The sequence below is a fragment of the Heptranchias perlo genome, chromosome 1 (assembly GCF_035084215.1).
Source record: "Heptranchias perlo isolate sHepPer1 chromosome 1, sHepPer1.hap1, whole genome shotgun sequence".
Lineage (NCBI taxonomy): Eukaryota > Metazoa > Chordata > Chondrichthyes > Hexanchiformes > Hexanchidae > Heptranchias > Heptranchias perlo.
This window is the reverse complement of record NC_090325.1, coordinates 168,759,730-168,831,818: the sequence shown is the minus strand read 5'-3', so window position 1 is coordinate 168,831,818 and position 72,089 is coordinate 168,759,730.

Here is a 72,089-nt window from a genome sequence, read left to right as displayed (position 1 = left end):
ATATTTCCTTCACAGCTTTCAAAACAAGCACATTTTCTAACATCTGCAAAGATGATTTCCTGCCTGTCTGAGCTGTGGAGTGTTAGATAGTAAATTATACAAATGTACAGAACCTCAGGACATTGCTTAACGCACACTATTCTCTGAGTTAAATGTACATATATATGCGGTTATCAATCTGAAAATAGCAGAGCCAAGCCTAGAAATTCATGTTGGCAATATTAATGGATGAGTACTTAACACATTCGTATGACAGTCCTCTCTACATTATTTAACCAGTTTACTTTAGGTGGGTTAATGTCCCATATAAAATACTGGACAATGGAATGTCCTATGAACACGTAGGTTCTTCCACTTTCAGCACTGATTTCAATTTCTAGCCTATAACATTAATTTATAAAGCTTGAATACCAAGTTGCATTTTCCAATGTGGGTTTAAATCACCATTGATGTTACATTTTTTTTAAAATTCGTTCACGGCATGTGGGCGTCGCTGGCAAGGCCGGCATTTATTGCCCATCCCTAATTGCCCTCGAGAAGGTGGTGGTGAGCCGCCTTCTTGAACCGCTGCAGTCCGTCTGGTGACGGTTCTCCCACAGTGCTGTTAGGAAGGGAGTTCCAGGATTTTGACCCAGCGACAATGAAGGAACGGCGATATATTTCAAAGTCGGGATGGTGTGTGACTTGGAGGGGAACGTGCAGGTGGTGTTGTTCCCATGCGCCTGCTGCTCTTGTCCTTCTAGGTGGTAGAGGTCGCGGGTTTGGGAGGTGCTGTCGAAGAAGCCTTGGCGAGTTGCTGCAGTGCATCCTGTGAATGGTGCACACTGCAGCCACAGTGCGCCGGTGGTGAAGGGAGTGAATGTTTAGGGTGGTGGATGGGGTGCCAATCAAGCGGGCTGCTTTATCTTGGATGATGTCGAGCTTCTTGAGTGTTGTTGGAGCTGCACTCATCCAAGCAAGTGGAGAGTATTCCATCACACTCCTGACTTGTGCCTTGTAGATGGTGGCAAGGCTTTGGGGAGTCAGGAGGTGAGTCACTCGCCACAGAATACCCAGCCTCTGACCTGCTCTCGTAGCCACAGTATTTATATGGCTGGTCCAGTTAAGTTTCTGGTCAATGGTGACCCCCAGGATGTTGATGGTGGGGGATTCAGCGATGGTAATGCCGTTGAATGTCAAGAGGAGGTGGTTAGACTCTCTCTTGTTGGAGATGGTCATTGCCTGGCACTTATCTGGTGCGAATGTTACTTGCCACTTATGAGCCCAAGCCTGGATGTTGTCCAGGTCTTGCTGCATGCGGGCTCGGACTGCTTCATTATCTGAGGGGTTGCGAATGGAACTGAACACTGTGCAGTCATCAGCGAACATCCCCATTTCTGACCTTATGTTGGAGGGAATGTCATTGATGAAGCAGCTGAAGATGGTTGGGCCTAGGACACTGCCCTGAGGAACTCCTGCAGCAATGCCCTGGGGCTGAGATGATTGGCCTCCAACAACCACTACCATCTTCCTTTGTGCTAGGTATGACTCCAGCCACTGGAGAGTTTTCCCCCTGATTCCCATTGACTTCAATTTTACTAGGCCTCCTTGGTGCCACACTCGGTCAAATGCTGCCTTGATGTCAAGGGCAGTCACTCTCACCTCACCTCTGGAATTCAGCTCTTTTGTCCATGTTTGGACCAAGGCTGTAATGAGGTCTGGAGCCGAGTGGTCCTGGCGGAACCCAAACTGAGCATCGGTGAGCAGGTTATTGGTGAGTAAGTGCCGCTTGATAGCACTGTCGACGACACCTTCCATCACTTTGCTGATGATTGAGAGTAGACTGATGGGGCGGTAATTGGCCGGATTGGATTTGTCCTGCTTTTTGTGGACAGGACATACCTGGGCAATTTTCCACATTGTCGGGTAGATGCCAGTGTTGTAGCTGTACTGGAACAGCTTGGCTAGAGGCGCAGCTAGTTCTGGAGCACAAGTCTTCAGCACTACAGCTGGGATGTTGTCGGGGCCCATAGCCTTTGCTGTATCCAGTGCACTCAGCCGTTTCTTGATATCACGTGGAGTGAATCGCATTGGCCGAAGACTGGCTTCCGTGATGGTGGGGATATCGGGAGGAGGCTGAGATGGATCATCCACTCGGCACTTCTGGCTGAAGATGGTTGCAAACGCTTCAGCCTTGTCTTTTGCACTCACGTGCTGGACTCCGCCATCATTGAGAATGGGGATGTTTGCAGAGCCTCCTCCTCCCGTTAGTTGTTTAATTGTCCACCACCATTCACGACATGCCAAGTGAAAGATAATCGCATGTGATGGTGATGGTAAATGAGTGTGACACAACCTTTGTGCTCGTCCTTACAGTGATAATAGTAAGGTGGACCTTTGACTTGAAATAGTTCAGCTTCATCTGTGAAGGTAAACCTCTGGCAAGATTCTTATGACATCAGCATCAAACAAAAAGATATTAATAAGATTACCACATTTCATAATGATTTTGATTTTGACCATTTAATACTTAAATTAATATTGTCTGAATTTATACACTGTAAGTAGAGAAACTATGGGGTGGATTTCTCCCCCCACCACTCCTGAGCGGACTTAGGGCAGCTAGCCGGTGGAATGCGCCCAGTATTCCTGGGGGGAGGCCCAGTCCATTTTAAGGGCCAGGCCTTACTTGCACCGGGACAGTGGGCTGTGGCCAGAGATCGACCACCTCGGGGCAGCCAGCTGACTCTGGGTCGCCGCAATATCAGGCGGTCTGGCTGGCCTCCTGGCTGGAAGAAGGTAGGTCTTTGGGGGGCCCCAATGTCTGAAGTGGGGGGGAGCCAGAGCAGCAGCAACCCAGGCTGGTCTAATGGAGCCTGGAGGAGCAACTCTGCTCCTCCCGGCTCCACAAAAATAAAGAGGAAATAACCTTTGTCATCCTCTTTGGCTGGGCCTCCAGCTGATGCTGGTCAGACCGTCCTCCGACCAGTTCAGTCCAAAAATGTCATAGGATCCAGATTTCCATTTTAAGTGGCCTACTGCCTGACACAGGGGGCTGCACCAGCCGCCCAGCAGAATGCCTGGAGAACATTGCCAAGGCTACAGTAATGGCGGTGAATGGGTGGTAGGTCATTTCACACTATTTGGGCGTTTTAACATTTAAAGCATTTTATCCAATCCATTGCACTCTTATTGTATCTAAAATTTGAATGAAAGGCCTGTTATTACTAATCAGAGTTGTGTCACTGTAACACAAACAGTACTGTTCTAATCTTCATCAGCTCCAGTATGTAGTATTTATTCCAGAAGAGTACTTCCCAGATATTGAACTGGCAGTAGCTTCCCAAGTCAGAAAGTCTATGAAAACTATAACTGAGGTTTATTTTGCTGTTAAAACTTATTGCTAGTGTTTCTGAAGACTAGGACCTGGTCTCTCAGCTGATGTAACATATTTCAGTCAATGTCCCGATAAAAATTAAAGAGGAGTAATATGCTAGAGTAGTATCAATCTTTGTGTGTATCATTACCTTTCCATTCATTCTGTAATAAAAAAAACTTTCTTAGCTCTGTTCCTGTGATCTCTCAGTTTTGCCCCTCTCAATCCTCTTACTTCATCTCTGCAGTTGGTCAACTCTGTTATTGCCATTTCCTCTATCTATTCTTACAATCTCACAGATCTGTCCTTCTCCATCTCTTAGTGTTAGTTCCAGGCTTATCTACACAGGCTTTAGTTTACCAACACAAACGCTTTCAAACTGCTCCTCAAGACTCCTGAAGGAGTTGAACTAATGCATATAGTTATAGACTGAATCATTGTGTGCAGCATAAAAGTTTTTGGCAGTATTTATGTGTGAATCATGCATCATTAACGGAGAGCTGAGAGATTATGGCCTAGTAAACTACTGGCTATAAATGAAGTCATCCGACAGAATGTAACATCTAATAATGCAAATTTAACAGCTTACAATTGGAAATGAACCGCTTGACATTTATTAATCGGTGGGACTTGAAATGCTCTGGAGGCTGATGTGGGAAAACAATTGCAAAATAACAAAGAATCATGTTTCTGGAAGCAGGAAGGAAGAATCTTGCTAAAATAATTTATTGAAAGATAAGAGTTTATCCTAGGCTTTGTAAACAAATTACCAATAATTACTGGCTATTAAATCATATGGACTAAAATAGCCCAAAATATTAACAAATTTGCCATAATTATAAGGGAAGCAGAAAAAGGCGTTGATATAGGTCCCTTTGAATGTTGTCATGCATAGTCTGTACATTCAGGAAGTAGAAGCCTTTCCTGCTGATATTGTTGAGGGTTTTTTTATAGGAGCTCGCAAAGCATCGATTGCACCCTGGACCTGGGAACGTCGGTAACCACTTCAAACTGGACGGCCCTATCTGGCTGCTGCCTTACTGTGATGTCAAAGATGATGAATTCCCTAGCTCACCTGTAAAGTGTGTCAGTAACCTGACAAATGCATTCCTGTACTGCAAGCTTGTTAATATTACAGGGATCCTCCGTGGTTACCTGAAATGAGCTTGTGCCAAAACAGTTGAGTGTGGCTTCACCTTCATAGCCACAAAGTGAGAAATGCAGCTGGTTCTCATGCAGTAGATGGCAAAGCTATCCTATTGCCTCTTTGGTGAAGCGCACTCCTTTTATACACATCTCCTTAATAAGGTCCACGTATGATCTGTGTTGCCTGTATATTGTATGGGGGGGGGCAGGCGTAATATCTGATGATGTGCATTCTCCATCAATGCTGCCTAACTCTCCTTCACTCCATCCTGTGCTGCTTCCTCTGTTCCATGATAATGGCATACGAGGGTATGCCCATAGGGAAGACCATGCCTGCTCCTGAGAAGCCCTCACTGTGGGTGAGGGGTGGCAGGATGAAAATCTCCCGGTGGTCTTACACTGTCAGAACCAGTGAGAAACATGTTCAGATCTGTGTCGGCAGAATGATAAGAAATTGCTGCAAAAAGTTGTTCCCAGCTATGAAAACCGCTACCAAAACTCTCTACACTCTTCATCCTGGCAACAGCTGTGTCTTATAATTCTCAGCCTAAATTACACTGAGTTATTTCTGAGTGTTTCTCCCCAAGATATCCTCCCTCCTTTTCCCCCCTCAGCCTCTGCACTCAGCAACTTCTCATCATTGGTGATTTCAATCTTCATCTCAGCTCCGTTTGCCCTCTCTCCTCTGAATTCACTGAACTCCTGTCCCCCCTAAACCTTTCCCTCCATGTAAACTCTCCTATCTATTATCAAGGCCACCCCCTCGACTTTGCCAACTCTTTATGCCATCCCATGGTCTCACTTACAGACAGGGCCATCTCTGAACACTTTCTTGTGTCCATCCCTGGGAAAAACTCTTCCCCAAATCAGTTACCTACTGCACCTTCGAAATGCCAACTACCAAGCCTTTGATGTTCCATTCACCACAATACTTTTGCAGCTGTCAATCTGCTTAACCACACCCTGATGTCCACCTTTGATGCCTCTGTTCCCAGTAAAACCTTTATTCTTTCTCGCCCCGGTTGATCCCCCTGCCATGGCTCCCACCTTCGCTCCCTCAAGTTCGAGGGGTGTAGACTTGAGCGTAAATGGTGCACAACTAATTTAGCGCTTCACAGGAGCATTATCAAACAAAATTTGACAATGAGCCACAAAAGGAGGTTTTAGGGCAGGTGAGTGTCTTAAAGGAGGAGAGACAGATAGGGAGGCGGAGAGGTTAGGGAGGGAATTCCAGAGTTTAGGGCCTAGGCAGCTGAAGGCATGGCCTCCAATGGTGGAGCAATTAAAATAGGGGACGAGCAAGAAGCAAGAATTGGAGGAGCGCAGAAATCTCGGAGGGTTGTAGGGTTGGAGGAGGTTACAGAGATAGGGAGGGGCGGGGCCATGGAGGGATTTGAAAACAAAGATGAGAATTTTTAAAATCGAGGCGTTCCTGGACCGGGAGCCAATGTAGGTCAGCGAGCACAGATGTGATGTGAGAACGGAACTTGGTGCGAGTTAGGATACGGGCAGTAGAGTTTTGGATGAGCTCAAGTTTATGGAGGGTGGAAGATGGAAGGCCAACCAGGAGAGCATTGGAATAGTCCAGTCTGAAGGTAACAAAGGCATGGATGAGTGTTTCAGCAGCAGATGAGCTGAGACGGGGCGGAAACAGGCAATGTTACAGAGGTGGTCTTGGTGATGGGGCGGATATGGGGTCAGAAGCGCATCCCAGGGTCAAACAGGACGCCAAGGTTGCGAACGGTCTGGTTCAGCCTCAGACAATGGCTGGGAAGAGGGATGGAGTCGGTGGCTAGGGAATGGAGTTTGTGGCGGGGACCAAAGACAATGGCTTCGTCTTCCCAATATTTAGTTGGAGGAGATTTTTGCTTGGACAAGCAATGTGACAAATGAGAGACAGTGGAGGGGTTGAGGGAGGTGGTTGTGAGGTAGAGCTAGGTGTCATCAATGTACACGTGGAATCTGACATTATGTTTTCGGATGATGTCGCCGAGGGGCAGCATGTAGTTGTGAAATAGGAGGGGGGCCCCAGAGGTAACAGTGCGGGAGCGGGAAGAGAAGACATTGCAGGTGATTCTCTGGCTATGACTGGATAGATAAGAATGGAACCAGGCGAGTGCAGTCCCACCCAGCTTTATTTTTATTCATTCATGGGATGTGGGTGTTGCTGACATGGCCAGCATTTATTGCCCATCCCTAATTGCCCTTGAGAAGGTGGTGGTGAGCCACCTTCTTGAACAACTGAATGGCTTGCTAGGCCACTTCAGAATCAACCACATTGCTGTGGGTCTGGAGTCACATATAGGCCAGACCAGGTAAGGACAGTAGGTTTCCTTCCCTAAAAGACGTTAGTGAACCAGATGGGTTTTTACAACAACCTGGTAGTTTCATAGCCACCATTACTGATACTAGTTTTTTTTATTCCAGATTTTATTTAATTAATTGAATTTAAATTCCCCAGCTGCCGTGGCAGGATTTGAACTCAAGACTCATGGATTACTAGTCCAGTAACATAACCACTATGCTACCGTACCCGTAGCTGGACGATGGAGGAAAGGTGTTGGAGGAGGATAGTGTGGTCAACGGTGTCAAAGGCCACAGACAGGTCGAGAAGGATGAGAAGGGATAGTTTACCATCGTCATAGTCACATAAGATGTCATTTGTGAATTTGATAAGGGCTCTCCTATCTCCCCTCATGCCATCTCTGAGCTCAACTTGTCCATGAGATCCACATCCTGCTCCCTTAACCCTATTCCAACTAAACTGCTGGCCACCCAATGTCCCTTGCTAGCTGACCTTGTAAATGGTCCCCTCTCCTCATGTACTGTCCCTGTCCCTTTCAAAGCTGCCATCATCATCCCCATCCTCAATAAAACGTAATAAACTATCACCTCATCTGCAACCTCCCTTTCCTCTCCAAAGTTCTTGAATGTGTTGTTGCCTCCTAAATCTGTGCCTATCTTTTTTGCAACTCTATGTTTGAATCTCTCCAATCAGGTTTCTGTCCCTGCCACAGCACTGAAATGGCCCTAACAAAGTTACACATGACATCCTCTGTGACTTATCCTTCCTCGTCCTCCTCAAGCTCTCTGTAGCCTTTGACACAGTTGACAACATCATCCTCCTCAAATGCCTTTCCTCTGCTATCAGCACAGTGGGAGTGCTCTCGTTTGGTTCCACTCTTACCTATCCGTTGTAGCTACAGCATCTTCAGCAATGGCTTCTTTTTGTGCATTCACACCATTACCTCCAAAGTGGCCAATTATAATTTATTTAAATGAGCTCACTCAGGATTCAGCAAGTAGGTCATGGGAAGGGGAAAAAAGGGGAGGGAATTTGGGGGGATCAGTTTTGAGATGGAAAACCAGTATAAATGGATTTTGACCCATTTTGCTGCCAAATAAATTTAGTACTCCTGATTATTTGCTGAAATTATGCCGAAAATGGCGTGGAAATTCTTGGCCTGCATGTTTAAAGTTGATACATTACAAAAGCCTAAGAACAATGCCGCATTTGCCTATATAACAGTGATTACACTTCAAAAGTAAGTCATTGACTGTGAATCACTTTGGGATATGACAGTCACTATTTAAGTACTTGTTCTTTCTTTCCATAGATATATGAACCACATTTTATGTAGGCTAAAATGTTAAGAATGCCAATATGACATTGAGTGACATATAATGCTTATTGTCCAGTTTTATCTTCATTTTCAATAGCTTGAAATGAAAAACATTGTTTAGTGTTTCATGCAGAAGTCTTTTAAGAGACCTCCCCAGATGATGCACAGAAAGAAAAAAAGATTTGCATTTTTATAACGCCTTTTATAATCTCAGGATATCCCAAAGCGCTTTACAACCAATGAAGTACTTTTGAAGTATTGTCACTGTTATAATATCAGAAGATTTAAGCCTTATATTTAAAATGACTGTTATGAAGTCATATCTATTTGGATTATTGACATAACTGTTCAAAGTTGAATTTCAAGATAAAGATCCATCATCATGTCTGGGAGAGGAAGACAATGAGGAAGAGGAGGGGATGGATCCTATTAATATTGGAATTCCAATACCCATAAGACATAATCCAAATGGGTAATAAGAAAGCAGGGAGTAGGTTACCAGACTACCATGTAAAAGGTTGAGGACATCTATCAAAGTGCCCACAAAATATACAAAAATATATCAGCTCGTCTTTGAAGCCCTGAATGCTATACAGACTGCTCTGAACCAGCTTCATAGTATCATTACTTTTTTGCATGATACTATGAACCAGCAGGCATGGCATTCTGATTATTCTGCAGATGATACTGTTTTCGTATCGCCCTCATTCATTCATGAATTCAGGAATGGTTTCAGAGTTCCCCGAAGTCCTATGACCTTGCAGGATTATTGGGTTTGCCTTAAGTGCCACGTGGCTCATATGTCACTTCATTCAGAAGCTGACCCTCTGGATGATCCTTCTAGTAAATCCTAGTCTCAAAGTTGTACAAAGTTTCTTTTTCTTCTCGACGATTTTCATTGCCAATATTTCTCCCACCCTCTTCTGAATGTTTTTTACTATTTTTTGGGGTACTGTTTATTGGGTGTCAGTTGCAACCTGGTACCTCACCCAAGCGAGGAATATTCTTATCTGCTTGACAGTGACTCTCAGCAGGCCATTCACCATGGATGCATTACAGCCAAGCCTGCTCCTGACCTCACATGATATACACACACAACCAATAGGGTTCACGGGTTGATGGTCAGGAGCAGGAAGCCTGGCAGATTCATATATAGTTTCAAATATATAGAAATTTATGACAAATCATTAGTGCAACGGAGTGAGGCGTATTAAACTCGCAGTCATTCCGTGATTCGATGCTCCCAGCGGGGAGAGACACTCGCAGGTAATGCATCTCAGGAAATCACGAGTGCACAGCCATGATTTTTCACCTAGTAAATTATGGATTGTTAATTGTGAGTTGGGGCCCTGTGAAGTCTCAAGATGCACTCCTTGCTGGGAGCACCAGATTGTCAAATCACCCCTTTGATTTCAACTGTAACTTAATCTATTCTTGGTGGTGACAGTTGGAGCAAGAATATTGGCTAAACCACGGAAGCTCCCGGCTTTCCTTTGAGCGGTGCCATAGGATTATGGACATCCATCTGACCTATTGCAGTGGATAGGGCCTCCCACAACACACTGAAGTGAATGTACATTGACTTGAACCCACAACCTTCTGACTCAGATAAAAGTACCACCAACTGAGCCAAGCTGACATGTGTATTTAGCATACTTAAAATACAGAAAATGTCAGTGTGACTTATTTTTGTTAGAGTCAGCCCTGTAATAATTGATTTAATTGGTGTTTTACTCATCATGTGTTAATGCAGCACAGCTGGGTATAATTCATTGCAGAAAATACTTGCAGTAATTATGGTAATTGTGGCAATACTGCCAGTAGAAACACACCACTGTACGTAGTAAGCATATGGCAACATTACCGCACACAAGACAATTCTAACTGCATCTTTACTGGATACTAATTTGGCTGCCACCCATCTAAACCAGCTCTCCTTTATATCATCAGTGCTCACAGTTTAAGCAAAAATATTCCAAAATAAAATCAAGAATTTAAAAATAAATAAAGTTCTCTCATCGAGCAAGCATCTGTCCTGCTGTCAGATTTTCTGGAATTCTCTCCCCAAATCCCTTCCACCACTCTCTGTGTTCCTTTCAGACCCTTCTTAAAACGCACCTCTTCAATCAACTTCTGGTCACCCTTCCTAATCTCTCCTTTTTTGCCTGGGGATTTGTTTTTCCTCGTTCCTATGTTAAAGGTGTTGTATAAATGCTAGTTGTTGTTGTCACATTTGAAAAGCATCACATGTGAAAGTGCCTTACTTCGTCACATATGCAAAATGTCACACACACAAAGTGTATGTCGTATTTTCACCTGATTGGCTGAAGTATCATATTCCTAAAGGAATAACAAATCACAACTGAACAGGAAGCTGGTATTAAAACTACTAATCAAAAAAGTAGCAAGCAAGTGCAAAAGACACCAATCAAGATTCAGCAATCAGCAAGCAACCACCAATAAACCAATTAGAAAAGGGATGAGAAAGCAATGAAATCACTCAAAATATTTTTGAAAAATGCTTCGAGACGCCGTCTTGTTTGTCAATAAATTGAGAACATAGGGGACAATTTTAACCCTACCTAACGGTTGGGCAGTTAAAATTGCCCAGGTTACACACTCATGCTGGAGTCACCAGGAGCTGACCATTCCCAATTTTATCTGGATGGCCTGAGTGGGACGCTGCAATAGATTTTCACCAGGTGAAGACAGCGGGGAAGAGTATCAGGGCTAAAAGAGGCACTAACAGGCCAGTTTTTTTAAATTTTCCTTGTGGGGCCAGGACGAGCTGGAGTGTTTCTCTGGGCCCCGTAAGGAAACTCTGTGAGATGGCCCTGGCAGCCGATCGTGCCACCTACCTGGTGTCGGCAGGTGATCTCATGGGGCCGTGGTTTTCCATCGCTTCATGCGGACTTCCCACCCGATGTCACTGGGACATTCACACCATCATGACTGTGAGCCTGACTAAGAACCACATGGTCTCCAACCAAGATTCTGGCCACAGGAGGCCCGGCTAAGTTTTAAAAAAAATTGTAAAGGTTCTTTGTAATGCCAGAAGGACCACCAAGATACCTTGGGCCTCCTCTGCCCCGTTTACCAACTTCCCTTGATCGCAAACTTTCCTGATCCCTCACCCCCTAATTTCGTACTTACCTTGCGTGGGTCCCCGGCAGAGGCCTAACCTCCCACCAATATTGACTCCAGCCCGCTGGGAGCGACGTCATTCCCGCCAGCTTTGTACGTGAGTCAGTATTGAGAAATGCTAATGAGGCCCAGAAGTTAAAATCTCCTGGGTTCACACTCTGGATGTTGGACAGTTTGTCTCCCACTTCGGCACCCGCACCCCGCCCCGAGTTAAAATCGGGCCTTATTTCTACTGGAGCAGAGAAGGGGAGATTTATTATGTTTTTTTTTTAATTGTGAAGAGTTTTGACAGAGTGGAAAGGGAAAGACTATTTTCTCTGGTTGGGGAATCAGTGACGAGGGGTCATCAATTTAAAATTATTATTGAGGGTGAGGAGAGAGATTAGGAGAAACTTCTTTACACATAGAAATGTTGGAGCATGGAAGGCTTTGCCACATGGAATAGTAGATACAGAGACCATTACAGCTTTTAAGGAAAAATTGGATAAATATTTGAAGCAAATAAAAACGCTACCTGGAGAGTATGGTGCAATAGGATTAGTTATGGATTGCTCTTGTAAAGAGCTGGCAGAGATATGATGGCTGAATGATCGCCTTTTGCGCTGTAAATTTCTCTGGTTCTACAAAAAGCAAAGGGAGAAAATTGGAAATGTAAAAAAAATGGACACATTCAAAATGAAAGTGTCACGGGACTGCAAACTTTAGGATGAAGGATACATTGCAATCATAATGGTGGGACTTATCTTGGAGTTTTTTTTTTAATTTGTTCATGGGATGTGGGCGTCGCTGGTGAGGCCAGCATTTATTGCCCATCCCTAAATGCCCTTGAGAAGGTGATGGTGAGCCGCCTTCTTGAACCGCTGCAGTCCGTGTGGTGAAGGTTCTCCCACAATGCTGTTAGGAAGGGAGTTCCAGGATTTTGACCCAGCGACGATGAAGGAACGGCGATATATTTCCAAGTCGGGATGGTGTGTGACTTGGAGGGGAACGCGCAGGTGGTTTTGTTCCCATGTACCTGCTGCTCTTGTCCTTCTAGGTGGTAGAGGTCGCGGGTTTGGGAGGTGCTGTCGAAGAAGCCTTGGTGAGTTGCTGCAGTGCATCCTGTGGATGGTACACACTGCAGCCACTTTGCGCCGGTGGTGAAGGGAGTGAATGTTTAGGGTGGATTATCTTGGAGGTTGATCAGTGTAAGAGTGAGAAGGGTGGATGTCCATATATAACATTGGTTTCTTCAAGATTAGTGTTTCTACTGCCATTGTAACAACAGCTGCATCTGCCCATTTTAAACAATGTTCTTTATTTGCTATATGTTAGAATTGATTGGCAATCAAAGCCAATATCAACATTTTATTTTGCTATATCTGTACATTGATGTTTCCAAGCCAATTCTGTACTTAATATGAAGTAATTTGAAAATATAATTAAATGGATAAGAGAACTTTCATAAAGAGTCCTTTTAATACTTATTAAAAAGGAAATTACAATGTTTTATCATGGTATTTGGCAGTTTTCAGAGCTGTGATATCTTTTAAAGGGCCTGTGTTCAAATCCCAATGTTAGGAGATGATCTCCTATGTACATTATAAGAACATAAGAACATCAGAAATAGGAGCAAAAGTAGGCCATACAGCCCCTCGAGCTTGCTTCGCCATTCAATAAGATCGTGGCTGATCTTCGACTTCAACTCCACTTTCCTGCCCGATCCCCACATCCCTTCATTTCCCTAGAGTCCAAAAATCTATCTATCTCAGTCTTGAACACATTCAATGACTCAGCATCCACAGTCCTCTGGGGTAGAGAATTTCAAAGATTCACAAACCTCTGAGTGAAGAAATTCCTCCTCATCTCAGTCTTAAATGGCTGACCCCTTATCCTGTGACTATGTCCCCTAGTTCTAGACTCTCCAGCCAGGGGAAACAACCTCTCAGCATCTACCCTGCCAAGCCCCCTCAGAAACTTGTATGTTTCAATGAGATCACCTCTCATTCTTCTAAACTCCAGGGAGTATAGGCCCATTCTACCCAATCTCTCCTCATAGGACAACCCTCTCATCCCAGGAATTAACCTGGTGAACCTCCGTTGCACTGACTCTAAGGCAAATTTATCCATCCTTAGATAAGGAGACCAAAGCAGTGCACAATATTCCAGGTGAGGGCTCACCAAAGCCATGTACAATTGTAGTAAGACTTCCTTACTTATGTACTCCAACCCTCTTGCAATAAAGGCCAACATGCCATTTGACCTCCTAATTGCTTGCTGTACCTGCATGCTATCTTTCTGTGTTTCTTGTATGAGGACACCCAAATCTCTCTGAACACCAACATTTAATAGTTTCTCACCATTTAAAAAATATTCTGTTTTTCTATTCTTCCTACCAAAGTGAATAACCTCATATTTCCCCACTTTATACTCCATTTGCCACCATCTTGCCCACTCACTTAACCTGTCTATCATTTTGCATACTCTTTGTGTCCTCCACACAGTTTACTTTCCCACCTAACTTTTTATCATCAGCAAACTTGGATACATTACACTTGGTCCCTTCACCTAAGTCATTAACATAGATTGTAAATAGCTGAGGCCCAAGCACTGATCCTTGCGGCACTCCACTAGTTACACCCTGCCAACCTGAAAATGACCCGTTTATCCCTACTCTCTGTTTTCTGTCCGTTAACCAACCCTCTATCCATGCTAATATATTATTCCCAACCCCATGAGCCATTATCTTGCGTAAAACCTTTTATGTAGCACCTTATCAAATGCCTTTTGAAAATCCAAATATACTACATCCACTGGCTCACCTTTATCTACCCTGCTAGTTACACCCTCAAAAAACTCTAAAAAAATTGTTAAACACGATTTCCCTTTCATAAAACTGTGTTGACTCTGTCTAATCATATTATGATTTTCTAAGTGCCGTTACCACTTCCTTAATAATGGATTCCAGCATTTTCCCGACGACTGATGTCAGGCTAACTGGTCTGTAGTTCCCTGTTTTTTCTCTCCCTCCTTTCTTGAATAGCGGGGTTACATTTGCTACCTTCCAATCCACTGGGACCATTCAAGAATCTAGGGAATTTTGGAAGGTCACAACCAATGCATCCACTATCTCTGCAGCCACCTCTTTTAGAACCCTCGGACGTAGGCCATCAGGTCCAATGGATTTATTGGCTTCTGGTCCCATTAGTTTCTCAAGTACTTTTTCTCTACTTTATTAATTACTTTAAGTTCCTCACTCTCATTAGCCCCTTGGTTCCCCACTATTTTTGGTATGCTTTTTGTGTCTTCCACTGTGAAAACAGATACAAAATATTTGTTTAACGTCTCTGCCATTTTCTGATTCCCCATTATAATTTCTCCTGTCTCAGCCTCTAAGGGACCAATGTTTACTTTTGCTACTCTCTTCCTTTTCACATACTAGTAGAAGCTCTTACAATCCATTTTTATATTTCTTGCTAGTTTACTTTCATATTCTATTTTCTCCCTATTTATCAATTTTTGGTCATTCTTTGCTGATTTCTAAAACTCTCCCAATCCTTAGGCTTACTACTCTTCTTGGCAACATTATAGGCCTCTTCTTTTAATCTAATACTACCCTTAACTTCTTTATTTAGCCATGGATGGATCACTTTTCCTGTGGAGTTTTTATTTTTCAATGGAATGTATATTCGTTGAGAATATTGAAATATTTCTTTAAATGTTTGCCATTGCTTATCTACCATCATACCTTTTAATCTAACTTCCCAATCTACCTTAGCCAACTCGCCCCTCATGCCTATGTAATTATGTATAACAAAATTGTAAACCATTTTTAATGGGATTTTGATTTTGCTAGCCAGAACACATCATTTATTGTGATTCAAGCCTGATTCTCTTCAGTGTGCTGTAGACCAAGGTACAGTTGCAGTGTAGAAGTGCACCATCTCTGAATAGTGAATATCTAGCATGACCAGTTTCTCAATAAAATTACATAGAATTACATAGAATTCACAGCACAGAATCAGGCCATTTGGCCCAGCTTGTCTATGCTCCACATGAGCTTCCTCCCACCCTACTTTCTATGACCCTATGTGCATATCCTTCTATTCCTTTCTCCTTCGTGTACTTATCTAGCTTCCCCTTAAAGGCATCGATGCTATTCGTCTCAACTACTCCATGCGGTAGCAAGTTCCACATTCTAACCACTCTTTGGATAAAAAAGTTTCTCCTGAATTCTTTATTGCATTCATTAGTGACTATCTTATATTTAAGTCCCCGAGTCTAAGACTACCCCACAAATGGAAACATCTTCTCTATGTCTACCTTAACAAACCCCTTCATAATTTTAAAGACCTCTATAATTCTCCTCCAGGCAGCCTAATTATTGAATGATTGTCAGCAGTTCTGGGGAAATTCACAGTTCACAGCATCTCACCTAACTTTGGCTGATGGAGGAAATGTGGTTGATTCTTAATTGCCCTCCGAAATGGCCTAGCAAGCCACTCAGTTGTAAAATCTCGCTACGAAAAGTCATAATAAGAATAAAACCGGACGGACCACCCGGCATCGGACCACTAGGCACCGGACACGACAACGGCAAAACACCAAGCCCAGTCGACCCTGCAAGGTCCTCCTTACTAACATCTGGGGACTTGTGCCAAAATTGGGAGAGCTGTCCCACAGACTAGTCAAGCAACAGCCTGACATAGCCATACTCACAGAATCATACCTTTCAGCCAACGTCCCAGACTCTTCCATCACCATCCCTGGGTATGTCCTGTCCCACCGGCAGGACAGACCCACTAGAGGTGGCGGTACAGTGATATACAGTCAGGAGGGAGTAGCCCTGGGAGTCCTCAACATTGACTCTGGACCCCATGAAATCTCATGGCATCAGGTCAAACATGGGCAAAGAAACCTCCTGCTGATTATTGTCCTCCCTCAGCTGATGAATCAGTCCTCCTCCATGTTGAGCACCACTTGGAGGAAGCACTGAGGGTAGCAAGGTCACAAAATGTACTCTGGGTGGGGGACTTCAATGTCCATCACCAAGAGTGGCTCGGTAGCACCACTACTGACCGAGCTGGCCGAGTCCCGAAGGACATAGCTGCCAGACTGGGCCTGCGGCAGGTGGTGAGCGAACCAACACAAGGGAAAAACTTACTTGACCTCGTCATCACCAATCGAACTGTCGCAATTGCATCTGTCCATGACAGTATTGGTAGGAGTGACCACCGCACAGTCCTCGTGGAGATGAAGTCCCGTCTTCGCAATGAGGACACCATCCAACGTGTTGTGTGGCACTACCACCGTGCTAAATGGGATAGATTCAGAACAGATCTAGCAGCTCAAAACTGGGCATCCATGAGGCGCTGTGGGCCATCAGCAGCAGCAGAATTGTATTCCACCACAATCTGTAACCTCATGGCCCGGCATATTCCTCACTCTACCATTACCAACAAGCCAGGGGATCAACCCTGGCTCAATGAGGAGTGTAGAAGAGCATGCCAGGAGCAGCACCAGGCGCACCTAAAAATGAGGTGCCAGCCTGGTGAAGCTACAACTCAGGACTACATGCATGCTAAACAGCGGAAGCAACATGCTATAGACAGAGCTAAGCGATTCCACAACCAACGGATCAGATCAAAGCTCTGCAGTCCTGCCACATCCAGTCGTGAATGGCGGTGGACAATTAAACAACTAACGGGAGGAGGAGGCTCTGCAAACATCCCCATCCTCAATGATGGCGGATCCAGCACGTGAGTGCAAAAGACAAGGCTGAAGCGTTTGCAACCATCTTCAGCCAGAAGTGCCGAGTGGATGATCCATCTCAGCCTCCTCCCGATATCCCCACCATCACGGAAGCCAGTCTTCAGCCAATTCGATTCACTCCACGTGATATCAAGAAACGGCTGAGTGCACTGGATACAGCAAAGGCCAAGGGCCCCGACAACATCCCAGCTGTAGTGCTGAAGTCTTGTGCTCCAGAACTAGCTGCGCCTCTAGCCAAGCTGTTCCAGTACAGCTACAACACTGGCATCTACCCGACAATGTGGAAAATTGCCCAGGTATGTCCTGTCCACAAAAAGCAGGACAAATCCAATCCGGCCAATTACCGCCCCATCAGTCTACTCTCAATCATCAGCAAAGTGATGGAAGGTGTCATCGATAGTGCTATCAAGCGGCACTTACTCACCAATAACCTGCTCACCGATGCTCAGTTTGGGTTCCGCCAGGACCACTTGGCTCCAGACCTTATTACAGCGTTGGTCCAAACATGGACAAAAGAGCTGAATTCCAGAGGTGAGGTGAGAGTGACTGCCCTTGACATCAAGGCAGCATTTGACCGAGTGTGGCACCAAGGAGCCCTAGTAAAATTGAAGTCAATGCGAATCAGGGGGAAAACTCTCCAGTGGCTGGAGTCATACCTAGCACAAAGGAAGATGGTAGTGGTTGTTGGAGGCCAATCATCTCAGCCCCAGGACATTGCTGCATGAGTTCCTCAGGGCAGTGTCCTAGGCCCAACCATCTTCAGCTGCTTCATCAATGACCTTCCCTCCATCATAAGGTCAGAAATGGGGATGTTCGCTGATGACTGCACAGTGTTCAGTTCCATTCGCAACCCCTGAAATAATGAAGCAGTCCGAGCCTGCATGCAGCAAGACCTGGCCAACATCCAGGCTTGGGCTCATAAGTGGCAAGTAACATTCGTGCTAGATAAGTGCCAGGCAATGACCATCTCCAACAAGAGAGAGTCTAACCACCTCCCCTTGACATTCAACGGCATTACCATCACCGAATCCCCCACCATTGACCAGAAACTTAACTGGACCAGCCATATAAATACTGTGGCTACGAGAGCAGGTCAGAGGCTGGGTATTCTGCAGTGAATGACTCACCTCCTGACTTCCCAAAGCCTTGCCACCATCTACAAGGCACAAGTCAGGATTGTGATGGAATACTCTCCACTTGCTTGGATGAGTGCAGCTCCAACAACACTCAAGAAGCTCGACACCATCCAAGATAAAGCAGCCCGCTTGATTGGCACCCCATCCACCACCCTAAACATTCACTCCCTTCACCACCGGCGCACAGTGGCTGCAGTGTGTACCATCCACAGGATGCACTGCAGCAACTCGCCAAGGCTTCTTCGACAGCACCTCCCAAACCCGCGACCTCTACCTCCTAGAAGGACAAGCGCAGCAGGCACATGGGAACAACACCACCTGCACGTTCCCCTCCAAGTCACACACCATCCCGACTTGGAAATATATCGCCGTTCCTTCATTGTCGCTGGGTCAAAATCCTGGAACTCCCTTCCTAACAGCACTGTGGGAGAACCGTCACCACACGGACTGCAGCGGTTCAAGAAGGCGGCTCACCACCACCTTCTCGAGGGCAATTAGGGATGGGCAATAAATGCTGGCCTCGCCAGCGACGCCCACACCCCGTGAACGAATAAGAAAAAAAATGTGACAGCAGATGCTGATCAAATGGAAGGAGTAGGAAATATATATATTGGAATTCTTAGTTCCCCGATTGCTTACTTACATTTGTTTTTTGTATCACTCAAGTTTAGACTGCAGTGAAGAAAACTCAGGAGATTTTCAAATAAAACTCCTTCCAACTGTCCACAGTTGCAACCAGCTCTTTGAAGATCAGTTATACATAATGGAGATCAGCCGTCTCCAGACAGATTAACACCTCCACCTGTCAGTCGAGGGATTTGTTCACACCTAACACCACAGATACAATTAAATGCACAAAAAAAACATAAAACTTCCGGTCCAACTTGGCACTTTGACAACTGAGATTCACGGTTTAAGTTATTGATGCCATTTTCCTCTGTTCTTTCTGGCAACAGTTTTGCAAAAAATGTGATGGTTCACCGAGATATTTTATAGCACCATCAGCTTATGGGAGCTGGAGCTGGGAGCTGTGCAGCAAACCTAGAATGTCAAAAATTGCTATTGAACGGCAATCCAACAAAAGTAATTTGGAACTGGTTCTTTTTTTCAGAATGACAATGATGCATTTAAAGACTGTTGAGAAGGTTGCACTTAACATTCTGAAATTCTGGAACAAATCTATCCAATTCAGTATACAAAATGATGCAGACACTGTAAACAGATTTTTTTTTAAAAGGCCACATTTTTTCTTAAAGACAACCATATGTGCTTAATGCGGAGTAGAGGGATTTCTCTGCATAGCACAGGGCTCTTTAATCATCTACTATTAAGTTAGTTAGTTTTAGTTTTGTAAATTTTGATTTTGGTGGCATCTTAAGTTGTATAGCAGGAGGGTCAATATCAGGATATTGGAGGTTTCAATATGGAGATGGCATTTGAATCCGATTCTGCTTATGCGCAGAAACAGGCAAGGTACAAATGATTACCAGAGACAAAGGTTTTCACTGAGACTACTATATGGAGGACGAATCATACTTGTCTCTGCTGATGTTTCACGTCAGTGAAATATGGAAATCTATAAAGAAATGCACATTTGTTAGTTTGCATTATATCAGAAGGCCATGGGTTCAAGTCCCACTCCAGATATTTGAGCGTGTAATCCAGGCTGACATTTCAGTGCAGTTCAGAGGAAGTTCTGCACTGTTGGAGGTGCTGTCTTTCCAATGAGATGTTAAACCGAGGTCCCGTCTGCTCTCTCAGGTGAACATAAAAGACCCCATGGCACTATTCAAAGAAGGGCAGCGGAGTTCTCCCAGTGTTCTGGCTAACATTCATCCCTTAACCAACATCAATTAAAAAAAACAGATTATTTGGTCATTTCCCTCATTGTTGTATGCAAATTGGCTGGTGCCTTCCTCTACACTGTAAAAATAATTCATTGGCTGTAAAGTCCTTTGTGACGCTCTGAGTATGTGAGGGTGTGACATAACGCAAGTTTCTTTCTTCTTATACAGTAGATTCCAATTTGCAAACCAAAAAATGGTAATAAGCACATTATGAGAGTAACTGGGTATAACTATTGGTTAATCTCAGTGAAATGTTCAAGATGAGCCAGATTGCTGCAGGGTCACTGGCTGTTTACAAAGAGCCATTAAAGGCTGGTGATCACTGGCGTGCCAAAAGAATTGCAATAACGTATGAGAGAATTGAATCAGCATTCATGCAAATTAAACTGAACTGCTCTGGGTTAATGATGGTGTTAATGCATCTCTTTTTCACTGGCATAGTTTAATACTCCTAATGTCATCTGGACTCACTTCTTAAATAATAATTAAAATGAAACGGCAGGAGTAGATAGGATAAAATCAAACAGATGTCTAAGTTAATTAGAATGGATTGATTTTTAAAAGGAGCCCTTATGACTAGATTCATACTTTAAACTTTTCTTCTTATTGGTTGGTATATCAGCCAGTAGATATACCTGCTGATAATGAGGAGCTGTAATGTTTTACACTGCATTATCACTGTGTATATCCGGGGGTGAAATTGGGCAGTAGTGCAAAATGGACAATAGCAAATCAACAGTCCATTTTACATACTTCTTGGTTTTCTTTTCCATTGGCTTCAATGATGTTTATTCCATATACAATATACAATATACAGTGAAAGCATTATTCTGCTGTAATATAGAGGGCAGGGAAATAATTAAACCCAAGTGAGGGAGGGGGCAAAGCGGAGCAAGGAGGAGGCAGATGGGGAGGGGAGAGGGTGGAGGGAGTTAGAAAAGGAGAGGGGGGAAGGGAACAGGGGAAGAGGAGGAGCGGGGAGGGAAGGGTAACAGGAATACATGAAAAAAACAGATGAATGGGAAAGGGACAGGGGAGCAAAGGCAGGGGAGTTGTTTCAGTTGGGGGGGGGTGATGGGAAGCAGGGTATTCCCCTTCCCTCCAGCAGACCCAGATTTTTGTTTTAGTGGGGGTGGGGAGAGCTTGTGATGTACTGTTCTACCCTCCAGAAGTGTCAGTGCTCAAAGATTGAGTGAAGCCACCTTTTGATTCCTTAGGCCTTCATTTCCCTCTCAATGCGGTTGTTGGTGGAGGTGGGGGGAGGGCGCAGGAAGAGTGCTCTTGCAACGCACAGGAGTAGTGGGATATTGAGAACCTTTGGGAGACCCTTTAGTAAGTTGACAATCTCAGCACGCAGTGGTTCAGTGGACTATAGTCTTACTGTATACTGTATATTTTCTCCAAAATATTTATTGCGTGCATTACTATCATATATACTGTATGCAGTATTCTCAAATAATGCATAATGCATGGGTTATTTCCATATAGCACATACTCTATGCTATTCCACTCTAATATCTACTGTTTGTGTTACTCCTCTACAATATATAATGTATGCCTTCTTTCTCTAGATTATGTAGTCCTGAAATTATGTTGTGGAATACTAGTGTCCGAACATTTATTGGGCTGGATTTTGCTGTGAAAATAACAGTGAGGCTAACAGCATTCATCATTATTTATGCGCAAATCAGACAGCAACTGCCGGCGAGCGCACATATGCAGACAAACGCGGAAATCTGGAGATTCCTGTCTGAGATGGCCGGCCCCTCCGTAAGCAGCGCAAAAACGGCATCTCGCCATCTGGCTCCCCATTCAATGGCGTGAAGTTCCTGTACTGATGTTGTAGATACCGACTAAGCTTGCCACAAAATTGTCCATTCCAGTCTAAGTACCCTCATAACGCCATGGCAAGTTTTAAATTGCTGCCAAACAACCTCCCTGGTACTGAAAATTAACTTTTATAGGTGCGGAGTCTCATTATTTCAGCTTCTAATTATTGTTGGAGATTTTAAAAACTTTTTTTTAACTTTTTCTTTCTGTCTCATTTATCTCTTTCTTGATCCAATTTTTGTTTCCCTCTCTTTATTTCGCTTTCTGTACCTGATTCGACAGTGAATTCACTATTCTAACTTACACTTCCTGGTTCAGACTCTGCACTGCTCATTGATGATTCTTCAATCTGATTGGTTAAGGAGACACACAGATGCTTGACCTGTTCACACAGGTCCCAGATGCCCTGTAGAGGGCGCTGCACTGACTGGATCTCAAACTTACAGTAACTTGCCGCGCAAAACCCCATAGAAAGTCTATGGGCAAGTGCTACTCACAGCAAAATCTGGCCCAATGTGTTGGTTTGACACTTCTCTCTCCACTATTTTATCGCCCATTTAAACAAATCAACACCTGTGCTAAAATAGGGGGTTTAAATGCAAGATAACCACTAACAGATCCATTAGAGAATTTAGGAGGAATTTCTTTACACAGACAGTGGTGAGAATGCGGAACTTGCTGCCACACAGAGGGTTCAATGGGGTCGGTAACCATACTGCTCTTTTAACACCGCCAAAGAGATCGGGGACATTTTCAAAGGGGCCTACCGCTGGGTGCCTGAAGCGCCCGCCTGTCTTGGGTGGTAGGCGCCTTTTAATGTGCAAATTGGGTCACAGCATCCGGATTGCCATTTTAGGTTGGAACTGGTTGGAGAAAGTCTATACATACACTGACCAGTTCCACGGGCGATGGAGCTGAAGAAGCCCAGCTGAGGTAAGTTTAGAATTATTTTTGTGGGGCCCAAAGGAGCACGTCTACTCATCTGGGCCCCGCAAAAATAATCTGGGCCGCTGCCACCCGGAACCCTCACCCTCCATGATCGCGTTCACATCCTCACCCCCCCCCGCCCAACCCCCCACACTTATTTTGCCGGCAGCCGGGGCGGCCTGATATTGAGAGGCCTCAATCTGGCGAGCTGCATCGGGATGGCCACTTGTCACCTCACAGCTCACCTGCCCGATGCCTCAAAACCACGGCCTCCTCCTCAACGCGGGTTGTCTGGAGGGTCCTGCCGGTCGGTCACCCAAACATCAAAATCCACCCTGGAGTGGTCAAAGCAGATAACATTTAAAGGTCATAGATGAGGGAGAAGGGAATAGAGGGATATGGGGGCGGGGTTGGAAGAGGTAATTAGAGTGGGAAGAAGCTTGTTTGGAGTATAAACACTGGCATAGATTAGCTGGGCCAAACAGCTTGTTTCTGTGCTGTTGGTTCTATATAGTAGAGGGAAGAATTTCAGATAAATATGCCCATATATTGGTATCCTACAATGTAATTTCAGGGCCTTATTCTTTTTGTTACTCCCTGAGATATGTATGTGTTATTCCCCAGTAATCTCGTTTGCTGCCAGAATGTTTGCATTCTTCAGGTCAACAGCTGGCATACTCTTTTGTTTGTGTCCTCTTGACACTCCTTTTATCTTCCTGATGTTCAAAGGAATTGATTATAAACAGAAAAATACTGAAGACATATATCAAATATCTCTATGTTTTGCCCACCACTCATTCTGATAAATATTTTTGACTCCATTCCTAACCTCCAAATTCCAGTTCCAGTCATTTTGGCATCAGGAATCGATAACACAAGTAGACAGCAGTAAACCATATGTTATGGAGAAACTGAACGAATTAAACACTTACAAGGATTTGGGGTGAGCAGGGATACATCCTTGAATCCACAAGGATATGAGGGAGGATATAGGAGAGAATGGTTAATATTTCTAGGACCTTCAGAAACACAGCACAGTACTGGATTGAGGGATGGCAATTATCTTCCTGCTGTTTGGAGAAAATGTTTAAGGGGATTATATTGGATGCTATGAACAATCATCTAAAGAACAGAGCCCAAAAGGAGTAGTCAACATTGATTTAGAAGCAAAAAGTCATGTCTTTACTAATTTGCTGGAATTCTTTGAAGAGGTAACAAATCTGGTGGATAAGAGCTATCCAATGTATTTGATTTACTTGGATTTTCATAAGGCACTTGTGAGATTATTAAAGAAGATAACATCTACTTGCATTAGTGACAAATTAGCTAACTGGATTGAGTGTGATACCTAAACACATCAGCACTCTGTATGCAAAAATTAGTGTTTAACTGAAATGAGAACTTATTTGTTAAGTCATCATTCAGATATTATGACTATACTTAAGAACATAAGAACATAAGAAATAGGAGCAGGAGTAGGCCAATCGGCCCCTCGAGCCTGCTCCGCCATTCAATAAGATCATGGCTGATCTGATCCTAACCTCAAATTTAAATTCATGTCCAATTTCCTGCCCGCTCCCCGTAACCCCTAATTCCCTTGAACATTACAGAGACATTACAGAGGCATGGGTGCAAGATTGGAACTAAATATTCCAGGGTACTTGGCATTTTGAAAAGTCAGGCAGAATGGAAAAGGAGGGGAGGGGGTAGTCTTGATAATAAAGGATGACATAAGGACAGTGGTGAGAAAGGATCTTGGCTCAGACGATCAGGAAGTAGAAACAGTATGGGTGGAAATAAAAAATAACAAGGGGCAGAAAACACTGGTGGTATTAGTTTATTAGGCCCCCTAGAAGTAGCTATACCGCTGGACAGTGTATTAATCAAGAAATAATAGCAGCTTGTAACAAAGGTAATGCAATAACCGTGGGGGACATTAATCTTCATATAGACTGGATAAATCAAATTGGCAAAGGCAGTCTGGAGGACGAGTTCATGGAATGCATTCAGGACAGTTTCCTAGAACAATACGTCATGGAACCAACCAGGGAACAGGCTATTTTAGATCGTGTATTGTGTAATGAGATAGGGTTAATTAGTAACCTCATAGTAAAGGTTCCTCTGGGAAAGAGTGATCACAAATGATAAAATTTCACATTGAATTTGAAAGTGACATACTTAAGTCTGAAACTAGAGTCTTAAATGTAAATAAAGCCAATTACATAGGTATGAGGGGCGAGTTGGCGAAGGTAGATTGGGAAATTAGATTAAAAGGTATGACTGTAGATAAGCAGTGGCAAACATTTAAAGAAATATTTCAATATTATCAATGAATACACATTCCATTGAAAAATAAAAACTCCATGGGAAAAGTGATCCATCCGTGGCTAACTAAAGGAGTTAAGGATAGTATTAGATTAAAAGAAGAGGTTTATAATGTTGCAAAGGAGAGTAGTAAGCCTGAGGATTGGGAAAGTTTTAGAAACCAGCAATGACCAAAAAATTGATAAAAAGGAAGAAAATAGAAAATGAAAGTAAACTAGCAAGAAATATAAAAATGGATTGTTAGAGCTTCTACAGTTATGTAAAAAGGAAGAGAGTAGCAAAAGTAAAGGTTGGTTCCTTAGAGGCTGAGCTAGGAAAAATTATAATAGGGAATAAGGAAATGGCAGAGACATTAAACAAATATTTTGTATCTGTATTCACAGTAGAAGACAGAAAAAGCATACCAGAAATAGTGGGGAACCAAGGGGCTAATGAGAGTGAGGAACTTAAAGTAATTACTATCAGTAGAAAAAAAATACTGGAGAAACTAATGGGACTAAAAGCCAACAAATCCTCTGGACCTGATGGCCTACATTCTAGGATACTAAAAGGGGTGGCTGCAGAGATAGTGGATGCATTGGTTTTGATCTTCCAAAATTCCCTAGATTCTAGAACGGTCCCAACAGATTGGAAGGCAGCAAATGTAACCCCGCTGATCAAGAAAGGAGGGAGAAAGAAAACAGGGAACTACAGACCAATTAGCCTGACATCAGTCATTGGGAAAATGCTGGAATATATTCAACGACTGAGCATCCACAGCCCTCTGGGGTAGAGAATTCCAAAGATTCACAACCCTCTGAATGAAGAAATTTCTCCTCATCTCAGTCTTAAATGGCCAAACCCTTATCCTGCGACTATGCCCTTTAGTTCTAAACTTGCCAGCAAGGGAAAACAACCTCTCAGCATCTACCCTGTCAAGCCCCCTCAGAATATTATACATTTCAATAAGATCACCTCTCATTCTTCTAAGCTCCAGAGAGTATAGGTCCATTCTACTTAATCTCTCCTCATAGGACAACCCTCTCATCCCAGGAATCAATCTAGTGAACCTTTGTTGCACCGCCTCCAAGGCAAGTATATCCTTCCTTAGATTAGGAGACCAAAACTGTACGCAGCACTTCAGGTGCAGTCTCACCAAAGCCCTGTACGATTGTAGCAAGAGTTCCTTACTCTTGTACTCCAACCTGTTGCAATAAAAGCCAACATGCCATTTGCCTTCCTAATTGCTTGATGTACCTGCATGCTAACTTTCTGTGTTTCTTGTATAAGTCACCCAGATCTCTCTGAACACAACATTTAATAGTTTCTCATCATTTAAAAAATATTCTGCTTTTCTATTCTTCCTACCAAAGTGAATAACCTCACATTTTCCCACATTATATTCCATCTTCCACCTTCTTGCCTACTCACTTAACCTGTCTATATCCCTTTGCAGACTCTGCAAATTTTATATTGGAATACATTTGGGCAAAGTTGGCAATGATGAAGTGTGGCAGGGAAATGTTTTAATGAACCATTACAGGGAAGTGTAAGTTTGTTGAAATATTAAGTTATTGTGCTTGACTTTGCTTTTTGATCCACCCTCCTAATATCTTTTACTTTGCATCGGTGTCCATTTTTGTCTGATTCCATCTATGTGAAGTGCCTTAGGGAGAGTTTTTCCAATTCAGAGGCACTATGGGGATGATTTTCTCAGGGAGCCGGGAATGGGGTCGGACTGCGGAACTCCTGTTGGGAAACCCTGAACTATGGGTTTCCCGGACGTCCTTACGATTTTGACGTAAGGACGTCATGTATTTTTTGTTGTACGTATCCCGCCCGACAGGGTAGCTTGATTGACAGGCCAGCTTGATTGACAGGCTGGCTCTCAGTTGGACAGGAGAGTAGCCAGGGAGAGGACGTGAACAGGTACGTGTTAGATGGGGTGGGGGAGTGGCGGGGGTCATCGGAGGGGGCTCAGTCATCAGTGCTCTAGGGTCACCGGGGGGAGGGGACATGCTCAGTTATCATGGGGGGGCTCGGTCATTGGAGCGGGGGGTCTTGGTCATCGGATGGGGGGCTCTGTCATCAGGGGGGTGCTTGGTCATCTGGCGGGGGCTCGGTCATCGGAGGGGCGGCACGGTCATCGGAGGGGGGCACGGTCATCGGAGGGGGGGGCACGGTCGTCGAGGGGGGGCACGGTCGTTGGAGGGGGTCTCGGTCATCGGGGGGGAGCTTGGTCATCGGGGGGAGCTCGGTCATCGGGGGGGTTCGGAGTCATCACAAGGATCGGAGAACATGGGGGAATCGGAGATCGTGGTGGAGGTCGGAGATCGTGGGGTGTGGTCAGAGATCAACGGGAGGTTTGGAGATCGTGGGGGAGGTCGGATTTCGTGGGGGAGTCGGTCATCGATCGCGTTTGTAGCGTCGCTGCAGGTAGGCTTGTTGGGCCTGTAGGGAAGTACACCTGCTCCTCTGGACCTACAAGCTGTGCTATAAAGGCACTTCCCAGCAGTTTCGAGCCTTCTCGCCTACTCTTACATGGGGTGAAGAAGGCGGCCAGGGAATCCCGGACCCCAGAGGTTAAAAACAAAAAATCTGTTAAAATCTGCTAGCCTCCATGAAAGCTTTCACTGACCGACCCACCTCATAAGAGCAGGTTGGTCACCCACACCTCGTCCTGCCTCTGTTAAAACCGGAAGTCGGCAGGTTGGAGGCAGGTTTTAAATTTTTTTAATTTTTACTGCCCCCTTGCCCCCAACCCACCCATTTTTCCGAGTTAAAATCATGCCCTACATAAATGCAAGTAGTTGTTGTTGTTTAGTTTTGCAGCTGGCCAGCTCTTGTCACCCTTTAGGTATGTGCAATCGTATCAGTTTATAATTGTGATTTAAAAAAAAATATGTTTATGTATTTAGCATGTTCTGCAGATTTAATGTTTGTGCGAATGTAGGTTTTGAGTTTTAATTTTGATTTTTGTATCGTTGCATGGTGTGCGCTCATGAGTACTGCATGTGTTGCTTGACATCTGACCTGACACGCACATGATCCGGCCTTCCCTTATGGGTTTTTAAACTGATAATCAGAACAGAGAAAATTCTGATTGTGGAGCAGATGAGATGCAAGGTGCAGCTGTAGGCTTGAATGCTTGTGTGGTAATATGTTTGTATGGTGCATCTGTTTTGAATGTACTTGAAGTTAAAAGACTGAATTTGCTCAATGCCTGCTGCCCAAAAAGGTCATCCAACAATGGAAATGCCACTTCAGTGCTGCAGGCCCCCGAATTCCCACCTGTGAGCTTGGCGCCCCTCCCCTCCACCCTTAGTACATCATGCACCCTGCGTTGGGAGGAACATTTTATTATTAGAATAATTGCATTTTCGGACTTATTCAGGCCTGGTCAGCAGCTGGGGACCAGCAGTCCTGTTGCTGTGCAGCTAGGATCACATTATCAGCCCTTATGTGTTCTCACACCAGGGTCATGCCTGTATATATGCACATTTCTGTCACACATGGACCCGATTGACTAAAATCATGCATTTATAAATGCTCAACAAATCAAAACTGTATGAATCAAAAGTGAAGAACATGACTAGAACTATCACCAATTAGGAACTACCAAGGACATACGAAAACAATGGATCAAGCATGAACAGTTAGCAAAATCTGACAATAAATGAAAGGAGAAGTTAAACTAGTCAAATCACTCCAAATATTTTTTGAAAATTCTTTCAGCTGCCAACTTGCATGAAGCTGTGCCCTTATGATTGGAAATAAGGTTACTAACATAATTATAAAGCATAAAAATACAAAATTTATAGGAGAATGATTAAACTTAACTAGGTAATGGTTCTGTGTTTGAGATGCCTGTAACAGTGTTTTCCATCAGAATCCTGTGTTCATGTAAGAAACCTGGGCCTTGAGTTTATGTAAGTTCTCATGCCTAGCAAAGTGAAAAGAGCAGCTTCACGCCAGCAAGCTACCACATGCACATGTGCTTATGGTTCTAGATATTTTTTTGGTCAGCTGGATGTCTGACATGCGCAGAAACCCAGCACCATGTTGAAGAGTCTCCAAATCAAGCTACTGAGAAATCTCAACCCACCTGTGGGTTTCTATTTGCTTAATATGAAGTGCACAATCACTTCCCTATAGGGATACACTCGAATCTTAGGTGCAGATTGGCAGAGCCAAAGCTTGGGGACTCTGAACTGAGCACAGGAGCAATGCTGGAGTCTATCCAGCTAAAACGGCGGAGTTTACTAGAGCTACTTCCTGAACCTTGCCCAATTTGGACCATCCTACCCATTGGCTTGCACAGTTATCTGTAGCCTGAGTGGGAAGAATCCTAACTCTCCCCCCCTACCCCCCAATAACAGGTCTACCCCTCCAGGTTCCATCAGTGACCTCGACTGACTGGTCAATTATTAACATTTTCCTGAAGTACTGCTCACCTGCTTCTTCAGGTACTGGATTATAAAGTCTGTCACAGAGGGTTGACATAATGCTGAGCTACCGTGTCATCTTGAAGGTGCCTCAACCTCAAAGAAACCCTGCTGTCAATTTTTTATGAATGCCAGCCAGTGGTTCAAAGACTTGTTGTTTGTAAGCCCTGCCCACTCCAATCAAAAATGACTGAGAATGAAAACCCCCAAGGAAAAGTATTTTTAGGTTATTGAAAATAACTGGAATTTGTTTTTGCAGAAAACATCAGACAAGATAAAGCATGAACTCTTCAACTTTTTCTGAGGTAATTTTCCTGAAAAAAACTATTTAGGTACTATACTCAAAGGGTTGTTTACAGCAGGTTACATGCGTGACAAATGAAACTTTACATAATGCCAAGTTTCAAAGTGGAATCTTTATATTTTGTAATGCATCCTAAATAGTTACAGTAACTGCCCTTTTTTATCTGTTTATACCAAGAACTCCAAAACAATTCATATAAACTAAATAGGAAGCAATTTGTGGAAGAACTGAACCATTATACAAGTTGGAGAGAATTTTGAAGAGAAGTTCTGAATTTGAAATATTTTACTAATAGGTTCTGCTTAAATACACTAGGCACTGTTGCAGGAGACATTTGGTGAAGAAGGGAAGTTAAAAACAAGAAATGATTGAAGTAAAATTTAAATGAGGCAGATTTTCTTAGCATCCCCTGTGTCCGGGTGCTGGCATTCAATTCCCATTGAAGTCAATGGAAATCAAAATCGGGAGAGATGTAAAACGGGCTAACGATTCGCTATCACCCGTTTTACATGATCGCACAAAGTCAAAATCTACCCCTCTGTGCCCAAAATGTGTGCACCTCTCCAGGTCTCCCCAGTTTGATTAGGGGGTCGGGTCATTTCCAAGGTTTAGTCCCACCTCTGGTCCCACCCCTATCAGGGTCACGAAAGTCGACTGGTTTTCCTTTCATTAATACAATAAGATGGGCCGAATGGCCTCTTTCTGTGTCCTAAATTTCTATGATTCTACATAGGGATCGCTTATTTCAGTAATTAGGGGTGGAGACCTGTGACATCGGATATCTACGCCCTTTTCTTGGCCAGCACTATAAGTAAGCCATATCCTAAGCAGATGGAGAGTAAAGAGCTGCTCCTCCATATTACAGGCAGAGATTTATGATAATAACTGTGGTATTTCTTTATTTATCTACCTGACTCAGGTAAGAAAAACATTATTTTCCAGGAGCTATTTAAAAAATACTTCACTGTATCCGAGGAGATCTCTTATGAACTTCTTTCCAAATTCTTTCACCAGAGATGTGTATCTATTCCCAAATTCCATATTGCAGCAAGCCCCCATCTCCCCCATGATCCATCTGTAGTTAGAGCATTTGTATCCTGACAACATGTTTGGTGCAAGTGGAGTGGCATTGCATGGTTTGGCTGTGATCTGTCATGTGGGTTTAACTAAGGAAGGTCAGGGAGAGAATTTTTAAGGTAGGACATGCCTGGCAAACATTATTGTGCAAATGGCCATAATTGATTTAAGGCGTCATCTCCCTTCTGCCCACTTAAATGTTAGATTCGCTCTACTTTAAGGGAGTGATTATTTAGCAGTATTACACATATGGTCATGATCTATTGATTTCTGGCCTGAGCTTCATCAGTGTCAGTTGCAACAAAAAAACACATTTTTCTAAATCTGGAATGTTTGCATTCCTCAAATTGTTCTGTGTGGTTTTGCCAAGAGATAATAGGGTAGAAATTAGTCTGACCCGGTTTACGGGCACCTGTTGCGCCTCCACATGCAGCTCGCCCCACGAGAGAAATGAATTTCAGACCTCTGGCAGCGGCCCTCTGGTAAGTTCAGGGAGGAGGTTTTGATTGGGCGGCAGGGGGCAGGGGTGGTGGTGGGAATTGCCAGGACTGTGGAGTCAGCAAGTACACTCCTGCCCCTCCTGTCTCCACAGAAAAGGTTTTTTTTACAAAAATGTTTTACAAACTTACTTTTAATTGGCGGCTGCGCGAGCCGCTGAAGAATCCTGAGTGGGGCAGGCCCACTGCCCGCCCACTCAACAGGAACAAATTTTGTAGAGGAGTCCTTCAAAAGGCTTTGGGCCCATCATTACCATATTTAAGGGGCCTTACCCCTGTTTTTAGGCATCCACCCGGAACGCCTAATAAACAGTCCCTACAAATTTAGCAGTGGAACCAATGCCTGCGCAGAATGGGCGCAGGCTAACCCACTGCTAAATTGGTACACTTTACGTCCGTTTTATGCTCATTTTACATTTCCGGCCCAGCAAGTCAGAAGCTGATGGGATGAAGCTGGAAAACGAAGACCAGTGGGACTTTAAGGATTTTTCCACACCACCACTGGGAAAAGATATGGAAAACACTTCAATGGCTAACACAAAGAAGCTGTTTGTTTGCTAAGTCCTATTGCACTGGCTGAATTCAAGGCAGATATCACATCAGCACCTCACTGTCAACCACGAAAAGTTAGTAGATTTATATCTATTTTAGCTGTTTTCAAGTTTAAAAAAGCATCCATTCAAAGGCACATGAGATTAGGACTTCTGCCCATGTGGAGGACAAACACTAACACCTTTTCGAACAACCTTTGTCCGTGTTGTAACTTCAATTCTGAAATTCTCCACCCCGTTTTGTGGAGGTCAGGCCTAGTGGTTGAAAGAGTTTGTTCTCTGATTGGTGGGGTATGACAAGTGATGTTCCCCAGGGATCTGTATTGGGGCCTCAGCTTTTCACCATATATGTTAATGGCTTGGATGAACGAATAGAGAGTTGTATATCCATGTTTGCCGATGACACTAAGTTGGAAGGCATAGTAAGTTATGTTGATGGGAGGAGGTAGTTCCAAAGGGACATGGACAGGCTAAGTAAGTGGCTATGGCACACAGAGTTCAATGTGGGGAAGTGTGAGGTCATCCATTTTGGATCTGAGAAAGATGAATCGGAATATTTTCTTAATGAAGAGATATTTGGAACTGTGGAGGCGCAAAGGGATTTAGGTGTCCAAGTACACAATTCACTAAAAGTTAGTGCAAAGGTACAAAAAGTAATTAAAAGGGCTAATGGAATGTTGGCCTTTATCTAAAGGGAATTGGAATTCAAAAGTGAGGAAGTGATGCTTCAGTTGTACAGAGCCTTGATCAGATCCCATATAGAGTACTGTATTGAGATTAGAGCACTGAAACTCAGGAAAGATATATTGGGCTCAATTTTAACATTGAAAAATGGGTCGATTAGGGGCGGGGGGGGGGGGCATTGAAAATTGCTACCATTTCAGACCCGCCCATTTCCGGTTTTCACCGGGGTGGGAAGAGGGGCAGGCGACCAACCCACTCCCAGGAGGCGGGTCGGGCTTTAAAACCTTTCAAGAAGGTTTTGGGCCTCCATTTTTCTGGACTTCCCGATTTCAACCCTGGGACGTCGAGATTCCCAGGCTTTCTGTTTTAGGCCTTGTGAAAGAAAGCGAGAAGGCCTGAGACTAATAGATAGGTGCCTAGTAAGGCACAGCTTGCGGGCCTTGAGGAGCAGGAGTGCTTCCCCCAGGCCCAACAAGCCTACCTGCACTGACCCCCCAACAATTACGGACACCCGACCCCCGATCGCGGACCTCCCCTCCCTATCGCGGACCCCCAACCAAATACGCAGACCCCTGACCCTGATCCTCACCCCCCACTCTGATCTGTCGATCGCTGACTCCCGATCCCCCTCCCGCCCACCCTAATCCTTTGACCCCTGACCCCCAATCCCCCCCTCGTGGACCCCCCGATGACTAACCACCGATCCCATCCCCCATGACTCACGACCCCTGTGCCAACCTATGCCTACCCATGCCAATCTTCCCGTGCACACCTATGTCCCCCCCCCCCCAATCCACACAAACAAAGAATTACCTGATGACTTACCTGAAGGGGTCCTCTCCCTGGCTGGTCTCCTGTCCAACTGAGACCAGCCTGTCAATCAGGCTGGTCGGTCGGATGGGAAACCAAGAAAAAAAAGATGTCCTTATGTCAAAAACGTAAGGACGTCCGGGAAACCCGTACTAATGGGTTTTCCGACCTCAATGTGACTCCCCCAACCCCTTCCTGGCTCGGTTTTAAAATTGAACCCCATGACTTTGAAAGGAGTACCGTGCAGATTCATTAGAATGATACCAGGGCTTCAAGGATTAAATGATGAGGACAGGTTGCATAAACTTGGCTTGTATTCCCTTGATCTTAAAAGGTTGAGAGATGATCTAATCAAGGTATTTAAAATGATTAAGAGATTCGATAGGGTAGATACAGAGAAACTATTTCCTCTGATGGGGGAATTAGAACAAGGTGGATCATCTTAAAATTAAAGCAAGGCCATTTAGGAATTAAATCAGTAAGAATTTTTTCACACAAAGGTTAGTGGAAATCTGAAACTCACTCCTACAAAAAGCTATGAATTCTGCATCAATTGAAATTTTCAAGACTGAGAGCAATAGATTTTTGTTAAGTAAGGGTATCAAGGGATATGGAGCAAATGGAGTTGAGGTACAGATCAGCCATCATCTAATTGAATGGCAAAACAGACTTAAGGGGCTGAATGGCCTGCTCTTGTTCCCAAATGGCACTGATTGTGTGAGTGTATCCAGTCTATTAGTGAAAATTGTAGAGTTTGATTCTCATTGATTGCTATGAGATATGAACTTCCTCTGGATTATAATTTCAGATGGCATGATCCAGTCCAGATGCAGGAATGATCAGTGAGCTATGCATTTCACAGTTAGATTCCTAATTACAATCTAAACTTTAACCGCACAATTCATGAGATATCAGTATGGGTTGTAGAACTTTCTTTACTGTTAAAATAACAAAGGAATGTCATACTTTTCTTTTATTCATTCATGGGGATGTGGGCGTCGCTGGCGAGGCCGGCATTTATTGCCCATCCCTAATTGCCCTCGAGAAGGTGGTGGTGAGCAGCCTTCTTGAACCACTGCAGTCCGCGTGGTGAAGATTCTCCCACAGTGCTGTTAGGAAGGGAGTTCCAGGATTTTGACCCAGTGACGATGAAGGAACAGCGATATATTTCCAAGTCGGGATGGTGTGTGACTTGGAGGGGAACGTGCAGGTGGTGTTGTTCCTATGTGCCTGCTGCCCTTGTCCTTCTAGGTGGTAGAGGTCGCGGGTTTGGGAGGTGCTGTCGAAGAAGCCTTGGCGAGTCGCTGCAGTGCATCCTGTGGATGGTACACACTGCAGCCACTGTGCACCGGTGGTGAAGGGAGTGAATGTTTAGGGTGGTGGATGGGGTGCCAATCAAGCGGGCTGCTTTGTTCTGGATGGTGTCAAGCTTCTTGAGTGTTGTTGGAGCTACACTGATCCAGGCAAGTGGAGAGTATTCCATCACACTCCTGACTTGTGCCCTGTAGATGGTGGAAAAGCTTTGGGAAGTCAGGAGGTGAGTCACTCGCCACAGAATATCCAGCCTCTGACCTGCTCTTAGAGTCATAGAGTTATACAGCACGGATAGAGGCCCTTCGGCCCATCATGTCCGCGCCGGCCATCAAGCCCTGTCTAATCTAATCCCATATTCCAGCATTTGGTCCGTAGCCTTGTATGCTATGGCATTTCAAGTGCTCATCCAAATGCTTCTTGAATGTTGTGAGGGTTCCTGCCTCCACAACCCTTTCAGGCAGTGAGTTCCAGACTCCAACCACCCTCTGGGTGAAAAAGTTCTTTCTCAAATCCCCTCTAAACCTCCCGCCTTTTACCTTGAATCTATGCCCCCTTGTTATAGAACCCTCAAGTTAAGTTTCTGGTCAATGGTGACCCCCAGGATGTTGATGGTGGGGGATTCAGCGATGGTAATGCCATTGAATGTCAAGGGGAGGTAGTTAGACTCTCTCTTGTTGGAGATGGTCATTGCCTGGCACTTGGCACATACAAATGTGTTTAAGCATTTGTCTGCCAATGTCACCAAGACTAAATTCTAACATTAAGTTGATTGGAGCTTTCACCCTATTTCTAATTTTTTTGTACTCATCAAACCGAGGAGTATGAGTGGTGAATAGGAAACCCTTTTCAATGTTGGGCACCGAATGTCAGTATCAGGTACGGCCAGGTCATCAGGAACGAGTTTTCTACTGTCAATAATGTTTCTAATGGTCTAATAACACGCAGAAGTAGAGCTTCCTTTATCCCATTTCTTTGTTTGTTCTTATGGATCACTGCATAGCTGGAACTGCTGTGGCATCTACAGGCAATGCCCTGTACCATCACAGTTCCCAGATACAGTACTAGCAATTGGGCACAATAAAGTAAAATAAGGTAGTTGTTTTTCGATGGTAATGTAAGACAAGGAGCTCAACCCTCAATAGAAAGAACTTTATTGGTCCCTATAGGTTTACAATGGACAAACTTAATCTACACATGGCTTAAAATCGTGTAGTGCATGTACTTCCTGTCTGCAAGCCATACCTCCTGTTGCCATATAACCCTCTGAGATCTCTGCGCTCCTTCAATTCTTGCCTCTTTCACATCCCTGATTTTAATCGCTTCACCATTGGTCCCTGTTCCTTCAGCTACCTAGGCCCTAAGCTCTGGAATTCCGTCCTTAAACCTTTCTTCCTCTCTATATCTCTCTCCTCCTTTAAGATGCTTCTTAAAACCTACCTCTTTGACCAAGCTTTTGGTCACCTGTCCTAATATCTCCTTATATGGCTCGGTGTCAAATGTTGTTTGATAACGCTCCTGTGAAGCGCCTTGGGACGTTTTGCTACATTAAAGGCGCTGTATAAATACAAGTTGTTGTTGCCACAATTTTCAGTCATTCTTTTCTATCAACATTTACCATTCTAAATTGCTATTCCAACCTTCCTTCAATGTTGCTACGTCAATGGTCACGATGTAGTTGTGAGCTCTCGGCAATAGGTGGTTCTTTGGAGTAAATTTCTGAATTCTCTCCCAAAACTGTTGCAATCTTGTATACAAAAAAAACTTACATTCATTAATTGACTGTGGGCAATGACACAGCCACTTACTAGTAAATAAATAAACCTAAACTGTGATCACAGATCGAAAGAACATGACTGATAGATGAGTTGCAAATAAGATGTAAGCCCTAAGGAAATGAGTTCCCCCCACAAGGTAGCAAATATAAGAAGTAGACTCCCAGAAAAGCAGCCAATGTTGTGTTGATTAACTTCTTCAAAAATGAGCTGGATGGATATCAGGTTAAGAATGGGATTGAAATGCAAGGATACTTGAAGACATAGATGATCAAGTACAGTGTGATTCTGGCTCTGTTAAAAACAACTGGAATTATATGTGATGTTGTAATATTACGTAGAGTACAGTATTTGCTGGACTAGTGAGAAACCTAACAGATTTTTTTGAAAGTGTTACTTGTGGATATTCATCTCTCTTGGGGGAATCCTTAATGGCGTAAATTGTACATTATCTGTAGATAACCGGCTTGGAGAGGCAAATGATTTTCCCTCAAGCAATTCTTTCTTACTTTATGTTCAATGGGGTGGAAATTCCATTAGGCCCGCTTTCAGGCCTGAAATATAAACCTCAGTCAGAGCACATTCCCCAACTAAGAAGCACGAGGCTGGTCCAGAATTGAACAGCTCCTCCTGGCTCCACATAAAACCTAAAAAAAAACATACATTTTTGGTGGCAGCCGCTTGCTAGGCCACATCCATGCCTGGGAAACCTGAGCAGAGCAGGCCTGACACCGAGTCCGCTCAGGGCTGCCCAATTTCCCTTTAGGCCCCTTGCGTATGCTAATGAGGGGCCTGAAAAATGGCCTGACCCAATATCTGATCGGACGTCTTTCAGGCATCCCTGGGGTGCAGAACATAGCAAAATTGGCCCTTGTTGCACACATTTTACACCCGTAAACGAGGCCCAATTTCAACCCAATAAGTGGATATTTTTCCTAATAATATTTAAGAGTTGAGGTTCAAACTATATACTTCAGCTTTGGAATTCTGTTGCTACATATTTCTGCTTCTTCTGCCCTTGTTTGTATATCCACCAAACAGATCTCACTTCTCCTCACCTGGATGTTCTGTCCCCTTGCCCTGATCTCACTTCTGCCAGTCCGGATCTCTCACCCATTAACCTGATCTTACTTCTAATATTGATCTCTGGTCCCCGAACCCTAATTTCCCTTCTCCTAATCTGGAACTCCCATCTCCTTACTCTGATCTCGTTTCTTCTAATCCAGATTTTTTGCCTTCTTATCCTGATCTTGTTGCCTCATGGAATTTCAGTCCTCTCTATGTGCATAAAGAAACAAGTAGCTCATGGTTGTTCGTTATAATGCAACTCTAAATTTAATGGATAATGATGTGTTTTTATCAATGAAAAGCATTCATTAATAAACCAATTGATTACTAATTGAATATAGGCAGTTCCACAGTTGGTGCCAATGCAGCTATAGAAATGCTTGCAGCTTCAGAGCAATATTCTTTGATAAGAAAATGGCACCTATGAATGGTTTGGATTGTAAATTGCTGACATGTATCTGGGTCAACTCATTGGTAGAATACTTTAACGAATGTTGCCATTTGATCCTAAGTGAAAGACAGAATATTGAAAATCTGGAGGAGAAAGTTTGAAGTTGCAAGAACATGCTTCATTATACTCCAACAGTGGGGACAATGTTCTGCTGCTTTATGCCAGCACTGGTGGCATGAAGTCAGCATTAGGGGCCAGAAGTACAGGCAGAGATTGGCAATACCAATTCTGCAACTGACCATTTCCAATTGGGTGTGAAGTCAGCTCTTGGCAGATGCTGATTTTGATGTAAAAGTGAGCTGCTGAGGGTAGCACATATACTTCTGGGTTTTGTGCTGGAAGTATACTGCCAAGTGCAAGTAATGCCTGTTGAAATGGGCATCCAACATTTCAGAAAACATGCAGCAAGTGAAGACTTCCCTTAAAGCTACATTCCTGAGTGTGAGAAGTCCAAGCAGCATAACTTAGAAGGGGCTTGTATGCAAATTGTTTCTCATTGGTTTACAGGAACTTTGCTAGAGGCTACTGTGCAGTTTACACCTATTTCTTTGCTTATACTTTAAAAGTGCAAGCCTGAGGATCCCTGGATAAAGGAGAGGAGGGTGCCTGGCAGGTCAGGTTGTGCTATAAGTGCATTTGTCGCTCTATCATCTGCCCTCCGAGTTGCATATAGAAACATAGAATCATACAGCACAGAAGGAGGCCATTCAGTCCATCATGCCTGTGCCAGCTCTTTGAAAGAGCCATCCAATTAGACCCAATCCCCTGCTCTTTGCCCATAACCCTGCAATTTTTTTTCTTTTCGCGTACATACCCATTTCCCTTTTGAAAGTTACTATTGAATCTGCTTCCATCAGGCAGTGCATTCCACATTGTAACAACTCACTGTGTAAAGAAATTTTTCTTTATCTCCCCTCTGGTTCTTTTGCCAATTATCTTAATTCTGTGTCCTCTGTTTACCGACCCTCCTGCTAATGGAAACAGTTTCTCCCTACTTACTCTATCAAAGCCCCCTATAATTCTGAACACCTCTATTAAATCTTCCCTTATAATGGAGGCCTAGGCCTCTGTCTTGGGAGCTGCACTGCACACATCCCTGGAGTTGTGATTTTCTCCAGAGCAGACTGTAGTGCACTGAGTGTCCTGCATCCTGTACTGATGCAGGCTCTGGACTCCACTGCAGTGGCCTTCAGCTGTTCTAGGTTGATGGCTGTATCATGTTTCTGTGCTTGGAAAGGCCTTGTGAGGTCTGCATCCTTAGTTCTTTAACGGAGGGAGGTCTCAAGCTGGCTTTTCAGGCAGCAGGTTCATGCTACTCTTCTGCTTATACTTCCACCTCCTTCTGCTCAACTCTCCTTGGTGAGCCATCAGGTGCATTCTCATCACTTAAGAAAATCCCCCAGGGTAGAAGTATTTGAGCTGACACTTGATGGGTAGGGCTTCATCCCTTCTGCAGCCTCCATGCTAAGCAACTAGAGTACTGCCTCCCGAAAACAACGGAGGGGCAGGAGGGGCAGATCCTGCCCCTCCTCTTGTACAAGTTCTGCTCAAGTGGTTATGTACTGACTTGTCCTGCAAGAAGAGAAGCAAAGGTAAGAAGTTCACGCTGTTAGGAGGATATCCAAGAATAGACTAGGGTCATTGTAGATGCCAGAGTAGCTGTGATTAAGTGGATGTGCATCATTCAGCTACATTGGTAAGGAAGGAAAGGCAGAATTGTAAGTAGCTGCTGAGAATATCCATGGTGCCCTATTGCTAAATGGACAGGTATGGTAAGCATTAACATGAGTGACAGGTAATGTGAGGAGCCTGAAACAGTGCAATGTGCCATGCATAATTTGCTATCATGTTTAACAGAATGTAGTAGTTTTTGGACTAACCTTTGCAGACCTTGTGAAGTCTCTAAACTTTTTTCTAATTTGCACCCATATTCTCTGCATGTTGCTTTCAGAGCTGACATGTGAAGCCACCTTCTGCTGCGCATTTTGCATTGCACTTTATCTTTGTGTTACAAACATGACAGCCCACCTGAGCCATAGATACTCCAGCAGCTACTCTGAGCTAATATCAGAAATCCTTTGGCCTCTTCAAGCTGCTCACTCAGCTGCTTCCATACAACAAAACTCAACTCCACAAACCCCATAGGCTTTAAGACCCAGTACAGTTTTTAAAGCCTGCAGGAAGCCAGATTTGCTGTCCACAAAGCTTCCAGTATCGGTGTTACACATGTTTAATGTTCACCAGACAGGCTTCAGAAATCTATACCCAATCAAATTGGTGGGCAAGAAGCCCTGGTCTGTGCCCAGACTGGAAGATTTATTCCAGTGTCTCAATTAGGCTTTTGAGAAGGCAGTTAAACATGTTGAGCCAGAAATTGCTGGGAAGTTGCACCATTACAATAACGCATTAACGTCATACGTGTTATTAATTTGTAAAAAATCCAGCAATTTGCGGAGTAAAAGAGATAAGTCATGAGTTCCGATGCTCCGCAAATTGCTGGACGATTAGCCTCGCCAAAGCCCTTATAAAAGTCCATTCTCTCCATGAGGTTCCCCATTGTAGTTAACATGAAATTACTGTATTCACAACATTATTACCAGCTAATCCCACAGCAGCCATTTAGGGGTGGAAATCAATGTCATAGACAATCCTGATAATAATATGATCAATAGTCCTCACATGATACTAAACCTTGGAGGCCCAGAAAGGGACCAATGAAATCATGGAGTCTCACTCCAGCAGTTTGTGAATTGTTCCCAGAGATTTTTTATACTTTTCATTTGTCTCAACGGTCTTTTCATGCCAGTCTTGCCATCCTGTTAGTGTAGGCAATAATTTTCATGACGCAAAGCTGTTTCGAAACTCAGAAGAGGGCAAAAGTAGTGCAATGGCATACCCACTGGGTGTTCCACTGAACGTGTTTACACCGCTGCCTGCGAAGTGAGCAGCAGTGGTAAGACTGTATTGAACTAGTTAATTGAAAAGTAGTGCTTTGTTTTAAAAGTAGTGCTAGATTTCTCCTGTGACAACAGTTGTTAATGTAGATTTGTTTAAAAGTAGCAAACTTTTTCAAAGTATCAAAAAGTTTCAAACAACATCTTGTAGAATTATTTAACAGCAGCAACAACAACATCAAGAGTAATAAATAACAATAAATAACACAACAGCAACAGGAGAACAATGAAAGCAACAACACCAACAAGCAGAACAATTATAAAAACATGCCAAACTATTTACAAGTCCAAACCATGCCTGAGGCTTAGCTGTGAGTGAGACTGAGCGGGAGGGAATGGGATTAAAAAAATTATGCTGCCATGGTTAACAAAAATGACAGAGCAGGCTCGTTGGGCTGAATGGCCGGCTCCTGTTCCTCTGTTCCTGGCTAACTAACCATCTATGATATTAGAGAAAAACAAAGCAAATGCTGGAAATTTAAAATAATTTCTAAATTGAGATCTGGTGCTTGTGATGAACCCGAGCTGTTATCCTGTATTTCTCGTTCAGATCCTGTTCTGCATTTCTAAAAATGTTCTGTTTTTATCCATGGGTTGCCATCAATCTACCAAAAAAGCTTTCTCTCTCTCTTAATTATATTACCATTTCTATAGCTGCATTGCTACCAACTGTGGAGCTGGCTGGAGCATAGTGCCGTCCTTCACTGTAGTGATGAAGACAATGCATTATTGTATGCTTGCCATCAATTGGATCATTGATGCCAAGAATTTGAACTATAAAAATAAAGACAGTTGTCCTTTGGATTCAGAATTGCATTATAATAACTGACCACGATCCTGATCTCTTGTCCTGGTGCACACAGAGGCCAGTGTATCATTTGGAATTTCTCCACAACATGTGGTAGCTTTGAGCTGAAACAAGACTAGCCCAGGGGGTTGCATTTGAAAGCATTTTGGCTAAAAGCTATTCCTCAGAAAATGTTTCTTTGTTGAACCTATTAGGTTTGGAGCAGACTCCAAGCAGAAGTTTCCAGCTTGTACTGAGCATTTATTTTAATTTGCTAATCAGTGGCAGCTTACACTATCATATGGGCTCTATTAAATAAATCGTCTTGGGGTACATAGTCAAACACAATCTCTGTTCTGTTTACTTACGTTGTAAAAGAGCAGTCAGCTTCATGTCAAACATTGTTGGTGCTCCTGGGACATCTCGTTTGTGACTATTGCAAGGGAATTAACAACTCAGCTGAAAGTTAGGAATCCACCTCCCTGTGCTTTTATTACTACAGATTATCAGAAATAAAATCTGTTGGGCTCTGAAAACAATCTCCTTTTTATAAGGAGGTATATTCCAACGTTGTGCTTATTTGGTGAATAAGCTTTTCCGGTGCTTATGTGCAGAGCGAGACGTGATAGGTGCTATATAAATACAGTTCTTTCTTTCATTCCGGAAGTAGAGGTACAGTAGCTGGTCTTTTAGAAATTAATGGAACAACATTACCTCAGTATTTGGCCCCGTTCCATCGCGCGACACAACCTCGTGTTTATCTTTAGCCGAAGTAAAGACTGCAGAGTCCAAAACTTATTCTCTATTCCTGCCTGTGGTCATAAAAGTGGGACTGAATGTTTCCTGTTGTACGTGTGTATGCAAGTGTGAAGAGCTCAATCAAATTCCATTCGAGTTTCCATCATTTCATTTTCCCTGACATAATTACCTCTGTCCAAATCTTGCTTCCTATTACATTTCAGGGGTTTAAAGCTGTAGGAAATAAGTTAAGTGGAATGTGTTATGGAAGTAGTGCAATTTGACTGTTAATCCTTGACACAGCTGCTTGTGCTGATGTCATATTGCTGCAGGGACCACAACATGGAGCCAAATTTGTGTCACTGGAATTACAGTCGGAATGGGATTAAACTATTGGACTGGAATCTTTTCCTAAAACTATTGAGTTTTTATCAGGGATTAAAAACTTCCACTTTAAATCTTTCCATACACTTCCAACCTTCCCATCCCTCCAATGCACACTGTCTCCTCCCTCTTTTGCCCTCTTTCTTATTTTCCAAATGCTCTCTTATTCTCCCTCGTTCCCTTCACCTCTTAGTTGTTTTTCTTTCTATTTGTGCTACTCCATTCCACATCTTACAGCATGAACATGTGTTGATATCCCTTGGTGGCATGGGCAACATTATATTTCAATTAGCAGCAACGTTTAGTTTCTACTAATGTACATTATTGTTCCGAACCCTCTGTGTATCATTAGTGTCCCTGTGCCTTTACAGTGCTGTGATGTGTGAAAAGGTATATTTAACTGCAAAGATTTATGTGGAACATAATGGAAATGGGGGTCGCCAAGTGAGTCGGTGAGATTAATTCACTGTGTGTTTGTTAGCTGCCATTCTCGTGCTTCTACTGCTTCTTGTGAAGCTTTTGGTTGCTAAGCAATGTTTATCATTTGTGGTCCCTCGGTCATGTACCAGAGACTGGTGACTGTGAAATACCCCTGTCTACTTCTTGAAGGTCTTCCACCTTTGTGAGATATCGGCCCAGAATTTCCTGGAATGGAGCGATCTGCAACTTACGCTGCAAATTATGTCATTTCGTGCCCCAATCTTCTGGTGCGAGCTTAAGCCAGAATTTCCTGGAAAAGTAATTTGTATATGCTGCAGCGAGGGTAATGCCACCTAGCCCACTTGTATCAGTGAATTTGACATGACCTGAGTCATAGAATTCTGAACTTCATATCCTTTCATTGTGCTGAACTTGATTACTTGCTGAAAATGGTTTGAATTATGGAAATGCTCAGCTGCTGCATTCAGTTTTCAGGAACATTCTAAGTTACAGATTTACTTTTTTTAATCATTTATTTCAAAGATTACATTAGTAATTGAAGCTACCTAAATAAAAAGTCTCAGATTAAACAAATGGGAGGTGAAATTGGATCTCAGATCACATGTTTCTTGGGTGTGAAATGGGGACAAAAAGCTCCACTTTTGCAGGGTTTTGTTCGATGCCCCATGGCAGCTTGAAATACATCTGACACCATATTGGCCTGGGCGATATTCAGGCATCCCTGGTGGCCGCCTTAACAGATGTTAGGCTCCTTTAGTCACCCAACGCTTGTTTAAAGACCCCTCCCCAAAATTGGCCAGAAACTGATCAGTTATTCCGGTTCCTTCTGCGAACTGACCAGTGGTCCATAAAGGCTGCCAACATAATGGTACGTTTTTTTTCTTTTTAACTTAACGTAATGTGGAGCCAGGAGGAGCAGGATGCCACAGCAGTACTGCAGGCCCAGGTTCTCCCCACTCCTGTTTGCCTCCCTCCCAGAATCTACCTGAGAGCCGTTGTCAGCATCCCAGCCAGCCCAAACTGGTCCAGAGGAAATCACCGAGCTGCCTCAGGAGGGCCAACAGACTCGTGCATTTATTTAGCTTAGGCCCGAATCCCAATTTCGAACAAGGTTTGAGTCTCTGGCTCCTGGCATGCGCTGCGAGCCAACAGCCATTTCGGACCCAAAAACGGGCCTAAACAAATTTCTTCCCCACCCTCACTTTCATCCGTGGCATGTGCAGGCACGTCAGTGCCCTACACTGAGCACACAATATACACTAAACCTAACATAAAATTATGAAAAAAAAGTGTCTTAATGGTCCATAATTTGCGATGGCAGGGCATCTAATGGCGTTTGCCAATAGTTAGACTTGCCCTTGCACGTTTAGGTTTTAAAACTTTTTGCATGGCAAGTTGCTGAAAGTATGAGCTGATAACATCGCAGCGAGAGAAACCGGGCATCATGGACCTGAGTGAACAGGGCAAGCAACTGTGTAGCTCCTTAACCAATCAGATTGAAGGATTGTGAAATTAACAGCGCAATGACTGAGAAGGAAGTGCAAATTAGAGTGGGTGAATTCAATGTCAAATCAGATACAGAAAGAGAAATAAAGAGAGGCACAGAAAGATTGGATTAAGAGAGAAAAAAAAAAGAGACAGAAAGGAAAAGTAAAATAAAAAATGTAAAATTTAAAATGTACAACAGTTAAAACCTGAAGAAATGAGATTCCACACATGTAATAGTTATTCTCAGTGCCAGAGAGGTTGATTGGCAGTAATTGACACTTAGCACATTGTTAAAGGGGTACCTACACTTGAAGTGACAAAACTTAACTTTCTGTGATGAGTTTAGTTCGTATCTACCGTGCAAATCCAGCAACTTCATGCCATTCAATGTGTATCAATGGTGAGGCAGACAGTGAGATGCCGTTTTTATGAAGCTAACGGTGGAGCGGCACACCTCGGACAACAACTTTTGCATATTTGAGTTTACCCACACATCTGCCCCCCCGCCTGAAGCTCCTGCACCATTTGCGCATAAATGACGGCGAGCGCCATTGGCCTCACCTTTCCTTCGACAATAAAATCTGGGCCAATGTGTTTTAGCAAAGAATTAAAAATATCGAGAGCCAATTTTATTTTACTTTAATCAATTATTTTGAACTCTAGAATTTAAATAGATTGACCTGCACCGTTATTTATCATTCTAAGTGACTGCAGAGAAAACTGGCATCAACCCAGGAAATTTGCAATCGCCATTGACTTTACTGGGGGATGGGGGCAAAGCTATGATCAATTTTGTATCATTTTGTTGAGGGAATTGGCAAAGTGATGGAAACTCACTTATGCCATAATTTCCTGGGACCTTTGTGGTGTAACTCGAACCAGCCACTGAAGATGTGCCATTCCAATGATATAAGTCTCCAGGAAATTCTATGCCATTATTCAGACACTAAAGAGTCAGAGCTATGTTTCATTGGTACTTGGGTAGGGCTTTGTGTTCGCATAAGGCTGCTACCATTCTGAGAGTCCACCACAAAATCCTACCGCTATCTCATCTCACATCTCAGGAGGACATTGCTTCACAGGATGTACAGGTCAGCTGGAACATAGAATGATATACTAGTATAAGCTCCGTCACTCCCTCCCTTAGGGTGGCCTTAGTCTTAACCCTAATGAATCAAAGGATGGCCCTCGCTGCGTCCTGCATTTTGCCATCTACTACAGTTTTGGGTTATTCTGCACTCATTTCCCTTTTCAACAGCCGGAAGACAGTTTCTGTAAGTGGACCATATCCCTTCCAATCTCAAATCTGCATCTTTTCACTTTCTGCCCTAGGAGAGTGCACGGACCTGGGGATTAACAATTTTCTCAATTGCAATAATGCTGCTGGATTAATCATAGCTTTCTGCCCTAACCCCACACTCAATTTGTATAGACAGGATCTATTGCTCACAGACCTGAGATTCAATAGGCTAAAGCAACTGATCAAAGTAGATTATAAAATGCAGAAAATTGGACTGCGGCCAGAAGACAGGCCAATGTTTACTATTTAGATTTCATTGGAGCTGTTGCCAGTGCTACTCCGGCAGTTAGAATCACCTCCTAGAATAAAAAGAGTGGGGCTGATTTTACATTCTATTGTCGAGTTGCCCTCCCATTTCCAGCACTGATGAAAGGGCAGATATCCCACGGATCTGATATGCATTGAAAGGGAGCTTGCTTCTCTTAAAGGGGAGGTGCCTTTTCGGTGGTGGTTTGTGGGAGGCGTTGTTTTTAAACACCGTTGAGAACATGTTGACTTCCAGGACTCCCGTCTTTCTGATGCTGCTGTGGAGATGTTACTGGAACAAGTGAGGGTTAGGAAATAGGTTCTATTTCCTTCTGAAGGCAATGAAGAGAGGTTGCAAAGCATCTCAATGCCTACAGGATTACACCCAGGACCTGGCTGCAGTGTAGAAATGCCTTTCTTCATCTGTCTTTTTCTCTGAATGAAGCCTTGCAACACCACACTTTCCCCTCAGCACTCCTCTGATCACTACATGACTCTCCACCACATTTCCTTCTGCTTACAGTCACACACTCAACACCTACTGCTGCCTTCAGAACTGACATTTCACTGTTCTGCAAACGCCTATCACACTTGATACTGGAGGTGCTTTCTTCCGCACTGCTACCTCCCCCTCTTCCATAAGAAATAGGAACAGGAATAGGCCATACAGCCCCTCGAGCCTGCTCCGCCATTCAATTAGATCATGGCTAATCTTCAATCTAAACTCCACTTTTCTGCCCGATCCCCATATCCCTTGATTCCCCTAGAGTCCAAAAATCTATCCATCTCAGCCTTGAATATATTCAACAACTCAGCATCCACAGCCGTCTGGGGTAAAGAATTCCAAAGATTCACAACCCTTTGAGGGAAGAAATTCCTGCTCAACTCAGTCTTAAACGGCTGACCCCTTATCCTGCGACTATGTCCTTTAGTTCTAGATGTGCCAGCCAGGGGAAACAACCTCTCAGCATCTACCCTGTTAAGCCGCCTCAGAATCTTATATGTTTCAATGAGATCACCTCTCATTCTTCTAAACGGCAGAGAGTATATAGGCCCATTCTACTCAATCTCTCCTCAAATGATAACCCTCTCATCCCAGGAATTAATCTAGTGAACATTTCATGCTCCACCTCTAGGGCAAGTATATCCTTCCGTAGATAAGGAGACCAAAACTGTACGCAGTACTCCAGTTCAGCTCTCACCAAAGCCCTGTGCAATTGTAGTAAATCTTCCTTACTCCCTTGCAATAAAGGACAACATGCCATTTGCTTTCCTAATTGTCTGTTGTACCTGCATGCTAACTTTTTGTGTTTCTTGTACCAGGACACCCAAGTCTCTCTGGACACCAACATTTAATAGTTTCTCACCATTTAAAAAAAATTCAATTTTTCTATTCTTCCTACCAAAGTGTAAAACCTCACATTTCCCCACATTGGAGTCACAGGTGGATAGGGTGGTGAAGAAAGCATTCAGCATGCTTGGTTTCATTGGTCAGAACATTGAATACAGGAGTTGGGATGTCTTGTTGAACTTGTAAAAGACATTAGTAAGGCCACACTTGGAATACTGTGTACAGTTCTGGTCACCCTATTATAGAAAGGATATTATTAAACTAGAAAGAGTGCAGAAAAGATTTACTAGGATGCTACCGGGACTTGATGGTTTGACTTATAGGGAGAGGTTGGATAGACTGAGACTTTTTTCCCTGGAGAGTAGGAGGTTTCGGGGTGATCTTATAGAAGTCTATAAAATAATGAGGGGCATAGATAATGTCGATAGTCAAAATCTTTTCCCAAAGGTAGGGGAGTCTATAATGAGGGGGCATAGATTTAAGGTGAGAGGGGAGAGATACAAAAGGGTCCAGAGGGGCAATTTTTTCACTCAAAGGGTGGTGAGTGTCTGGAACGAGCTGCCAGAGGCAGTAGTAGAGGCGGGTACAATTTTGTCTTTTAAAAAGCATTTGGACAGTTACATGGGTAAGATGGGTATAGAGGGATATGGGCCAAGTGCAGGCAATTGGGACTAGCTTAGTGGTATAAACTGGGCGACATGGACATGTTGGGCCGAAGGGCCTGTTTCCATGTTGTAAACTTCTATGATTCTATGATTCTATGATTATACTCCATCTGCCACCTTCTTGTCCACTCACTTAACCTGTCTGTGTTCCTTTGCAGACTCTTTGGCCCCGATATTACCAGGGAGGCAGGATGGCAGCGGGGGGCGGGGGGGGGGGGGGGGCGGGGGCGACTGGGCGCGTGGGTAACCTGCCCAGTAAAATTGATGCGTTCCCCATGCGATCACAAGTAAATTGAAGCCAATTCCCGTGGCTTCTGGGTTTCCCGTCGCGAATCTGCGCAGCGGGCGGATTGCACACCCGCATCACAGACTGTCAGCTGGACGAGCCCTATTTAAAGGGCCAGTCCTCCAATGCTGCACCTGGAGCAAACAACCAAAATTATACAATGGAGCAGCAAAGGGGAAAGGCTACTCCCAGATTTACTGATGCCTCACTCCAGGCCCTACTGGATGGGGTGAGGAGGAGGAGGGATATTTTCTACCCAGTGGACGGGAGGAAGTGGCCTGCCTCTGCCACCAAGAAGGCCTGGCTCGAAGTGACAGAGGAGGGCATCAGCAGCAGCAACATCTCCCGCACTTGGTTACAATGCAGGAGGCGCTTCAATGACCTAACTAGGTCAGCCAAAGTGAGCACACTTACTCATTCTCCTACACTCCGTCTTCCACATCACGGCCCCCACTCCACAACTCCTTCTGCACTGCCAACAGTACTATATCACATCACTCCTCACACCCACTCAAACCTCATCCTCAAATTACCTGCACTTCCTCACCTCCCCAGTACTCATCCCACCACTAGCACTCAACCCAATCCTCATACAATGTCATGGCTCTGTCTCTTACTCACCCTCTGATGCATCTTTTTCACGGTCAGCCTTACCCAAACGAACGCATTCAGCGGTTGGCCGCATCACCCTCACTCACACCTCTCTACTTTCTCCCCTTATAGGAGAAGAGAGCCCAGAATGCACGGGAGAGGGCAAGGACCGGAGGGGGGCCGCAACATCTGGTTGTCCTCACAGACACGGAGCAGGAGGTTCTGGAACTAAGCCGCACCCTTGAGTGCCTGTCCGTCGGGGATGCCGGGACTGCCACCCGACAAACGGCTGGTGACAGAACTTTAACATTCAGCACTCACAAAAGCAATTGATATTAACATGCCTTGCCATCTTCAGCACCTCAACATCTGTCATCATGCTTAATATTTTTTTTTATATTCGTTCACGGGATGTGGGCATCGCTGGGGAGGCCAGCATTTATTGCCCATCCATAATTGCCCTTGAGAAGGTGGTGGTGAGCCGCCTACTTGAACCACTGCAGTCCGTGTGGTGAAGGTTCTCCCACAGTGCTGTTAGGAAGGGAGTTCCAGGATTTTGACCCAGCGACAATGAAGGAACGGCGATATATTTCCAAGTCAGGATGGTGTGTGACTTGGAGGGGAACGTGCAGGTGGTGTTGTTCCCATGTGCCTGCTGCTCTTGTCCTTCTAGATGGTAGAGGTCGTGGGTTTGGGAGGTGCTGTCGAAGAAGCCTTGGCGAGTTGCTGCAGTACATCCTGTGGATGGTACACACTGCAGTCACTGTGCACCGGTGGTGAAGGGAGTGAATGTTTAGGGTGGTGGATGGGGTGCCAATCAAGCGGGCTGCTTTATCTTGGATGGTGTCGAGCTTCTTGAGTGTTGTTGGAGCTGCACTCATCCAAGCAAGTGGAGAGTATTCCATCACACTCCTGACTTGTGCCTTGTAGATGGTGGAAAGGCTTTGGGGAGTCAGGAGTGAAGTCACTCGCCGCAGAATACCCAGCCTCTGACCTGCTCTTGTAGCCACGGTATTTATATGGCTGGTCCAGTTAAGTTTCTGGTCAATGGTGACCCCCAGGATGTTGATGGTGGGGGATTCGGCGATGGTAATGCCATTGAATGTCATGGGGAGGTGGTTAGACTCTCTCTTGTTGGAGATGGTCATTGCCTGGCACTTATCTGGCGCAGATGTTACTTGCCACTTATGAGCCCAAGCCTGGATGTTGTCCAGGTCTTGCTGCATGCGGGCTCAGACTGCTTCATTATTTGAGGGGTTGCGAATGGAACTGAACACTGTGCAGTCATCAGAGAACATCCCCATTTCTGACCTTATGATGGAGGGAAGGTCATTGATGAAGCAGCTTAAGATGGTTGGGCCTAGGACACTGCCCTGAGGAACTCCTGCAGCAATGTCCTGGGGCTGAGATGATTGGCCTCCAACAACCACTACCATCTTCCTTTGTGCTAGGTATGACTCCAGCCACTGGAGAGTTTTCCCCCTGATTCCCATTGACTTCAATTTTACTAGGCCTCCTTGGTGCCACACTCGGTCAAATGCTGCCTTGATGTCAAGGGCAGTCACTCTCACCTCACCCCTGGAATTCAGCTCTTTTGTCCATGTATGGACCAAGGCTGTAATGAGGTCTGGAGCCGAGTGGTCCTGTCGGAACCCAAACTGAGCGTCGGTGAGCAGGTTATTGGTGAGTAAGTGCCGCTTGATAGCACTGTCGACGACACCTTCCATCACTTTGCTGATGATTGAGAGTAGACTGATGGGGCGGTAATTGGCCGGATTGGATTTGTCCTGCTTTTTGTGGACAGGACATACCTGGGCAATTTTCCACATTGTCGGGTAGATGCCAGTGTTGTAGCTGCACTGGAACAGCTTGGCTAGAGGCGCAGCTAGTTCTGGAGCACAAGTCTTCAGCACTACAGCTGGGATGTTGTCGGGGCCCATAGCCTTTGCTGTATCCAGTGCACGTGCTGGACTCCGCCGTCATTGAGGATGGGGATGTTTGCAGAGCCTCCTCCTCCCGTTAGTTGTTTAATTGTCCACCACCATTCACGACTGGATGTGGCAGGACTGCAGAGCTTTGATCTGATCCGTTGGTTGTGGAGTCGCTTAGCTCTGTCTATAACATGTTGCTTCCACTGTTTAGCATGCATGTAGTCCTGAGTTGCAGCTTCACCAGGTTGGCACCTCATTTTTAGGTACGCCTGGTGCTGCTCCTGGCATGCTCTTCTACACTCCTCATTGAACCAGGGTTGATCCCCTGGCTTGTTGGTAATGGTAGAGTGAGGAATATGCCGGGCCATGGGGTTACAGATTGTGCTGGAATACAATTCTGCTGCTGCTGATGGCCCACAGCGCCTCATGGATGCCCAGTTTTGAGCTGCTAGATCTGTTCTGAATCTATCCCATTTAGCACGGTGGTAGTGCCACACAACACGTTGGATGGTGTCCTCAGTGTGAAGACGGGTCTTCATCTCCACGAGGACTGTGCGGTGGTCACTCCTACCAATACTGTCATGGACAGATGCATTTGCGACAGTTAGATTGGTGATGACGAGGTCAAGTAAGTTTTTCCCTTGTGTTGGTTCGCTCACCACCTGCCGCAGGCCCAGTCTGGCAGTTATGTCCATCAGGACACGGCCAGCTCGGTCAGTAGTGGTGCTACCGAGCCACTCTTGGTGATGGACATTGAAGTCCCCCACCCAGAGTACATTTTGTGCCCTTGCTACCCTCAGTGCTTCCTCCAAGTGGTGCTCAACATGGAGGAGGACTGATTCATCAGCTGAGGGAGGACGGTAGGTGGTAATCAGCAGGAGGTTTCCTTTCCCATGTTCGACCTGATGCCATGAGATTTCATGGGGTCCAGAGTCAATGTTGAGGACTCCCAGGGCCACTCCCTCCTGACTGTATATCACTGTACCGCCACCTCTGGTGGGTCTGTCCTGCCGGTGGGACAGGACATACCCAGGGATGGTGATGGAAGAGTCTGGGACGTTGGCTGAAAGGTATGATTCTGTGAGTATGGCTGTGTCAGGCTGTTGCTTGACTAGTCTGTGGGACAGCTCTCCCAATTTTGGCACAAGTCCCCAGATGTTAGTGAGGAGGACCTTGCAGGGTCGACTGGACTTGGTTTGCCGTTGTCGTGTCCGGTGCCTAGTGGTCCGATGCCGGGTAGTCCGTCCGGTTTTATTCTTATTATGACTTTTTGTGGCGAGATTTTACAACTGAGTGGCTTGCTCGGCCATTTCAGAGGGCAATTAAGAATCAACCACATTGCTGTGGGTCTGGAGTCACATATCGGCCAGACCAGGTAAGGACGGCAGGTTTCCTTCCCTAAAGGACATTAGTGAACCAAATGGGTTTTTACGACAATCCGGTAGTTTCATGGCCATCATTACTGATACTAGTATTTTAATTCCAGATTTTATTTAATTAATTGAATTTTTAAAAAATTAATTAATTGAATTTAAATTCGCCAGCTGCCGTGGCAGGATTTGAACTCATGACTCTGGATTTTAGTCCAGGCCTCTGGATTACTAGTCCAGTAACATAACCACTATGCCTTCTGTTCTCTTACAGAGCCTTCAGCGACCGCCGTGACGGTGGAGGGCGATTACTCAGTGGACCTGCCAGCCTCTGAGGGGGCACCGTCACATCTGAGTGAGCCATCCACCAGCGCAGATACACAAACCTCGGTGGGTCCCCATCCTCACTTAGTTGGGGTCACACATGGTGAGTCGGCTGTGGAGAGTCCGCATCGGTGGGAGTACTCTTCTCCAGGCTCTGCTCTGCTGGACATAGATGCTGAACCGTGGGGGCCACCCATGAAAAGGAGAATGATCGAGGGGCAGCAGCACATTTGCGAGATGCTGGAACAGGTGCCATGCGCACTCTCCACAATCGCGCAGAGGATGGAGGAGTCCAACTCCTGCATGAGTGTAATGGTGGCACAGGTACAGGAGGGAATCTCTGAGATACTGTCACAGGGAAGTGAGAGCATCTCTGAGATAGTGTCGCAGGTAAGTGCGGGAATGTTTGCGATGGAGGGAAAGCTAGCCTCCATCGAGCTTCAAACACGGCTCACCAATGAGTCCAGTCAGGCCCTGACAATGGCCCTTTGGCCTCAGGTTGAGCAACATTCTGCCACATTAAACAGGCAGGCAGATACACTACCACTGGCCTTACAAGGCTTCACACATGTCCTCCAAACTGTCGACCAGCAGTGAGGTAGGAGTGGTGTGGGCCTGGCCCAGGGGAGCGATGATGGTGAAAGGGGACATGGAAGTGGGGACGCCACTCAAAGCGCCCCCACGTCTCACCCGTTGCTCCCCTCTCAACCAGTACCCGCAATGCTGCCTCCTCTCCAGGTGACCGAGTCTGCCCCTGCACAGGTGCAGGTGGAGCAGTCTTTGGAGGGGCCCTCATGGGCACCAAAACCCAGAGGGTGTAGGCCCAAAGTATCTAATCGGTCAGGACATGAACAAGAGCAACCTGCCACTACCTCTGCTGCAGCTGCAGGAGAGGCACCATGTAGGAGTACTCGTAAACGTAAAGCAAAGGTTTTGTGAGCACAAAGGGGATGCACAAGGGTGTTTGACGGATGGTCATGTTTTTTATTTATATTTGATTTTTGTTGATGGCATATTAAATATTATTATTGTCACCACTACTGCCACGTCTTGGCCCTTCTTGACTGGCTTGTGTAATAAGTACCTTTCATGAGGTTCACCATGAACACCCACACTTGATGCCACCCATTGGGTCACTCTATAGTGGGTGTAGGTGTAGTTGCACGACTATTTTGTGCAGGGGGCGGGGGAGGGGGCTGGTGTGGCTGCTCCTCTGTTCAGGTGGTGAGGACTGGACTCTTCACAATGTCTGATGTTAGGAGAACTGTTCACATATCAGTGACTCCCTGGCCTCACGAGCAGCCAGGTGAGCTGCTGTTCTGCCCATGGGTTGCTTCTCCTCAATATGCAGATGTGGATGGGGCCTCCTCAAGTGGCACCCCTCTCTGTTTTGCCATGTTGTGCATTCCACTCTGTCTGGTGCGTATTGAAGCGCTCCCCTAGAATGATCAAGGCACCTGAAGCGCATCTTGAGCAGCCCTATAGCATGCTCAATTGTACACCTGGTAGTGATGTGGCTGTCATTATATCGACGCTGTTGCTCGGTGGTGGGGTTCCTCAGAGGTGTCATAAGCCACGTGCGCAGGGGGTATCCCTTGTCCCCGAGGAGCCAGCCCTTGAGGGTATTTGGTGCGTGGAAGAGGGGCGGGAAGTTGGAGTCCCAGAGGATGAAGGAATCGTGGCAGCTGCCAGGGTATCTGACGCACACGTAAAGGAATCTCTTGCGGTGGTCACAGATGAGTGAGTGTTGATGGAGTGATAGCCCTTCCTGTTGATGAACAGTCCTGGCTCGTGTGGAGGTGCTCGTATTGCTATGTGGGTGCAATCGATTACACCCTGAACTCATGGGAAGCCAGCCACAGCATGGAATCCCATTGCCCTCTCCGTCTGGCTGAAGTCATCCATGGGGGAGTTGACATGGTGCGAGGCCCTACGAAACAAGCCGTCAGTGGCCTGCCTTATGCACTTGTGTGCAGATATCCTTGATGGCAACCTGGAATGATCCGGAGGCGAAGAAGTTGAGGGCAGTGGTGACTTTGACAGCTCGGTATGAAGGAGGCTGCAGATGCCTGGCGACTAAGTCTGAGCTTCCGTATGCACTGTTCCTCAGAGAGGCCCAGGAAGCTGAGCCTCGGTCTGTAGACCCTGTGGCGAGGGTAGTGCCTCCTGCGACGTCGCTCTCTCTGTTGTTCACCTCCGTGCTCTTGTGCAGGTGCGTGTGGTGCAGCACTGTGTTGTGGAGCTCCACGTGGCGGAGGTGGACGGCGTGCCTGGCGAGGCCGGTGATGTTGCTCGTCCTCGGATGAAGTGATGAATGCAGCTATGGCGCCCCCCCCATCCTGACGGTGTGAGTTTGAGGGGGTCCGCAAAGTAGGTAAATGTGTTTGCACAGCAGAGTTTAGGGTATAAATTAAGAATTTTGAGTGGAAATACAAAGGTCTTGCAGCCAAAACTTTGTCTGAAGTGACAGAGTGCCCTGCTGCAATAAATGACGTTTTTCCCCCACAGGTCAAATAATCCTTTGCATCTCCCACTGGCTGCTGGCTGAAACACGTCTGCTTCAACAGGGAGTGTTTCCCACAGCACGGGAAACACGCTGAGGATCCTTCAAAATTGCACCCCTGCCAAAATCTCCACTCAATGAGGTCTGTCAAGTACATCAACTATCTGACTAACTATCTAAAGCAGCATCCTGCCGGCTTTAATTGCTGGTGGGAGTCCCGCATGTGGGAGCTGCGCGTGCACCCGAATGAGTCACTGGGGAAACCAGAAGTCAACGGGTTGGAGCCGGGCTCCGAACCCACTCCGGGATTCCGCCATTTTAGGAGCCCCCCCGCCCCCAACGCACCCGCTCGGCCATCCAAAAATCGGCCCCTTTGTGTCCTCCTCACAGCTTACTTTCCCACCTAGCTTTGTATCGTCAGCAAATTTGGATACATTACAATCGATCCCTTCATCCAAGTCATTAATATGGATTGTAAATAGCTGAGACCCAAGCACCGATCCTTGCAGTACCCCACTAGGTTCAACTGTTAAATTAATATTTTATATTCATTTTCACAATAGAGGAAGAGGACAAAATGCTAGTGGTAAAATAAGTCAAGGGGAGGAACTTAATGGAGTTAATATAAGTAAAAAATGGTAATGGAGAAAATATTGGGATTTAAGATAAATAAATCTCCAGGTCCTAATGGTTTCCACCCTAATGTATTAAAACAATAGATGAGGAAATAGTCATAATTTTCCAAAGCTCTTTAGATTTGGGAATTGTGCCTTGGATTGGAAAATTACAACATCACTCCATTATTTAAAAAGGAATGGAGAAAACTACAGACCTGTCAGTTTAACATCAGTTGTGGGGCCACAGTGACTGAGTACTTGGACAAGTATAAAATAATCAAAGAGAGCCAACATGGATTTGTGAAACGCAGGTCATGTTTGACAAATCTAGTTGAATAGTTTGAGTAGGTCACTAACATGACGGATAAGGGACTTCCAGAAAGCATTTGATAAGGTTCCACACAAGAGATTATTAGCAAAAATGAAAGCACACAGAATTGGAGGTAGCCTTGTGACATGGGTTGGTAATTGGTTGGGAAGTAGGAGACAGAGAGTAGGGATAAACGGAATATACTCTGATGTGACAGATGGTATTCCCCAGGGATTTGTACTGGAACCTTAGCTTTTCACCATATATCTATGACTTCCAAGCTTGCAGATGACACTAAGCTGGGAGGCACAGTAAGTTATGTAGACGGGAGCAGGAAGTTGTAAAGGCACATTGATAGATTAAGTGAATGGGCAAAACTGTGGCGGATGGAATTCAATGTGGGAAAGTGTGAGGTCATAACTTTGGATCTAAGAATGACAAATTAGTATATTTTCTAAGTGGTGAGAAACCAGGAACTGTGAAGGAGCAAATGGATTTGGGTGTCCATGTACACAAATCACTAAAAGCTAGTGTACAGGCACAAAAAGTAATCAAAAAGGCTAATAAAATGTTGGCCTTTATCTCAAAGGGGCTGAAACACAAAGGGCAGCCATGACAAAACTGTGCAGCCACTCCTGGATCTCCACTGGACCACCCTTCTTTGCTCAACTGTAGTTTAAGGAGTTGCAGCTATATGTTTCCAACCGCATAGGAGAGATGAGATTAAGTACGAGCAATGATGGATGGAAAAAGACCCATTGGTCCATCCAGCCTGTGCTGTACAACTGCGAGGCCCTGTGTATCATAATATATACACTCCCCATCCCAGCCTCCCTCAACCCACTCAAAAGCCATGTAATTTCCTGGGAGAGTCAGAAAACCAGATTCAAAACCCAGGCCAATCAGGGAAAAAACATTTTTGGAAAATACCTCTCCCACCCCCTTAGGTGAACAAAATTAGTCCAGGAGACCACTCTGGCCCTGATTAATGTCATACACCTTTTGTATGAGGTGATCTCTGCCCCAGCCAGAAACAGGTCCAGCTTTCACTCGAAGGAATTCAGCGAATCTGCATTCACCGCACAAGCCAGGCTGCTATTCCACAAGTCCATTATTCTCTGGGAAAAGAACAACCTCCCAACATCTAATCTAGTTTTCACTTCGAGCTGGGAAGGGAGCAGGGGGGGTGGGTAGATATTTGGGTGCAAAACCCGTAAGTTAAGTTGGCGGGTCACGAATGATCGCAACCCTAATGAGGCCAATAAATTTTACTTAAGGGCTTCGCGCCCGCCAGCCAGCCTGATTGACAGGGCCGGGAAGAAGATTGGGGGGGCCGGGAAGAAGATCGTGGGGCCAGAGCGGAGATTGGATGGGCCAGGACTTGGAGATCGGAGGCCGCTGGAGGTCGGGTGAAGAGTCGAAGGTAGGTGGGGGTCCACCATGGTGGGGGGTGTTCACCATCGGGGTTGGGGGGGGGGGGAAATCAGCCGATCGCAGGATTCCTGTTGGCCAGGTGTGAGCTTGATGGGCTGGATGAACCGCTCCTGCTCCTCTGGGCCCACAAGCAGTGTAATAAAGGCACTCACCTCATGGATCCAGCCCTTCCCGCCTGATGTGAATCGGAAGCGAAGGGAAACCCGAACATGTAAGGTTAATTCATTTTAATTTTCAAATACAAATATTAAGTACCTCAAGGATTTCAATGAGGTACATTGCCCTTTTAAGTACCAGCCCGCGGCTTTAAGTGGGGACGGGACTTCCTGATTTCTGCTCTCCACACGCAGACAAACCTGCCTGGGTGAAACCCAGTAGTTGGAGCCGAGATGCGGTCCCGCTCCAAAAAGCTGTTATATTAATCTCCCACCTGCCCCCAACCCACCCATTCTTGGGGGTTAAAATGTGCTTCCTGGACCTTACTGTAGGGATGATGTGGAGATGCTGGTGATGGACTGGGGTGGACAAATGTAAGGAATCTTACAACACCAGGTTTTAGTCCAACAGTTTTATTTGAAAATCACAAGCTTTCGGAGGCTTTCTCCTTCGTCAGGTGAGTGTGAGATTCCATGGAAGGTACCGCATATATAGTCAGAGAACAATGCCTGGTGATTGCAGATAATCTTTCCAACTGCCCGTTATCAAGGCAATCAAAGGAGTGTTCAGACAGAGAGACATTACATACAGGACTACTGAATATACAAACGGTCAGAACCCAAAGACAGAGAGAGAAAGAGAGAGAGAGAGAAACATCCGAAAGGAAGAGAAAGAGAGAGAATGACCAGTTGTATTAAAAACAGATAACTCTTTTTTCGCTGGTGGGGTTACGTGTAGCGTGACATGAACCCAAGATCCCGGTTGAGGCCGTCCTCATGGGTGCGGAACTTGGCTATCAATTTCTGCTCGACGATTTTGCGTTGTCGTGTGTCTCGAAGGCCGCCTTGGAGAACGCTTACCTGAAGATCGGTGGCTGAATGTCCTTGACTGCTGAAGTGTTCCCCGACTGGGAGGGAACCCTCCTGCCTGGCGATTGTTGCGCGGACAGGAGGGTTCCCTCCCAGTCGGGGAACACTTCAGCAGTCAAGGACATTCAGCCACCAATCTTCGGGTAAGCATTCTCCAAGGCGGCCTTCGAGACACACGACAACGCAAAATCGTCGAGCAGAAATTGATAGCCAAGTTCCGCACCCATGAGGACAGCCTCAACCGGGATCTTGGGTTCATGTCATGCTACACGTAACCCCACCAGCGAAAAAAGAGTTATCTGTTTTTAATACAACTGGTCATTCTCTCTCTTTCTCTTCCTTTCGGATGTTTCTCTCTCTCTCTCTCTCTCTCTGTCTTTGGGTTCTGACCGTTTGTATATTCAGTAGTCCTGTATGTAATGTCTCTCTGTCTGAACACTCCTTTGATTGCCTTGATAACGGGCAGTTGGAAAGATTATCTGCAATCACCAGGCATTGTTCTCTGACTATATATGCAGTACCTTCCATGGAATCCCACACTCACCTGACAAAGGAGAAAGCCTCCAAAAGCTTGTGATTTTCAAATAAAACTGTTGGACTATAACCGGTGTTGTAAGATTCCTTACTGTAGGGGGTGGTTGTGTGTGTCAGCTTCACCTCTGACTTCTGAGCGGTTCGAATCACCCCCACTCCCTTGGTTCTAGATCTTGGACTTATTTGGGGGTTGTGACAAAGTGTAGCAGACAATTGGTTTTGGTGCAAGAAAAACTGGGTTTATTGAAGTCACAAATGAACTTATAACATTAGGATTCCACTGAGATTATACAGACCTACAAAAGTACACTTATATAATAATGGGGAACGCATGGCATAACGAGGGAAAATCACGCTACTAATCCCCTTACCCTTGTCCCACCCCCAAAACCTAACTAAATTGAACTAGGAGAGGTCAGGGATCATGCTCACCAACAAGGGTTCCTTGACAGTTCGAAATCCAGCCAGGTAAGCCGGTTGCAGTTTTGGGGTACGCTCTTTGTGTCCTTTGGGACCTGCCGTTCCCACGTGTTTCCTGGTCTGTGGAATCTGCGAAGGTTCTTCAGTTGGGTGGAGTCCGCTGATGCGGTAAGGCGCGGTTTTGGGTGGTCGATCTTCGTGGAGGGCTGCGGTTGCGGCCTTGTCTTCGGTTGAGCCTGCCATGCCGTGCCCCTCACCGTGATGTTGCCTGCGGGCCTGTGAACTTCCGGATCTCCTTCCTCCGCTTAGCTCAGCTATCTCTCCCTGCTTAAACTCTGCTTAAAAACTGCTTAAAACCTGCCCCCCTTCTAACTGGTGGCCCAGTTATACTGTTTTTCGAATTTCTTATCTGAGCGCCAAATCAAGGTTAGTTCTTTGTCTGATTTAGGTGGGCTTCTTCAGGTGATTATAGCTTTTCGCCTTAACTGGTTTTAGGCCGGTTGTCTCGTTGTTTTTAATGGGCTTGCATAATGTTTATCGTTGCCTTCCTGGCCCTGTAACTAGTCTTGAACTGAAAGCCATTGTATATGTGAAGTCTTGATGGGCTTGCATAATTGCTCCATTGTTGCCTTCCTGCCTTAATAGTTAGTAGTGATTATTTATGCAAGGTTTTGATGGGCTTTAGTTTAATGTAAGATGAAGTCTTTCTCTGGGTTGATTGTTTTAAAGGGAAGAATGCAAATTCTGTCTCCTCTTGTTGTCTGGTTTCAGGCAACAATCCACACTGCACCCAACAAGCCCGGGCATGTCCAGTCCCAGGCCCTCATGGGCCTAACCTCCTGTCTGCAGGGTTCCACATTTAACCCAGCAGTTGGGTCCTCTGCCATAAAAGTCCAAAAGTCATATCCTCATTGATGATATGAAAAATGTGGGAATTTTGAGAACCCTTCATTACTAACCTATTTAGTTGAATGATACTTAAAAATATTTGAAAAAAATGATTACAATATTTTTGGCCTACTCCTAGTTTACCAGAATCTTAGTCTGCAGGTGAATCTTTTCCTGAGAGTTTAGAATTGTGAGTTTACCCAGCCGTCATCATCCTGTTTCATAGGGCAGAGAGCAATTATGGTGACACCTTAACAATTATAACAATGGTAATCCAAAATCATTGTCATTAAACAATACAGGTTGGAAAATTGGTCCTGTGCTGAAAAGCGGTGCGACGTTGGTGGAGTAACTGCAACACACGCTCGAAGATGAAGACCAGAAGCTTGCTGGAAATTCGGCCTCGAGCCTCATCTACATAGTAATAGTGAGCTGTAGATGCCAATCGAGTGTTCAGATGCAGCTCACCGGTGAGATCTCTGGAAAGTTTGGCCAGCTCTGACTTGGAGCCAGCCGGCAGGTAAGTGTTGGTGGCGGAGGCGAACAGGAGGGGACCAGCATGGGCTGGCAGCGGCTTGCAGTATTACTGTAGAGGCAGGAGGGTACTCCTACTCCTCCTGGCTCCACAGTAAGGTGAGTAAAAAACTAAAACTTACCTGCTCTTCGGTGGCCTTCAGCGGTCCCTTTATGGATCACTGGTTAGGCCACTGTAGACCCAGAAAAACCGAGCGGAGCTTGCTACGCCCAGTTTTTGCCGAATTTGGCACTGGGGTTCTCAACAGGCATTGAGCCCCTGATTAGCATATTCAAGGGATCAAACAACTGTTTTAGGTGGAGGCCTTGGGCAATCTGAAGTCACCAGGGGCGAAATTCTTCACCCAGAAATTGGGCATGATGGGGGCACCAATTTCTCCCCCACAATCTTTTCTTTCCTTCTATACATTGACTAAAATTGATACTATTTTGTGAATCATACAAATATCATGTGTATATCATACAGGCGCTATACTGCATTTTTATATGTGACAAACACAATGGGGCAGATTTTGCAAGTTGACCAGTGGTAATGGAACCCGCCAACCACCAATCTGCCTACAATTTCCCAGTACATGTGGGTAGCGGGTGAGGTACCTTTCAGCCAGCACGGACTCGGAAAATGTAGGCTAACATAAATGATAGACATTGGCCATATACTTGTTCATCACCAACCCAACTTTTCTCACTCAAAATTATCAGCTCATGTGCTATGCAATACGACTTCAGTGTATGTTATGTATTTGCAGGAGTTGGTACTGAGATGTACCCAAGGTATACAGGAAAAGATATGAGAAAACAGTCATCTTTTGACTGTGTTTCAGTTCTTCTGTTGTTACTGAAATGTCATGGTGGATATGCTGCCTAATTGGGTAGTTTGATTAGATCAGCAATATCTGGCTTGCAATTGGACTTTATTGTGAGAATTCTCAAGGCTTGCCAGTATTGTTTTATTGGTGCTTTTCTATTAGAGGAGTGTAGTTGAGGTTCTCCCTCCGTTGGTTGCAAAAGCAGTTTGAACTGTATCCTAGGCCCAAGAAAATGTGGGTCTATAATTCAGCTCTTGGATCGAACACCTCTCATTGCACGAACTTAACTCAGAGAGCTGGCCCTGCATTTCTGCACCCTCTGGAACGAGCTCTCTGAATTACACAGCAGAGCCCATCTGGTATAGAGATTAAAATCATTGTCTCCAGACTGGAACAAAGATGGTAAGTATAAAAGCATCTTAAAAGAGCCAGACTGCGCTGCATATGCACATATGTGTTAAACCACACATAGGGCCAGAAATTGCTGTAATGGCGGCTTTGGCGGTGAACAACGTAAATTGGACTCCTATGCTCACCATTAATATCACAATATACTTGCACCGCAAATTGCTGGAATGGCGAGCCGATAATAATGTCGCATCTGGGACCTCATGAACGTTGTGCCCAATGGCGTATCTCCTTAACTAATGAAAGAAAAAGATAGAGAAATAAACAGAATGAATGACGGAGAAGGAAATAGGGTGAATGAACTATAGAGACAGAAAGAGAAATAAAGAGAGGGAAAGAAAAAGAGTGGATTAAGGGAGAGAAAGAAGAGACAGAAAGGAAATGTAAGAAAAACATTTAAAAGAACAAGCAGAAGAAGAGGGCATTGTAACTCAGTTGTGCTTGGGAATTGTTGTACTCGTCTTTGAGAAGAGTGAATGGTAGGGTAGGTGTGCAAAACATACAAACATTTTTGACCCATGAAGTGTAGAACAGACGGCCCCATCCATGATCAGGGACAGTGGAAATCCAGTTCATAGCTTTCATAGGAACAAAGGAATTGCTAGATGAAAAAAGACCAAGGTCCCTCTAGTTCACCTTCTACCATCCTGGTATTCGCATGAGACAATGATAATGGAGCTGTTGATTAACCATAACATTCAATCTCTATCAAATAGTCTACAACAGACCCAGAAATGACATGAGGAAAACCCCAGTGGTGGAGAGATTTGGGAACCATAGGTCCAAAGTTACCTTTTTCCTCCCAAACATGCTACACTTAGCACGTCATCTTAAATTACTCATGTACTGTATCCCAAAATGTTATTTTCTGAAAGAAATCTATCTAATTTGCATTTCTGATTGTCGAAACAGCTTTGCATCCTGAAAATTATTGCCTTCCGACACTAACAGGAGTGTGGATTGCAAGACTGGCACAAAAACACTGCCAAGACAGATAAATAGTTTTTTTTAAAACTTCTAGGAACAATTCACTACTTGCTAGAATGGGACTCCACAGCTTCATTGGTCTCTTTATGGGTCTCCAAGGTCGTGTGTCATGTCAGGACCATAAATCATGTCATTAACAGGGTCCTCTACGACATTGATTACCAGCCCTAAATGGTTGCGGCGGGAATAATTTGTAATAACGTCGTAAATCCAGCAATTTCACAATCGCCATTAAGTTCAATGGGGAGTCTCACGGTGAGACCAAACTTTTATTGGCTTTGACAAGGCTAATGGCAAATCGTCCAGAAATTTGCAGACAATCGGAACTCCTGGCATGTCTCTTTGACTCCATGAATTCCTGGATTTTTTACAAATTGATAATGGTGAGCACTGTTAATGCGTCATTCTAATGGTGCGACTTCCCAGCAATTTCTGGCCCATAATGAATATAGTCACTGCCGGTTGCAGAGCATAGCAGTTCACAGTACATCTCTCAATTGACTAAATGTGAAGGCAATGAAGTCTGTTATTAATACTGCACTGGACAAAACTATTGCCTGAAGTGATTAGGTTATAGGATGTGGAAAGGTCAGTTTGACATAGGAAAGACTCCCTTTAGAGATGTACAGTGTTCAGCTTCTGAAATTTAAATGATGAATCCTGTGTCTTCTGTAGAGGACCCTGGACCATATTTTACTGAAGACCTCTGTAATGGCTTCCACACTTCCCCTGAAGATCCCAAAGTTTAAACCTATTTTTCTGATTCATAGATCAGATAACTACATTTCCAGATGCCCTCAGGTAGAACAAATAAATAATCAAAAAAAAAACATGAGTGAGATTGAAAGGCAAAAAATAAGGTCTAATTAGGACCAAAAGTGATACAAAGAGGAGCAAAAAAGTAATGAAAGGATGGCAATCCATATTGGCCATTACTCACTAATATCACCAAGTGCAGGGATATAGATTTGATTCCACATTCTAACAAATGTCCAGTCTTAGTTGCAGTGCTTTGGAAAAGTACTAAGCAAAGGCCAGGTACCTGTCTATGGGGAGGGAGGTGGTGCATCAGCAGCAATCAGATGGAGAACCTCCCCACGTTGCTGCCATGTAACTTCTTTGGGTTAACTTGAGAGCAGTATTGCAGAGGCCTAGAACCCACAGTGGATATGCAGCCTGAGAAGAGCACGTGGACAGAGGAAAAAAGAGAGATATTGCATACGCTCAAGAAAAAAACAGAAGTTTATATATAAAATCTTTCAAATAGTCCATACTAACCTCCTTGTTTATTTGTCAATTTGGCATAGTCTCTGGGTCAGAAGCTCTTCTCCAGGACTTGAACCTAAACAGTACAGTGCAGTGCTGCAATTTTGGAGGTGCTGTCTTTTGATTGAAATGTTCAATTGAGGCCCTGCCTACCGAGTCATTTGAATAACCTTAATGTTAGAGATTCCATTGGACTATTTGATGAAGCAAAGGGAGTTGTCCTGGCCAACAATAGTCCTTCACTCCCAAAAACAAATTAACTGGTCATTCATCTTATTGCTATTCGTGGGATCTTGCTGTGCACAATGTGCTGCTATGTTTGCCTACATAATGATTGTAATTCAAAAAGCATTTCATTTGGAAGTTTCTGAGAGATGTGATAAGGTGCTATATAAATGCAAATCTTTCCTTCCAATAAGGAATGAATGCATCAATTTTCCCATCTCCAGGAATAAAATCTTTATATAGCATTTCTGTATTTTGACAAAAGTCTGATAAAACATGAGGCAATTAATAGACACATAGGAACAGGAATAGGCCATTCAGCCTCTCATGCCTGTTCTGTCATTCAATTAGATCATGGCTGATCTGTATCTTAACTCCATCGATCTGCCTAGTTTCCACAACCCTTAGTACCCTTGCCTAACTGAAACCTATCAATCTCAGTTTTGAAATTTTCAATTGACCTCGTCTCAACAGCTTTTTGGGGAGAGTTTTCTCAATTTCCACTGTCCTTTGTGTGAAGAAATGTTTCCTGACATCACACTTCAACTGCCTAGTTCTAATGTTAAGGTTATAACCCCATGTTTTGGACTCTCCCATCAGAGGAAATAGTTTCTCTCTATCTACCCTATGACATCCTTTAATCATCTTAAACAGCTCAATTAGATCGCCCCTTAATCTTCTATACTCATGGGAATACAAACCTAGTCTATGCAAGCTGTCCATGTAATTTAATCCTTTTAGACCCGGTATCATTCCAGTGAATCTGCAACCCCTCCAAGGCCAATAGATCCTTCCTGCGGTGCGGTGCCCAGAACTGAACACAGTACTCCAGAGGGGGTCCAACCAGAGCTTTATATAACTGTAACTATTTTCACCTCACCTCACTTCTACCCCTTTGTATTCGAGCACCCTTGAAATAAAGGCCAACATTCCATTAGCCTTTTAAATTATTTTTGTACCTATCCACTACCTTTTAGTGATTTCTGTACGTAGACCCCTAATTATCTCTACTCCTCCACAGTTCCTAGCTATGCACCATTTAGAAAATACTCTGATCTATCTTTCTTAGGTTCAAAGTGGATGACCACACACTTCCCCACATTAAACTCCATCTGTCACTGATTTGCCCACTCACTTAATCTACCAATGTCCCTTTGCAACTTTCTGCTCCCATCTACACTATTTACTGTGCCCCCTAACTTAGTGTCATCAACAAACTTGGATATAAAGCTTTATGTTCCTTAATCCAAGCCATTATAAATATAATGAAAATCTGATGGTCCCAGTACAAATTCCTGGGGGACACCATTAGTCACATCCTGCCAATTTGAATACTTACCCGTCATCCCTACTCACTGTCTTTTACCTCCTCACCAATTCCTTACTCGCGTCAATAGGTTACCTCCAATTCCACGTGCTTTCATTTTTGTTAACAACAATGACTCGCATTTATATAGTGCCTTTAATATAGCAAAACATCCCAAGGCGATTCACAGGAATGTTATCAAACAAAATTTGACACTGAGCTTCATAAGGAGATATTAGGACAAGTGACCGATAGCTTGGTCAAAGAGGTTGGTTTTAAGGAGCATCTAAAAGAGGAGAAAGAGGTAGAGAAGCGGAGAAGTTTAGGGAGGGAATTCCAGAGCTTAGGGCCTAGGCAGCTGAAGGCACAGCCACCAATGGTAGAGCGATGAAAATTGGGGGTGTGCAAGAGTCCAGTATTAGAGGCGCACAGAGATCTTGGAGGGTTGTAGGGCTGGAAGAGGTTACAGAGATAGGGAGAGGTGAAGCCATGGAGGGATTTGAAAACAAGGATGAGCATTTTAAAATCGAGGCTTTGCTGGACCAGGAGCCAATGTAGGTCAGCAAGCACAGGGCTGATGGGTGAACGGGACTTAGTGTGAGTTAGGGTATGGGCAGCAGAGTTTTGGATGAACTGAAGTTTACGGAGGGTGGAAGGTGAGAGACCGAACAGGAGTGCATTGGAATAGTCGAGCCTGGAGGTAACAGTCTCTTGTGTGGAACCTTACCGAATGTCTTCTGGAAGTCCATATAATTAACATCCCTTCTCGGCCACTTAAGTTACCTCCTCAAAAAATTCAAATAGGTTTGTTAGACATGACTTACCCTTTATCAATCCATGTTGGCTCTCTCTGATCAGTTTATATTTGTCCAAATGCTCAGTCACTCTGTCCCTAATAACAGATTCTAGTAACATTACATTATCCACCTGTCCGTTACTAAGCAAGTACATACTGTAACTGCAATTTTGATTTTGGAAATCCTCAAAAGAAGAGCCTGACCTTTAGCAAATAAGTTTAAAAACAGAGTGACATTGTTATAGAACTATCAGTACAGAGTCAGAGAGTCATTATCGACCTAGCAGTAACATTAATGCTGACTTACTGCCAAACAGATGATGACTGTCCAGGAGTTAAAGTGGATGGTATTTAAAGTGGTTTGCAAATTCTGGTTTAAGTTTTTAACTGTAAACAATTTAAATGTGGCCCTACCAATTATTTATATAAGGTTCGAATAAGCTACTTTGATTTTCAGTCAAATACCCTTATCTCAGCAAACAATTGGACTTATTAATAGCTTCACATTGACCTAAATCAAGTATTATTTAAAAGCTGCACTACACATGTACCTTGAAATATCTGATCAGCACCCATTTCAATGGCAGCAAGATCATCAGCTTCTATTTCACAGTTGATGCTATTTTTGCTATGCTTTCAGACAAAAAAAAGCATTAAAATGAACAGGAGGCAAGCAAAAAAAAACCTGAGCTCGATGTAAAGTTCATTCTGTGGATTCCTGAATACTTTGGATTTGGTCTAATTAAGTGGATGGGCTCAAGAATGGCAGATGGAATTTAACATTGATAAGTGTAAAGTGCGTGCAGATTAGTATAGGTAACACAAAACATGTGCATACGATGAGCTGGCATCCATTAACAAGATGGAAAATGAAAAACATTTAGGTGTGATTATCTAGTCAACGTGAAGTACTGCGTGGATATTGTAAGCTTTTGATTATAAATAAAAGCAGATTATATTAATCCTACATAAATCATTGGTAAGGTCACATTTAGAATATCATGTGTATTTGGGCACCATACCTTCAACAAATGATACTATTACACTTTCGATGGTTCAGAGAAGAGTAAGAAGGGTGAGTTCATAGAATCATAGAAGTTACAACATGGAAACAGGCCCTTCGGCCCAACATGTCCATGTCGCCCAGTTTATACCACTAAGCTAGTCCCAATTGCCTGCACTTATAGAATCATAGAAGTTACAACATGGAAACAGGCCCTTACAACATGGAAACAGGCCCTTTATTCTGAAGATCTCCTATCCAATGTCTATTATTTTTAACCCTTGCACAATCCAGACAAATATGAGATCACAGCTATTACAAACAGATCCTTTGGCTTAGTTAACACAATTTGTTTGCAAAAATAACTACTGCATCAGAATTGTACCGTAATGTATTACATTCAATGTAATGTACCTGAATTGAATTTTGCCGAGGCCCTGATATTAACTTGGAACCAGGAAGAGAATGGTGGGGGGCGGGGGGGGGGGGGGGGGGATGGAAGGGGGTGTTTGCGGACGGGAAACCCGGAAGTAAGGGTTTTCCGCAGGTCCTACTGAATTTAACAGTAGGACCCATTTTACAATTTTTCAAGGGGTTTCCTACCCGATAGCCAGCTTGATTGACAGGCTTGGCTGTCTGACAGGCGTGAAAGCAGCCGGAGAGCAAATGGAAGGTAAGTCAGAGTTTGGATGGGGTGGGGGTCAGGGAGAGATCGGGGTCTTCGCAGTTTAAATGGGGGTCAGAGAGAGATTGCAGGGGGGTGGAGGAAGCCGGACATCGTGGGGGTGAGCAATCAGACATCGGGGATGTCTCGGATGTTGGGGGGTCTCGGACATCGGGGGGTCTCGGATGTCGGGTGGGGTCTCGGACATCAGGGCAGGGTTTAGCCGATCGCGGCTTGTTGGGCCTGGAGGAAACACTCCTGCTCCTCCTGGCCCACAAGCAGTGCAATAAAGGCACTCACCTCATGATCCAGCCCTTCTCGCTTCCTTTTCATGAGCCCCGGGAAACCCGCGCTGGAGATGGTAAATTTAAAGATCTGTGAAAATCAATTTAAAAAGACCTAGTTAATGATCTCGTAATGACGTTAATTGCTTAGATAACTGCCCACCCGCCTGAACTAATTAGGGACCCGATTGTGGCGAGTGGGTTACTCACCCGCATCCAACACCCTTTCAGGCAGTGCATTCCAGATCATAACAGCTCACTGCGTAAACATTGTTTCCTTATGGCCCCTCTGGTTCTTTTGCCACTTACCTTATATCTGTGTTCTCTGGCTACCAACCCTTTTGCTACTGGAAACAGTTTCTCCTTATTTTAATCTATGCCTCTATTAACAGCCTTCTCAACTTGTCCTGCGACCTTTAAAGACTTGTGTACATTCACCCCCAGGTCTATGTTCCTAAACCCCCTACATAATTGTACCATTTAGTTTATATTGCTTCTCCTCATTCTTCTTACCAAAATGCATCATTTCACACTTCTCTGCATTAAATTCCATCTGCTATGTGTCTGCCCATTTCACTAGTCTGTCCATGTCCTACTGAAGTCTGTTACTATCCTCCTCATTGTTTGTATCCCAACTCCATCCACCCTTCTTGACTCCATATCCGTAAATACCCTCCTGCTAGAGCTTTAAGACAGCAAATTATTGAAGAGTCATCCTTGAGAAGAATCCCTCCTATCCCCAATGCACCAATAGGCTCTCCTTCCATCTCACCCAGTCCTGAATGCCCTCCTTCCATCTCACCCACTGCCTGAATGCTCTCAATTGGTACAGCTTTGTGTGGGTTGCTTTTACTTCACTAGGAATATCGAGACCAACAGCATTCCAAGAAAAAAGTTTACTACTCCACCATACTTCAGCACTCTTCATTTAATAATTGCTTATACTGAACGTAGAGAACTAAAAATCCACCGATCTCAGATTTAAAATTATTAATTGAGCTAGCATCTACTGCTTTTGGTGTTTCCTAACTTTTCTCCTGAATAGCCTGACTCTGATTTTAAGATTATTTCCCCTTGTCCTAGACTCCCCCACCAGCGGAAAAAGTTTTTCTCTCTCTCTATCCTATCAATTCCTTTCAAAATACTAAAAACCTCAATCGAATCACCCCTTAACCTTCTATATTCCAGAGAATACAAGCCTAGTTTATGTAACCTCTCCTCATAATCTAACTGTTGGAAAACTGATAACATTCTGGTGAATTTGCACTGCACTCCTTCCAAAGCCAATATATCCTTTCTAAGGTGCGGTGCCCAGTAGTGTACACAATACTCCAGATGTGGTCTAACCAGGGCTTTATATAGCTGTAGCAAAACTTCCTCTCCTTGATGTTCTAGCCCTTTAGATATAAAAGCTAACATTCCATTAGCCTTTTTGATTATTTTTTGTACCTGACCACTACATTTTAGTGATCTGTGTACATGAACCTCATAATCTCTTTGGACCTACATTGTTTCTAGCTTTTCACCATTTACAAAATACTCGGGTCTATCCTTTTTTGGTCCAAAGTGGATGACCTCACGTTTATCTGCGTTGAAATCCATCTGCCACAGTTTTGCCCACTCACTTAATCTATCAATGTCGCTTTGTAATGTTATGCTCCCGTCTACACTATTTATTATGCCACCAATCTTTGTGACATCGGCAAACTTGGATATATGGCTCTCTATTGTGTTCTACATGTCATTCATAAATATCGTGACGAGTTGAGGCTCCAGCACAGATCCTTGTGGGACACCACTAGTCACTTCCTTCCAATTTGAGTACATACCCATTATCCCCTTACTTTCTGTCTCCTACTGCCTAGCCAATCTCCTAACCAGGTCAATAATTTGCCTCCAATTCCATGAGATTTAATTTTACCAAAAAGCCTTTTATGTGGAACCTTATCGAATGCCTTCTGGAAGTCTATATGAACTACGTCCATAGACATTCCCCTGTCTACTACTTTAGTTACTTACTCTTAAAACTCAATTTGGTTCATTAGACATGACCTACCCTTTACAATTCCATGTTGGCTCTCTCTAATCAGCTCAAATTACTCTAAGTGCTCAGTCACGCTGTCCTTAATTATGGATTCCAATAACTTCCCCACAACAGATGTTAGACTGACAGGTCTATATTTTCCTGGTTTCTCCCTCTCATCTTTCTTAAATAATGGAGTTATATTTGCAATATTCCGATCTAAAGGGACAATTCCTAAATCGAGAGAGCTTTGGAAATTTATGGCTAAAGTATCTGTGATTTCCTCACCTACTTCTTTTAAATCCTGGGGTGGAAAGCATCAGGTCCTGGGGAATTGTCAGTTTTTAGTGCCATTATTTATCCTTGCTTTCCTTTCTTGCTTACGATAACTTTAGTGAGTTCCAGCCCTTGATTAATTATTAATTTTCCTAGAATGTCAGGTATATTATCCTCTTCCTCTAATGTGAAGATTGATACAAAGTAATTATTCAACAAATCTGCCATTTCCTTATTTTCATTTGCAATATTGCCTGCATCTGTTTTTAAAGGGCCCACATTACCCTTGACTACCCTTTTTCTTCTATTATAATTGTAAAAACATTTTGTATTAATCTTAATATCCCTCACAAGTTTCTTTTCATATTCCCTTTTTGCAGCTCTTGCTATCTTTTTTGTCTTCCTTTGTTCAATTGTGAATTTTAAATCTGAGATTGATAGATTTCTTTGAACCAAAGGTATTAAGGGCTCTGGGGCTAAGGTGGGTATATGGAGTTAGGTCACAGGTCAACAATGATCTCATTGAATGGCAGAACAGACTCTTGGGGGAAATGCCACTGCCACTTGCTGCCTCCTGTTATGCCACCTTCTCCTGCAAGAAAGCAGGACATGTGTCTGGGTGATGAGCCTGCCATGGTTGAATAGCTGCCAGTGTGTGTGGCCTGTGAGTTGTGGGTGTGCGGCTTGCAACAGTGGGATGTGTAAGGGTGAGAGGAAGCATCTGATTGGCAGAGTTGAGTACTGATGGAAAGAGTTCGTTGGTAGGTGGGTGATGGGGGGGGTGTAGTGCATGGAGCAGTGGATGCGACTAATGGTGCAGTTGGTAGGAGATGCCACTTGACAGTTGACCTCACTCACCTTAACCACTCGTGTCAAAGCATTGAA